The sequence below is a fragment of the Dreissena polymorpha genome, chromosome 6 (assembly GCF_020536995.1).
Source record: "Dreissena polymorpha isolate Duluth1 chromosome 6, UMN_Dpol_1.0, whole genome shotgun sequence".
Lineage (NCBI taxonomy): Eukaryota > Metazoa > Mollusca > Bivalvia > Myida > Dreissenidae > Dreissena > Dreissena polymorpha.
In genome coordinates this window covers 901,104-962,051 of record NC_068360.1, presented here as the reverse complement: position 1 = coordinate 962,051, position 60,948 = coordinate 901,104, and the positions used below count along the sequence as shown (strand labels likewise).

At 34.7% G+C, this 60,948-nt stretch overlaps 2 protein-coding genes across 4 annotated transcripts in view; one reads left to right on the top strand and one right to left on the bottom strand.

The window, feature by feature from the left end:
- The first annotated feature begins 4,029 nt into the window (after positions 1 to 4,029).
- Positions 4,030 to 40,535, top strand: LOC127834548 (reelin-like). Its single transcript, XM_052360529.1, has 28 exons — positions 4,030 to 4,036; positions 5,798 to 5,975; positions 8,031 to 8,230; positions 9,871 to 9,947; positions 10,486 to 10,645; positions 12,887 to 13,007; positions 14,039 to 14,259; positions 15,205 to 15,320; positions 16,214 to 16,378; positions 17,156 to 17,309; positions 19,358 to 19,616; positions 20,145 to 20,286; positions 22,902 to 23,009; positions 23,522 to 23,696; positions 24,094 to 24,234; positions 26,248 to 26,419; positions 26,645 to 26,835; positions 27,142 to 27,687; positions 28,996 to 29,200; positions 29,630 to 29,805; positions 31,304 to 31,590; positions 31,933 to 32,147; positions 35,711 to 35,952; positions 36,421 to 36,575; positions 37,590 to 37,803; positions 37,943 to 38,057; positions 39,576 to 39,754; positions 40,265 to 40,535. The coding sequence occupies exons 2-28, from the start codon at positions 5,850 to 5,852 to the stop codon at positions 40,317 to 40,319; spliced, it is 4,917 nt and encodes a 1,638-aa protein (XP_052216489.1). The 5' UTR covers positions 4,030 to 4,036; positions 5,798 to 5,849; the 3' UTR covers positions 40,320 to 40,535.
- Positions 40,536 to 47,334: 6,799 nt separating this feature from the next.
- Positions 47,335 to 60,948, bottom strand: part of LOC127834550 (uncharacterized) — a 15,110-nt gene continuing 1,496 nt past the window's right edge. Inside the window, exons 2-13 of one of the 3 annotated variants that reach the window (XM_052360537.1) lie at positions 55,452 to 55,708; positions 54,427 to 54,570; positions 53,697 to 53,838; positions 52,597 to 52,749; positions 52,139 to 52,302; positions 50,625 to 50,789; positions 50,442 to 50,482; positions 50,203 to 50,322; positions 49,813 to 49,896; positions 49,267 to 49,410; positions 48,828 to 48,977; positions 47,335 to 48,552 (exon numbers count right to left, since the gene is read on the bottom strand). In XM_052360537.1, the coding sequence (XP_052216497.1) occupies positions 48,844 to 48,977; positions 49,267 to 49,410; positions 49,813 to 49,896; positions 50,203 to 50,322; positions 50,442 to 50,482; positions 50,625 to 50,789; positions 52,139 to 52,302; positions 52,597 to 52,749; positions 53,697 to 53,838; positions 54,427 to 54,570; positions 55,452 to 55,708 (1,548 nt within the window). In that variant the 3' untranslated portion in view covers positions 47,335 to 48,552; positions 48,828 to 48,843. Of the gene's footprint in view, positions 48,553 to 48,827; positions 48,978 to 49,266; positions 49,411 to 49,812; positions 49,897 to 50,202; positions 50,337 to 50,441; positions 50,483 to 50,624; positions 50,790 to 52,138; positions 52,303 to 52,596; positions 52,750 to 53,696; positions 53,839 to 54,426; positions 54,571 to 55,451; positions 55,709 to 60,948 lie in introns of those variants that run through there. The other 2 variants (XM_052360538.1, XM_052360539.1) reach the window with 2 other exon arrangements.

The window sequence follows — 60,948 nt, the reverse complement described above, 5'->3', positions numbered from 1 at the left end:
AAGAATCCCAAAGCTCACAAACAACAAGAATCACATAATGTTTTATCTTTGGATGTTTGTATTTTTCTTTGTCACCCCTCAAGTTGTCCTCTTTTTATAACTTTTTTTCGACAACATGTTGACAAAATAATAAACTTATAATTTCAACACAGGACTGTCAATGTAAAATTTGCATTTTTATAAATATAGGGAATATATAACCAAATTAATGCTAAACACAAATATGTGTCCGTGTCGTGGGCGAATTCAGTGGGTTTTGATGATCAACTGTTTTCCCATGAACATAAGCAGTGAATCAAATAATTAATTGTAAAATAGACTCGTATGATATGATACTTAAAGCCTGCACTAGCTAGTCCTGGCTTTGATCACAAAGCTTGTTATTTTAGACTCATACCGTTAACTCGTCCGACTCAAGGGCGAGTTACCCTACTAGCTTTTGGTGGTACATTTATATATAGTGCACATATTTCTATATTTTTAATGCAGGATTATAGAGTTTGTTCTGCAAATTGGCAGCACTGAATCGAACTATCGTTGCACCCAGCCCTCCTCCCCTAACGAAGCAGTCATAGTGGACTATTCCACAGACAATGAGATCACATGGTACACGTTGAAGGTCATTGAACCGCCCTTGTACACAGGTTCGAAGGAACACATCGTGGTTGAGCTCCCCCCTGGGGCTAAGTCTGACAGGACAATCTTTAGATGGTGGCAGCCTTTAGGATATGGAGGTACCTAGGTGTACATTTGGGCTGTGTTCTGAGAAAAATGGGCATAATGCATGTGCGTAAAGTGTCATCCCATATTAGCCTGTGCAGTCCGCACAGGCTAATCAGGGACGACACTTTCCGCTTTTATGACATTTTTCATTTAAATGAAGTCTCTTTTCTAAAGCAAAAATCCAATTTAGGCGGAAAGTGTCGTCCCTGATTATGCGAACTGCACAGGCTAATCTGGGACGACACTTTACGCATATGCATTATGCCCAGTTTTCTCAGAACAAGGCTCATTTATCTGCAAACATTTGAGCCGCCCTCTGAGAGAATGGGTTTTAATGCATGTGCTTAATGTATTGTCCCAGATTAGCCAGTACAGTCCACACAGGCCACTCAGGAACGACACTTTCCGCATCAACTGGATTTTTCCCTGAGAAGAGACATCTTTTAAATAAAAAATACCATACATGTGGCAAATTTTGTCCCTGATAAGCCCGTGTGGACTGCACAGGCTATTCTGGGACAACACTTTACGCACATGCATTAAACCCCAAATTCCCAGAACGAGACTCATTTGTTTCTTAATTAAGGAAACTTACTGGTAAACTATAATTATTTGGTAAATAATGTAAATTATACAAATGTAGTATATGAATGTCTTAGTGCATAGAGATGAAAAATGATTGTTTCAAGATTATACTGTTTTATTTTAGAATCTCAGTCAATGAATTATGATTTAACAATGCTGCTCTCTACTGGTAAACTGTTCACTGCTTTCGTACCTCACTAAATGATTGGCAGTTTGAGTAATAAATTCTACGGATAAGTTTAAATTTAACTTGTTCTTGTATTTCTACTGCTATGTTCGAGCTTGGAAACTATTTCTAATCTATTATTATGCAAGTTTTATGTGGTCCTATTAACAGATTTATATTGAAAAGCAGTTATTCACTCTACACTCTATTGGACATTACATGTAACTGAAGTAAATAGATGATTAATTGAATCTCGTTCTGGGAAAACTAGACTCAATGCATGTGCATAAATACAGAATATTACGCTAGTCAATTGATCCAAGAGTTGGTATCACTCGAGTGGCTTGTGTGATGACGTATCTCCGCCTCTCGTGTGATGCGAAATAGCACAAGCCACGAGAGTGAAACAAACTCTTGGAACAATTGACTAGCGTAATATTCCTTTTATTATATACAACAACTAACGAAAACAGTTAACAAATGTATTTTTTACTTTAACAAAACTGACAAAACAATGACTAAAACGGTACGGGATTTTTTATTTCAACGATTGATACAACCTGTATTTTGTTAAAAGCATTGAACAGGTATATAATAAAGTGTCATCCCAGATTAGCCTGTGCAGTCCACACAAGCTTATCATGTGAGACAACACATTCCACTTAAACTGGATTTTTGCTGAGAAGAGATTTCCTTTAAACGAAAAATGCCATAAATCAGAAAAGTGTCGTCCCTGATAAGCCAGTGCAATAACCCCAGTTTTATCAGAACAAGCTCAATTGGTCAGATAAAAAATTTCAGGTATGAAGAAGGCAGAATTCGGACTGGACAGTGTGTCAATTGGCGTAAACGAGACAAACTTGGCTGGTTTTCAAGACGATTTTGCTGGCATGATGCCAGACATGTTCACATGGTACCAGACAGAAAGTGCAGTGCCCAGGATCACTTGCAACTCCAAGGGAAATGCCCTGGAATTCAGCAGGAATGGAGGTATCAGGTGTTTTGTGTATAATGTTATGCCTTTTGAGTGTTTTTCATGCCTTTTTGATGTCATCAATGTTTATGCCTCCATGACGTGGGCGGCATCAAGAAGTACGCTTGTCCATCTGTTATCAAAATGAGTTAGATATTTGTATCAGAAGGGAATTCGTCAGCTACCAGTTTTGGAAGATCTATTGTCTTTTTGACCACTGTACAATATGTGGTGGATTTGCCAATGTCCAATCATGTGTTGAAAGGGCATCAGTGTCTGTGACATAATTCTAGTTTTTTCAATTTTATAAGCTTTAGCCTTTTATTTCATTATATTAATTTAAAATAATTGTTTGAACATAAAGCTGATAAAACTATAGTTATACAAATTTTTTCAAAGATTATTCTTTGGCAAAAAGAGTATTTAATTTTTTTTTTCGAATGTTAAAATAATGCACATAACATGTATAGTACTTGTGAATTACCCTTTATAACATATGTGTCAGACATCATGACACGTTTTCCATAGGCCCTTGTAAACTATTCGCTATCAGTTGCATGCATAAGTTATTACTCATGTATGGGAGCTTAGTGAAACAGTTTCTATGGTAGTAGAGCAAATTGGATCATAATATTCTAAGATGTTCCATGCTAATAGTTTCAAGTTAGATCAAGCTATTTTTAAAACAATGTTGTTTATAAAATTCATATTTTCATTCAGTTAAATTATTTATAACCATAGGCAAGCGTTATGCAGAGACCTGGGACTACCATGTGACACCTTCAACGTTCCTGCAGTTTGACATCGCCATGGGCTGTGACTCCCTGTATGACACGCTATATGGCGTTATGCTTGAGTACTCTACCAACATGGGCAGGGACTGGCAGACGGTCACATCAGAATGTGCCCCGCCCAGTTACGAGTGCGATGGTTATCACCTTAAGAGCGACTACATGTCCGACCAGCATCAGAATTGGACCAGAATATCCGTGAATCTTCCACAGGGGGCAGTGTAAGCATAGTTATCTTACTAAAAGGGATTTGTTATTTAAAAAAAAATAGTACTAGTTGATTGGGAAATTGTTATTCAAATGTGGTTCTACATATTTAATGTGATCATTTATTGTAACTTTTGTTTACTATTTGCTGACTTTCAACTGAATGTTTGTTTTTGGAATCATTTGTAACATTTGTCACCTGAAAAATAATATTTATGACTTAATAATTTCTATTGCCGTCTCAGATCCCATGCAACTTGTTTCTGTTGGCAACATGCCAAAAACTGAAGTTTTGTTTTGGAATCACCACATCATAATTAAAAATAAAATTTATAACAACGCAGGATCACTTTCCCTGTGTTTTCAGATCCCCTGCTACCCGTTTCCGCTGGCAACAACACAGCCAGACGCCCAGTGGTAACGTTTGGGCCCTGGATAACGTGTACCTGGGCGATGGTTGCCCGTGGCTGTGTTCTGGGCATGGTTACTGTAACAAAGGGACCTGTGTGTGAGTAGTTGACATGGTAACCTGTAACTAGGGGAACTGTGTGTGAGTAGTTGTCATGGTTGCTGTAAACAAGGGACCTGTGTGTGAGTAGTTGACATGGTTACTGTAACTAAAGGACCTGGGTGTGAGTAGTTGACATATTTAATGTATCCAAGGAGCTGTGTGTGAGTAGTTGTAACGGTTACTGTAACAAAGGGACATGTGTGTGTGAGTAGTTGACATGGTGTCTGTAATCAAGGGATCTGTGTGTGAGTAGTTGACATAGTTACTGTTACCAAAGGACCTGTGTTTGAGTAGTTGATATAGTTACTGTAACCAAGGGATCTGTGTGTGAGTAACTGACATGGTTACTGTAACCAAGGACCTTTATGTGAGAAGTTTACATGGTTACTGTAACCAAGGGACCTTTGTGTGAGTAGTTAACATGTTACAACGTATGCATGTGCCCATTCCATTTTCATAATTATGTACAATCTAAGAAGGAAATTAGTTTGTGGGGGTATACAAGAATCATGCAGTCAGTCTGTCTGATGCTCTGCCATGCTTCACTTGTTTGTATATCATGCTGCACATGTTGGTCTGTCACTGTGCACATGTACAATTTGTGCCACAAACTTGTTTCTAAGTTATCTTTCTACCAACATGAAACTTTATATATGTGTTGTGTATGCTATGTAGAAGTGCAAAACATAATTTGTGTGCATGTTGTGATATTCTGTGCAGAGTTATGTGCAAATGAACTAAGGCAAATTTTAAATACTTAATTCATTGTGCATTTTAACTTTTGTGGTGCACTGGTGTCTCAGTTTTCTGTATTTCATTATGGTACTTGTCGACGGTTTTAGATTATTTCTCTCTAAGTTGTATCTTTATTCAATGTTTTTTTTTTGGAAATAGTTTTCGGAAAGTTTACTAAATGGCATATATATTATTTGACTGACATAAGTAATTGAAATTTAGTTGCATTAAAGTATGTATTGTAAATATGTTACGTATAAATTTTGCAATTGTATTTCCAAAGAAGACTTGTTAGTATCCCAAATGTTTCTAGCATTTATTATCAATTATTAGCGTAACAGGGCTCAGCTGTGAGGGAGTCATGGGAGATAACTTCTCCATGTAATTATTAACTTCTCCCTCTAATTACGTGAACAGGAAGTGACTTCTACTCCTTTTGAGATTTACTTTGAGTCAGAAATTTACCAATAATATATTAATTTAATTAAGTTAAATATAATAAAAACACAACGTTTACACTAATGTGTTTTTGTTTATATTTGTTCAAGTTTTCCCCTAAAATGCCAAATGTGAGTTGTTTCTGATAAATCATAATGATGATGGGCATGGTGTAATGAAGGGGATAAAATAAGTGAAGAGTTGATTTAATGATGAACAGAAACCACTTCTCTGTTGGCTGAGCCCTGCATATATTATATTATCTGGTACGGTTGACTTCAGTCTAGCAAACATAACATTTGCACAGGAGCCATTCTCATGGAAAACTGGTCTTAATTTAAGTATGTATAGTGTTGTCCCAGATTAGCCTGTGCAGCCTGCACAGGATAATCAGCGATGACACTTCACACTTTTACTAAATTTTCCATTTAAAGGAAGTCGCTTCTTAACAAATATCCAGTCAAGGTGGAAAGTGTCATCCCTGATTAGCCTTTGTAGATTGCACAGGTTGATCCGGGTCGACACTAAACACATATGAATATAGCCATATACATTAGAAACTAAGCATGGTTGAGTGTTGAATCCTCTCTAGGCGGGACCATTCCTATGTGGAATCATTCTGAGCGGCCTCAAGACCCCTTCCCATGTTGCTTTTAAATGCTCTCTAGGTGTGATGATGGTTATGCTGGAGAATACTGTGTGGCATCCAGACCCCTACCCATGATGCTGAGGGATGATTTTAATCGTGACAAACCAAAAACTGACAATTGGTTGGAAGTGTATGGTGCTGAGACTTCAAATATTTGTGGGACACTCATCAGTGGCAATGCTCTGACCTTTACTGGGGTTAGTTTAGTTTAACCTATTTATTTAAGCTCGATTGCATCGAAAGCCAAAGGCTATTTGAAACTCTTTCTAGTAGATTTTTGGGGTAGATCCAGTACTATAAGTTTTTGGGGTGATCTTAAGAAAACTTTCACAGTGGGTATGAAACCCATGACCTCTTGGTTTCTAGGCTGACATCAAATCCACCGGAACATGCCAACCTAAGTGGGATTAGTTTGCTGTTTGGTGTGTTAATTGTTGGTCTTTCAAGTAACCAATATGTTTTTGTTATGTTTTTATTAGGAAATATAATTATGAATATGCACTTTATAATGTATTACCTACTCAATTCAACCTTGAGGTATTTCTATACATATGGAGATTTTTCAACTTTTTTTTGCATAAAACATGAGATATTGTTGGAAAGTCAAATAATAAAATACATACTAAATTAACGGCTTTTCATAAGCTGGAAAAAAATCAAAGTTTGAAGAATGTCAAAGCATATTAACACACTATAGACTTCAATTTTGTAATTAACACGAGTCACTTCCAGAATAATAGAAATTGTGTGGTAAGATAAATTTGTGTAAATTCAGCCAACAACAACCTTCCTTATTCCAAAGAATTTAAGAAATTATGTCACGAATATTAGTGTTGCTGTATGCTTGTTAGTTATGTATGGTCATACACATCATAAGTGTTATAGTATTAAAGGGGCCTTTTCACAGATTTTGGCATGTTTTGAAGTTTGTCATTAAATGCTTTATATTGATAAATGTAAACATTAAATTTTAAACGCTCCAGTAAAATATAAAAAAAATAATTTAAAAAGGAAAAAAAAGTAGCCCGCAGCAGGGCTCAAACCAGTGACCCCCGGAATCCTGAAGTCAAAACGCATTAGCCAACTGAGCTATCCGGTCAAGCATCCATATTTGCGTAATTTATACGCTATATAAGGAATATTCGTAGTTTCACATATTTAAACAACAACAACAGAACTCTCTAAATTAGTCAATCGTTTCGCGTTGCAACGCTTTATAATTTTAGGTTTTTAAATCGTAAAATGATGCATATAATGGCTATATTAGACCATGGCAAATGTTCAGTAATACTGTTTCCTCACAAATATCATAACTAAACTAAAAATTTGCGATTCTGAAACAACTTTTTTCAATTTTGTCAATTTACCAAACAGTGAAAAGATCCCTTTAAGGCCAAATCTGGACATTGTAAAAAAACTCATTGGCATTTGTGTTGTAGACCTTAATATTATCATTTCTTATGTCCCCCACTATAGTAGTGGGGGACATATTGTTTTTGCCCTGTCTGTTGGTCTGTTGGTCTGTCTGTCTGTTTGCGCCAACTTTAACATTTTGCAATAACTTTTGCTATATTGAAGATAGCAACTTCATATTTGGCATGCATGTGTATCTTATGAAGCTGCACATTTTGAGTGGTGAAAGGTCAAGGTCAAGGTCATCCTTCAAGGTCAGAGGTCAAATATATATGGCCAAAATCGCTCATTTTATGATTACTTTTGCAATATTGAAGATAGCAACTTGATATTTGGCATGCATGTGTATCTCATGGAGCTGCACATTTTGAGTGGTGAAAGGTGAAGGTCAAGGTCATCCTTCAAGGTCAGAGGTCAAATATATGTGGCCCAAATCGCTTATTTTATGAATACTTTTGCAATATTGAAGATAGCAACTTGATATTTGGCATGCACATGCATCTCATGGAGCTGCACATTTTGAGTGGTGAAATGTCAAGGTCAAGGTCATCCTTCAAGGTCAGAGGTCAAATATATGTGGCCCAAATCGTTTATTTTATGAATACTTTTGCAATATTGAATATAGCAACTTGATATTTGGCATGCATGTGTATCTCATGGAGCTGCACATTTTGAGTGGTCAAGGTCAAGGTCATCCTTCACAAGTTCAAGGTCATCCTTCAAGGTCAAACGTCATATAGGGGGACATTGTGTTTCACAAACGCATCTTGTTCATGTATATATTCCAACATGTACAGACAAGCCAGTTTTGGCTATTTATAATTTACTGGCCTTTCAAGGATCAACTCCGCATGGCAGTCACTCGAGACCTTGACACCACGATGCTGACCTCGGTAGAATTCTACTTCCTGTTTGGATGCAATGGATCCAAGATGGAGTGGCCTAGGAAGGACAGTGTGCTGCTCCAGTTCTCCACAAATGGAGGGATTACGTGGAAACTTCTCAAAGAGCTGCACTACAGGAATGACACCATAGCAAGGTAAACTGAGGTTTTTTTTAAACAAAACTGCAAAGTTTTGCATAGTTCTGTCATTGCATATTGACAATAATTAATGGTGGTTTTGGTATTTAAAGGGACTGTCAACCAGATTGACGAAAACAGAAAAGGTCTGAAATACTGTATTTCTTTACAATTATTAGTTTATATTGATTAAAATATCACGACTGGTATATTACATTACTTGAAAAAAGTTCATATTTTTAGTATATTCGGTAATAAAATTTTGCGATGTGAAATCGAAAGTACATCACGAAAATAGCTGATATAACGATATACTCACTATAAATAACGCACATAAATTGATAATTTTATATATAAAATATATACAATTCACTATGCATGCACAAGTTGCATACATGGGTTTACCACATGACGCTCAATCTACTTGCGTTATTTATAGTTAACTGGTAGTTACCTGATAGACACCTGGTAGACAAACCCAGTAAAATTGTATTACTGAATATACTGAAAATATGAAAACTTAACAACTTTTTCAAGTAATGTCATATACCAGTATTTTTTACAATTATAAGTTTATATTGATTAAAATATCACGACAGTATTTTAAAACTTTTCTTTTTTTGTCAATCTGGTTGACAGTCCCTTTAAGTGAGCTACGTACCATTCTAGAAAAAAATGTTAAAGGTCAAATTTGGCCATAAAACAGCATACTAAGTCATTTTTAGCCAAACATTAATAGATTTTAATTTTAACATAACTTTGCACAAATGCAAACCATCATAAGAAGACACATTTCACGTAACAATAGTCTCCCTACCTTAAATGCCAAGGTCACACTTAGAATTCTGAACTCAAATTTGGTCTATCTTGTGCAGATTTTTATGCCCCCTTCTTTGAAGAAGAGAGGGTATATTGTTTTTGGCCTGTCTGTCTGTCTGTCTGTCATTGTATTTGTGTGTCCCAAAACTTTAACCTTTGTTAAAGTTTTGCAATAACAAGGTTAAAGTTTTGCAATAACTTTTGCATTATTGAAGATAGCAACTTGATATTTTGCATGCATGTGTATCTCATGGAGCTGCACATTTTGAGTGGTGAAAGGTCAAGGTCATCCTTCAAGGTCAAATATATGGCTTCAAAGCGGTGCAGTAGGGGGCATTGTGTTTCTGACAAACACATCTCTTGTTTACTTTGTCATTCATCATGCAATTTTGAAATATCTTACAAAAATGACCACCGTGAGTAGAATGCATGTCAAGTCAAGGTCACACTTCAAGGTCAAATGTTGCAAAGAAACAGCTTGTAGGCACTGTAACTTTGTCACTCCTCATGCAATTTAAATTGACTTACCACAAATGACCACCATGGGGAGACTGAGTGTGGCATTTATCATCTGTCTCATTACCTCGTAGATCACTGTCACACTTAGAGGTTAACAATCACATTTAGCCAATACAGCTCGATTTAACATATATAGAATGTTTGTAGATATGTGGAATGTGAGGGCATCCATACCTCATGGGTTCATGTCTTGTTTTATTTTTTAATTCATATTTGAACATGAAAAGAAGAAAAGGTGCATTTGTTTTATTTTTAAATATAGTGATTGAAAGTTAATTAACTAGCCATACAATATCAGATTGCTTTACTTTACTCTGTAGGTTCTTCAGTATTGAGTTACCCATGGATGCCCGATACAACTCCACTAGACTGCGATTCTGGCAGCCTCACAGCCCAGGTATACAAACTTAAAAAATAAATCTTACCGTGTACATTACATGGAGAATTTTCTTAAAATTGTATATCGTTTTTTGCAGATGGATACCGTTCAGTTTGGCCAGGACATTATATTAAGTTGTTGTGAAACAAACACACAGTTATATTCTTCTAATTATGTTAGAATTAATGCTAATAAGATAATAACTTTACCTTATGAAAATTTAACCAAATGTACACTTTAGCGTGTATTAAATTTTATTATTATTTCCAATAATATAAAATTGAGCTCCATGTTTGGAAATCCGTGATTAAATGCACATGCGTAAAGTATTGTCCCAGATAAGCCTGTGCAGTCCGCTAAAAATTATCAAGGACCACACTTTCCACTTTTATGAAAGTTTGGACTTTTTTTAGTGTGGAGGAAGTGTCTTCTAACAAGACTCTTATCCAGGCAGAATGTGTCGTCTCAGCCTGTGAAGCGCGAATATGTCAGAGCGTTGCCAAGCAACATAAACATTCAAATTATAATAATTAATTATCAATATTATCAACCCCAGGTAAGATGCTGTCAACCTGGGCTGTAGACAACCTGTTCATTGGACGCATGATGATGAATCCCAGCTCTATGTCTGACAACTTTGAGAGTGGTACCAGCGATACATCCTGGCTCTTTGTGAATGATGGCGAGTTGGACTCCTATTGTGAACAGAACACCAGGTAAAATATTCCACCACACTTGACCTTAGTGAAGATTGTATGGGAGGTAAATGGACAGTTTGCCACAACAACTGAGACTCTGACATACACCTTATCATCTATAAATGCACTTTCAAGGCAACTCCATCAAATAATAATGTCCATGATATTTAGTAACAAAGAAACTCAAGAATCATTATGAGGAACGTTATGTTACCATCTACTTGTCTTTTCGTGACAGCAAATTACTGATACCAATTGCATATCTGACTCAGAACTACACATCCAAGTCAGAACTACACATATCCAAGTCAGAACTACACATATCCAGGTCAGAACTGCACATATCCAAGTCAGGACTACACATATCCAAGTGAGAACTACATGTATACAAGTCAGAGCTACACATATCCAAGTCAGAACAACACATATCCAAGTCAGAACTACACATATCAAAGTAAGAACTACACATATCCAAGTCAGAACTACACATATCCAAATCAGAACTACACATATCCAAGTCAGAACTGCACATATCCGAGTCAGAACTTCACATATCCAAGTCAGAACTACACATATCCAAGTCAGAACTACACATACCCAAGTCAGAACTACACATATCCAAGTCAGAACTACACATATCCAAGTCAGAACTGCACATATCCAAGTCAGAACTACACATATCAAAGTCAGAACTACACATATCAAATTCAGAACTACACAAATCTCAGTCAGAACTACACATATCTAAGTCAGAGCTACACATATCCAAGTCAGAACTACACATATCCAAGTCAGAACTACATATATCCAAGTCAGAACTACACATATCCAAGTCAGAGCTACACATATCCAAGTCAGAACTACACATATCCAAGTCAGAACTACATATATCCAAGTCAGAACTGCACATATACAAGACAGAAATACACATATCCAAGTCAGAAATACACATATCCAAGTCAGAACTACATAAATCCAAGTCAGAACTACACATATCCAAAACAGAAATACACATATCCAAGTCAGAAATACACATATCCAAGTGAGAACTACTCATATCCAAGTCAGAACTACACATATGAAAGTCAGAACTACACATATCAAAGTCAGAACTACACATATCAAATTCAGAACTACACAAATCTCAGTCAGAACTACACATATCTAAGTCAGAGCAACACATATCCAAGTCAGAACTAAGCATATCCAAGTCTGAACTACACATATCCAAGTCAGAACTACGCATATCAAAGTCAGAACTAAACATCGAAGTCAGAACTACACATATCCAAGTCAGGACTACACATATCCAAGTAAGAACTACACATATCCAAGTCAGAACTTCATATATCCAAGTCAGAACTACACATATCAAAGTCAGAACTAAACATCGAAGTCAGAACTACACATATGCAAGTCAGGACTACACATGCTCAAGTCAAAACTGCACATATCCAAATCAGGACTACACATATCCAAGTCAGAACTACACATATCCAAGTCAGAACTACACATATCCAAGTCAGAACTACACATATCCAAGTCAGAACTACACATATCAAAGTCAGAACTAAACATCGAAGTCAGAACTACACATATCCAAGTCAGGACTACACATATCCAAGTCAGAACTACACATATCCAAGTCAGAACTACATATATCCAAGTCAGAACTACACATATCCAAGTCAGAGCTACACATATTCAAGTCAGAACTACACATATCCAAGTCAGAACTACATATATCCAAGTCAGAACTTCACATATCCAAGACAGAAATACACATATCCGAGTCAGAAATACACATATCCAAGTCAGAACTACATATATCCAAGTCAGAACTACACATATCCAAGACAGAAATACACATATCCAAGTCAGAAATACACATATCCAAGTCAGAACTACACATACATAAAACAGAAAAATGATTGAGCAGGGTCAGCACTTAGAATGGGCAATGCAAAGAATTAGGGGTTGAAACCACTTTAAAGCTACATAGGCTTGGTTTTCAGAGGGAAATCAGAAATTTATTTTCAACAATATTGTGGATCGTTAAGTACTAAGCATATTTGCGCATATGCTATGTGTGTATGCCTAGCATAATCAGGTGAAATATGTCACCAATACTGTAAATTATATTTCATTATATTTATCATTTAGCATATTATCATCTTGAGTGTAATATTATAGAATATAAGAAGATACTTGTATAATAATTAAGGAATTGCTTTACCAATATGACGTCTGTATGGCTAGATCTGACAGCATGGGGGCTGGACAGACAGCGCTCGTATTCCGTCAAGGGCATGACATGGGGGAGCACTCTGTGATCACACGAGACCTCAATGTGGGGCCAATGTCTGTACTTCAGTTTGATGTACGTACTGGCATGTATTGATTATTTACAAATCGTGTACATAGTATTGGTTATTCACCCATTCCCGCTTATATAGACACTTTGTCGTGCTTGTAGACCCTTGGAAAATTAAATTTAATAAGGCCCTCCTTACTAGGTTAAAGCTATCAAGCTTAATTTCAAAACCTAAGATACCCCGGTACTGATGAGCAGCACATATCATCAAACCTGAACAGACTGCGTGTTACTTGTAGACTGTACTGGTTTTATGATGGTTACATATAGTCATATTCACTTTGCTAGTGAGCTAGAATGGGTTAAGATGCAAGTTAAAATAATAGATAATGCATGGTAGAAAATGTAATGTTTTAAAAATTACCATCTGTTTTGACAACATGTGCAAAAGTATCAAGTCTAAAATCAGTAATAATAAGTAACAATCAGATTGGTATGACAAGTTAATTAAATACATGTACTGACACATCTATAATCAATGCTGCCTTCTAAATTGCTAGTAATTACTTTGGTTGATCAGTATACCCCTTGTATCTATACTGTCAACTTCTAAATGCCCTATTTTCATACACTGTAACTCCAATATAAGGCGGATGACGGGGTCCAAGCCACGCAACAGCGTATAAACAGAAACCGTTATTAGTTTTAATCCCGCTTGCACTTAACTTATTGAAATTAGCGCACCGAACTGCTCTGATAAGGAATACATGTAATAATCACTGACACCCGAGTTTTTCACACTTTTATTTACATTACACAACAGATTAACACCAATTAGCTGTCAGTGTTGTTTAACCTCGAAGCGATTAAAATCGGTTAAACGGATGGTTGAAAAAGCAATCAAGATATGATCGCCGCCATCTTTGAATTTTCTGAAAATACATGAAGTTGCATAACATGGATTTGAATCAGAAATGGAAGGTTGGGAAAAAAAACGGGATCCAAGCATCCCCTGCGTTATATTGGACTCAGCGTTATAATGGAGCGCGTTATATTGGAGTTACAGTGTATTGTCATGCCTGTACATGTGGTTCCAGATCAATGTGGGCTGCTCATCAGAAAGTACTCACAAGTACCCGGTGCATTTGGAGTACTCTTCAGATGGAGGTAAAACATGGAGTCTGGTGGTACCTAACTGTGCCCAAGTGTTGTCTGTTAGTTGTCATGACAGCATTATGCACCCTAGCATATACTACGGGGGAACTACAAAATACTGGCGACGTGTGTCTATACCACTGGATAATCTTTATGTTTGCGGGTAAACATTTAAAATCTTTTTTTTTGTTGGTATGGTTTCATCTTCTGTTAATATTTACCTAGCTTTACTATATGTACCTGCGTGTAAAATGTTTGTATTTCTTTTTTTGTGACGTGTAAGCTTAAAATAAATCCTAATGTATTTTTCTTTGAAAACTATTGTATATATGCTCTACTTAAGGTTTCACAATTTTCCTACTCTGGTATTATTCAACTGTTCCTTTTTATATCCTCTATGAAAGACTTTGGCCATTGAACAGCTAAAAAAGTCCTGTATCACCAATAATTTGCCAAATATTGATGGATTTTAGAATAGCTTGGCGCAAATGTAACCATTATTACACAACATGTCTCATGTAACACCTATGGCCTTAACCCTTCACCACTCAGATATGTATTTTGACACATTTGTAGTCCCTTAGAAAGTTAATTGTAATTAAAGACCTTTCTGACTAGATTAAAGTTTTAAAGGCATCATCTAATAACCCTTAGATACGGATGAGCAGCAAACAGCATAAAACCTGAACAGACTGCTAGTTACTTGCAGGCTATTCTGGTTTTATGCTGGTTGCAAAAGCCATTTCACTTTACTTCTTATGGGGGAAAGGTGTAAATCAAAGGTCAATTTTGCACTTATAGTTAAAGGATTAAAACTTTCCACAAAACAGCCAGTTGGGACTGTAAGATTGTTATTTTACTATGCAATTTTAAAACTATATACCACAAATGACTGACATAAGAAGACAGCGTTAAAGGTCAAATTTAGAGGCCAAAAGTCATATTGCCCATAAAGCTCCTTGTTTTTTTATACATATTTTCAAACTTAAGTGAAATTTAATGCATCAGTGTCCTATAGACGCATGTCTTGTTAATCTCTTTTTCCAGTATTACTGGATGACACAACTAATAATATTTTTCAGCAGTTTAATTTGTTCTTTCCTTTCAGCACCCTGAGATTTCGCTGGTACCAGGGATTCATACCTGATGAAGACTTTGGACCTGAGTGGGCGATAGACAATGTGTTCATAGGGATGGCTTGCATGCAGCAATGTCTTGGACATGGTAGCTTTCAGCCTAATAAAGTTTTGATCTTATATATGAAAAAAGGTCACTTTGTGTTCATTTCTTTAAATCAGTGCCTTTTTAAAGCTCATATAAATATTTTACACAAAATGCAAATAAATTCATTTAAATTCAGGTAATACACACATGGAATAAGATTCAACTCATTGCTTTATTCCAAAGTTAATAGATTGGGGATGATAAGATATTTATCTACTCAGCCATACATGATGACGCAATATAAAGCCATTGAATGTTAAGATACTGCTCAGATTTTTGTCTTCACTTAGAACGTATTACTTTGAATGACATGTAAAAACATTCCCAACAATTAGTGATTATCATGCAACCCAAAATGTTAAAGAGTGCATGATGTCTAACATTTTGGTGAGACTGAAATTGACCTGTTTAACTCTTTAGTGCTTGAACCGAATTTTAAAGGCCTTTGCAAACAGTTTGGATCCAGATGAGACGCCACAGAACGTGGCGTCTCATCAGGATTCAAACCGTTTGCTATTCTGATAGTATTCTTTGAAAAAAATTCAAAGAAAATGCTAATTTTTAAAATTAAGCAGACAACATTTTAGCAGATGACAAATTTCCCAGCATGCAAAGGGTTAAGCCAGCATCTGTCTAGCACACTACAAACATCACAGTCATTACACTTACATCTTTTCTGTACATATTTAAAGAATATATACATGTAAATTGATTTAAAAACAGCAACTTTTTTTTTTTAACTCTTAAGTTTATTGTCAACACAATGTCAATTAATGTTAAGTGACTGCAAATTGGTTGTACCATTATCAATGATAAGTACATTTGATAGTTTAAATTGATGTTATTTCTTTCTTGATATCTATCAGTCCCTTACACGTCATTCCATCCTCCAGGTGACTGCAATGGCAGCATGATATGTTCATGCGATGCTGGTTACCACGGTGATGCTTGCCAGTCCAACCAATCACTGCCAGTGTACATGAAAGAAGGCTTCCGATTGGCTGATGGACTAGATGATCTTCCAGAGATCCTCCATGTTTTAGACTCATTCAGTAGCTGTAAATTAACCCTTTACCACATAGATAATCAAATTAACCTATTTGTAGTCCCTTAGAAAATCAAATTAAATGAAGGACCTTTCTTACTAGATTCATGTTTTAAAGGCTTCATTTCAAACCATAAGATACTGATGAGCAGGAAACCAAGGCTGTTCTGATGTTTATGATGGTTGCATAGAGCAATTTTCACTTGCGTCTCATTGGGAAAGGGTTTAGCTCTCAGTGTGTTCCATGTTTTTGTTTGTGAAGAAATGTGTTTTTACATCTTTTATTGCATTGAATGCAAAAATAGATAGAGAATCTTAAGTTTCAACAAATAACTGATGAGAGCACCTGATGTATTTATTATTGTTAGTCAATATCAGCTTTTATTTTTTAAATAATGTTTTACAAATCTTTGTGATTTGTTGGCTTATAAAGATGGGTTAAATTCATTCTTGGATATCATGCTTATAATTAATTCATCCAACAAATCAATAACCACGACATTATTGTGACCATAAATGTTTAAAGGACGGTATAATCTTATTGACAAAACAGTTTTTGGTGAGTTTGTAACTATCTACATCAATATTATTTATCACTTACATACACAATTATTAAAATTATCTAAAATGTTGCATATCTACTGGAAACAGAATTGTATTATATAAACAGGTACAACTATGTTTACAGTGAAATTGAGAGTCAAGTCATTTTACAACTGAGAACATGGAAACAAAATATCACCAACACATAATAACATGTTGAGTATTGTTTCTTTTCTCTGGTTTTCAGCCAATAAGCTTCTGGATGAGAGGAAGTGGGCCGAATGGAGTGGTGGACTGGTTGCCAAGGTGTGCGGTCTGCTGCTGGACGGCCACAGTCTGGTGTTCCAGAACACGGGGGAGAGGGTCCTGGTAACCAGGGAACTGGATCTCTCCAAGGCAACGTAAGTAACACACTCCATTAAATTGCTGTAAACTATCCTCCCTAGAACTGAGAAAATGCAAACTGCAGTTTGCAACATTGAGGTCTTGCAAACAGCAGGATTCAAAATTGAGGCAATTCAAACTGCATTACTCAACATTAAGGCATTGCAAACTGCAGTACTCAACATTGAGGCATTGCAAACTGCAGTATTTTAACATTGAGGAATTGCAAACTGCAGTATTCAACATTAAGGCATTGTAAACTGCAGTATTCAACATTGAGGTATTGTAAACTGCAGTATTCAACATTGAGGCATTGCAAAGTGCAGTATTCAGTATCCAACATTGAGGCATTGTAAACTGCAGTATTCAAGATTGAGGCATAGCAAACTGCAGTACTCAACATTGAGGCAATTCAAAATGTAGTACGCAATATTGTCGCCATGCAAACTGCAGTTTGCAACAATGAGGTGAGGCAAACTGCAGTACACAATATATAGGCAATGCAAACTGCAGTATTTAACATTGAGGCAATTTAAAATGTAGTACACAATATTGTCACCATTCTAAGTGCAGTTTGCAACATTTTGGCAATGCAAACTGCAGTACACAAGATTTAGGCTATGCAAAATGTAGTACACAGCACTGTGGCAATGCAAACTGTGAATTTGTTAAGTACTGGTGATTATTTTGAATCTTATCTCTTGACTTGTAAGACATTTTCATAAGAACATATATGGGCAAATGGAATCCTTATATACAGTGGAAACCCTCTAAACCGGATCCTCTCTATACCGGAATCCTCTCTAAACTGGACAAATTGTCCGGTCCCATTTTTTTCCCCTATAAAACCATGCGTAAAATATCTCCTCAAGACCGGAATCCCCTCAATTCCGAATACCGGTCATTCTTTGTATCAAACTTGGGTCATTCCATACGTAATTGTTCCTCTCTAAACCGCTCAGGGCCGGTTTATTGCACCTTAGACCTAGTGTCAAAAAGTTGTGAATAGCGGATTAAAGACGCGTGAAATTTATAAATGTGGTCGAAAAAATTGCAAACTGTAAAACTCGCAAAACAATTTAAAGATACTTGTCCTGTGATGTACACATCGATCAATAGAGGTGATAATACTGATTATAATTACTTGGATGTGTTGTTTTTTATGTAGGAAGCCATGCTAAATTTTAATAATCTTAATGCTATTTAATTTTGTGTTATTTATTACAATTTCTAATTTAGTGTCATATAAAATGGTGATTTGCAGAGTTATTGAAGCAGTTACATTAATATATTCATTTAGATTTTCAAATTGGTAATTAAGATAACTAAGACAAAAATGTCCAAACCTCCTTCTAAGCAAATGCGCGTGGAATTGTCTCTTCAAGACAAAATCAAATTGATAAAAAAATAAGAGATGTCCCCTAAACCTACACTAAAGATGCTGTCAAAGAAATATGGAGTAAGAAAATCGAAGATCGGGGATATCGTGCGAATAAAGTAAATTCACATAACAAATGCATACATGTATAAAATAGTTTGTTTTTCAGGGTGCGTTGTTTGGTTACTGATATTGCTGATATATGTAAATACACTATTAAAATTTGCTGAAAGTGTTTTTTCCACATAAGGCTATGTAAACTTTCTGAAAGTAAAATAGTCAATGTCCCCTTTAAACCGGAATCCTCTCTAAACCGGAATTTCTTCTGGGTCCCGGGGTTGTCTGGTTTAGAGGGGTTCCACTGTATTCACAATGTTATTGTTATGCCACATTTAAACCAATAGAAAACAAGGTAGCTCTGCCAGAGCTTATACAAGGTTGTTTGTCTGATGTTCTTATAATCTTGGATTCAATCCCAGCCTGGGTACTGAACTTGTTTTTGAACTGGTCATGAAGTGATAATTCCTGCAACCATTTACCCCTGATCTCTGATTCAAGTATGGCAAATGACACTAACTACTTGCCCAAATGTATGCTGAAAAGTGTGAAAAGCCTCACTGACAACAATGACATGCATGAAATTTGTTTGAAACAGCGAAAAATACATGTAAACAAACGCAATTTCAGTACTGTCCAGTTTTACCTTCGGTTGGGCTGTGACTCCACCCCTCCTGATCCTGCCACTCCCCCAGTCTATGCCCAATACTCGGTGAACGGGGGCATCAACTGGCACACCATTGAGCAGTTTGATTTCAACACGCACAGCAACAGACCATCATACATTGTGCTCAATCTGCCTGAAAGTTCACGCTCCAAGGCAACCCAGTTTAGATGGTGGCAGCCTTCTAAAAATGGAACGTTCATGGAGGACTGGGCTATAGATGAGGTGTGTTAACCATTTTTACCATACTTCCTGATTGCTGGACAGGTCTATTTTTTGGGCTGGTAATCTCACTGTCCTTATTTAAGGCAATTTGTCCTGATATTAATATTGGTTCTGTTAGTTTACTTTAACACTTGCTATTCAAGCTCTGTTTGGCTAAAACTTACCCCTTATTCCTTTATTGCCCCTAATGGTCCTGTCTGAGGGCAGATGCCACAACAATTTTTATGGAATGTCCAACTTTGAACCTGAACAAGTTTGGCATGATGTGTGGTAAGTGACCTAGTCATGAGAAGAAATATACAAATTATAATGACATAGAAACCATTTAATTTTTGAATGTGTGTATTAAGTGTGAGTTAAAATGAACAATGAGAGAGGCGGAGATGTGTAAATGATTTAATAATATTTATAATATTATCAGAATTTATAATGTTTATTAATACTAATGACTTTTCTATTTTTGTAACAGTTGGTTAAGGAATTTGCTACATCAAATTAATATTTTATAGTTTGTTGCTTTCTATTAAGATCTACATAGGTGGGGATCATGAGGGAGAAGACATGCTGGCAGATGACCCTGAGTCCCCTAGGGACCCCATCTGGACCTTGACCCCAGGGGCAGTCATAGAACCTGTGTGTGGATCCACCTTTGATGCCTTACATTTCACTGGTAAATGAATATTTCTGTATAATAATCTTAAGTGTTATTTTATCAAATGTGATTTTATTATGATTTATTTAGTTTTGTCTTCAGTAATAATTATTATGTTTTTTAGCTCAACTATTCACTAAATATTCCAATCTATTCTACTCATTTAAATGTTTGCGTGGGCATCGGCATAATGCTCTGATTAAGGTAATGTGTAACATATACATATCAACATTCTAATCCAGGTATTTAATTGAAACATCACACATGTGTGTGGAGTCAGTGTGTGAGGTCACTGACCAAGTACCATAACTCTGACTTGCACTTTAAGGGAATAATGCCCCTGTTTGTACTTTTTGAAATTGGGTTAGGTACATGTGTCACATTTCTATTTCCCAGTTTCAACTACAGATATTCAATTGAAACTTCAGACAAGTGTTTGATTTTATTGTGTGAGGTCAATGACTAAGTTTCAGAACACTGGCCTGAAATTTAGCAGAATTATGCTCCTTTTTTGTACTTATTAAGGTTCAGCATTCACTAACCAAGACTAACTGTGACAAGCTTTATCAGGAATTTCACCATTTGTGTACTAATAAAAGACCAGTTTATACAGATATTCTGTTGCAACTTCACAACATATCTTTGTAATCATCATTAGAGGTCACTTACCAAGGCCCATTTCTTTCACCTGCAAATTTAGTAGAAATACCCCCCTTTTTGTACTTAAGAATACATAAGGAATATTAAGCTAGTCAATTGTTCCAAGAGTTTGTATCACTTTCGTGGCTTGTGTGATGACGTATCACACTCGAGGCTCCGCCTCGAGTGTGATGCAAAATAGCACAAGCCACTCGAGTGATACAAACTCTTGGAACAATTGACTAGCGTAATATTCCTTTTATTATGTACAAAAACTAACGAAAACAGTTAACAAATGTATTTTTTACTTTAACAAAACTGACAAAACAATGACTAAAACGGTACGCCATAGTTTATTTAAGACGCGTATGAATAAAGTTTATGTAAGTTAACGTGTAAACATTTGAACCAGGTAAACACAGGTTTCCGACACGCTTACCTCAATGCCATCGTTAATCCAATTTTTATAACAATTAAGTTGACAGCTTTAATCCGATGTTTATAACAAAAACATTTAAACGATATGCACTTCCACTTTTATCTTCCATGTCTTTATCAAAACTTAGTTTAAACCACACTATTTCATTGTATTCCTATTGAAATATACATTTATGCATGATAAACACACACTCCAAAATACGTTTTTAACACATAGTTTACTGCTAAAAAACACCACGTCCGACATGTCCTTACAGAGTTTAGATAAAACTATTGTGTTTTGTCACAAAAATGACATCACACGATGTGCTACGTAATATATTTCGTAATATAAAATATTACTATTTTCGGTGCGTGTAATGTGGCGTCATTAAATGGGTCGAAGTAGTCCGACTAGTATGGTAATATGGAATTGGAAACAGCGAGTAGCGTAATACGGGATTTTTTATTTCAACGATTGATGCAACCTGTATTTTGTTGAAAGCATTAATTAGGTATATAATAAAGATTAATATTTTTGTGCAACAACTTAATATCTATCTATCAGCTAGAGGTATTAAAATTTAATATCAATATCTGTCTTAGTGGTTATATGGCCACTGGCTGAAAGCTACAACTCTTACCTATAATTTAAGAAAATGATTCTCCTTTTTTACTAATGAAATTTCTGCTAAGGCTTGTCCTTGCTAATCAATAGCTTAAGCTTGCACTGATCAACCTTGATACACTTTTGACAGCCTTCTTAGCAACCCTTCATTTGGGGCTAGTCAATTTCAATTGTTCTAAAAATATATAAATAGTTTCTTTTAAATAACCCTGCATTTGGGGCCAGTCAATGTCAATTGTTGTTAAATTATATAAATAGTTTCTTTTAAATAACCCTGCATTTGGGGCCAGTCAATGTCAATTGTTCCAAAAATATATAAATTGTTTCTTTTACATAACCATGAATTAAAGTATGTTTCTGTAATTGTGTGTAGAGGTAGTGTACATGCAGACCTAGCTGATCATTGCATTTGGGGGTCAAGGTCACTGAAAAAATGTTTCTAAAAAATGTTATTGTCCCCTACCCCTGTTTGCGCTCTGTCTGTCAGTCTGTCTGTCAGTCTGTCTGTCTGTCTGTCAGTCTCTGTCTGTCAGTCCGTCACACTTTTCTGGATCCTGCGATAACTTTAAAAGTTCTTCATATTTTTTAATTAAACTTGAAACATGGATATAGATGGCAATATGGAGATTATGCACGTCATTTCATTTTGTTCCTACGTCAAGAATTCTGGTTGATATGGCAACAACTGAAAAACCGGTAGGGGACCATATTGCTTGACAATCTCTTGTTTACTAGTTAATCTATTAAAAATCACTTAAAAAGATCAGTAAACTATAATGTGTTAATTTCTCAAGTCGTGAATAATTAACACTATTAAAATTACAATTTAAATTATGACAGTAAAAAATTAGTAGTGGCATCTCAGGTTTTGTCCCAACTGTCTATGTTAGTACAGGTCAGGTAATCTGAAACCAGCTGGTACACTGACTCTACATGTTGTTTGTTGAAGGAGAGGAGAAGCATCGGTTCGCAGTGACGGCAGATGTTGTGGTGACGGAAGGGTCCTTCTTGCAAGTGAACATTGCCCTGGGCTGTACTGCTTCAAAGACTTGCTTCAGTGAGTCTTGTTTAGAAAAATAAATATGTCAATGATTTTATTGATGACTTCTTGTTCTCTTGGCTGCCTAAGCACTCCTACTCTTCTTAACTGACAACATTTGAATTTGGATTAATTGTTCCTTATGGTATGAAATTGTGCATGTGAGTTCCTATCAAATGAATCTACAAAGTAGAATGATGGTGTTGGTATATATTTGTCATCACTTTTACAAGCTGTAATTCTATAATTTCACAAATATTTCCTTTAGTTAGTGCTTTAAATAAAAGACTATTAAAGACTTTTTTCTCATGTATCAATGTGCAGATAAACTGTTCAATCAATTAAAAATATATAATTTTGACACACCTGTGCATATATTTTAAATTGTGTGCTATCATATCTATATTACAAAAATGCAAGTTATTAACTTTATAAAGAAAATGCCATACATGTACCCAATCACTCCTTCCAAGAAATGTATACTACATGAACGAAACACAAACAAGCAAATATTATATTTTTCCATATAGACGTGAGCCTGCTGTACTCACATGACCACGGTGTTACCTGGCAACCTGTTCTTGGCTCATGTCTGCTGTCACACATGGACTGCGAGACTCACATGTTCCCTAGAGACGGTGTCTTCCTGTCTGACGTCAACACTGGCTGGACCAGATACAACATTCCGCTGCCATTTAAAACTAGGTCAGTATAGAACTCCTGAAAGAGCATTAAATGCTCACAACATGGAAACCGAAGAGATTTGTAAGTAGTACTTTTTTTTGCATTCTAGCTATGTTTATGTTATGCAAATATTTATAAGAAATGAGAAATCAATAAAAAGATGTAAATGAAGAAAAACATTACATACTTGCAAAATATAAGTATAAATATAAATGTTTTGTTTGTTTGTTTTTTTTAATAATTTAAGGTTGGATTTAAAGCCGTAATCATTGCCTCTGAATTAAGGTTCCATAGACATTTATATTTTGTGCTGTTAACTTTAATTAATATTAAAGATCCATGTTCCTTCTATGTTTTATGTTGATAAGCCACACTTGTAATAAACACTAGATGGATTTAACATCTGAATTCCTTGTAGGTCACAGTTCACTCGGTTCCTGTTTGTGCAGCCCGATGGGTTCAACCCCAAGGACACCTGGGCCCTGGCCAACCTCTACATTGGCAACCACTGCCCACAGTTCTGTAACGGACATGGCAGGTGTACAGAATTTGGCTGTCTGTGAGTAATATGCCTGATATGGTTACCTTTAGTTTTTGAAAATTGAACTGTTATTGACACGGGAGTGAATCCTTTCTGAAGCACTTGCCAAGGCTCATGGGTTAGATTCTCTAATAATCACTAAATAAACTTATCTGTAATCCACTCAAAGCTAGAATTCTTTATGACGGAGCCAGTTTTTGGGAATACCGGACTTGATGCACGTGCATAATGTTGGCACAGGCTTACTCAGAATGATACTTTGCCCAAGACTGGATTTTCATTTTAAAGGTAAAGGTCCATGATTTGACTATGCAGACTGCACAGGGTGATCTGGTAAAGGTCCATGATTTGACTATGCAGACTGCACAGGGTGATCTGGTAAAGGTCCATGATTTGACTATGCAGACTGCACAGGGTGATCTGGTAAAGGTCCCTGATTTGACTATGCAGACTGCACAGGGTGATCTGGTAAAGGTCCATGATTTGACTATGCAGACTGCACATGGTGATCTGGTAAAGGTCCATGATTTGACTATGCAGACTGCACAGGGTGATCTGGTAAAGGTCCATGATTTGACTATGCAGACTGCACAGGGTGATCTGGTAAAGGTCCATGATTTGACTATGCAGACTGCACAGGGTGATCTGGTAAAGGTCCATGATTTGACTATGCAGACTGCACAGGGTGATCTGGTAAAGGTCCATGATTTGACTATGCAGACTGCACAGGGTGATCTGGTAAAGGTCCATGATTTGACTATGCAGACTGCACAGGGTGATCTGGTAAAGGTCCATGATTTGACTATGCAGACTGCACAGGGTGATCTGGTAAAGGTCCATGATTTGACTATGCAGACTGCACAGGGTGATCTGGTAAAGGTCCCTGATTTGACTATGCAGACTGCACAGGGTGATCTGGTAAAGGTCCATGATTTGACTATGCAGACTGCACATGGTGATCTGGTAAAGGTCCATGATTTGACTATGCAGACTGCACAGGGTGATCTGGTAAAGGTCCATGATTTGACTATGCAGACTGCACAGGGTGATCTGGTAAAGGTCCATGATTTGACTATGCAGACTGCACAGGGTGATCTGGTAAAGGTCCATGATTTGACTATGCAGACTGCACAGGGTGATCTGGTAAAGGTCCATGATTTGACTATGCAGACTGCACAGGGTGATCTGGTAAAGGTCCATGATTTGACTATGCAGACTGCACAGGGTGATCTGGTAAAGGTCCATGATTTGACTATGCAGACTGCACATGGTGATCTGGTAAAGGTCCATGATTTGACTATGCAGACTGCACAGGGTGATCTGGTACGATTCCATGATTTGACTATGCAGACTGCACAGGGTGATCTGGTAAAGGTCCATGATTTGACTATGCAGACTGCACAGGGTGATCTGGTAAAGGTCCATGATTTGACTATGCAGACTGCACAGGGTGATCTGGTAAAGGTCCATGATTTGACTATGCAGACTGCACAGGGTGATCTGGTAAAGGTCCATGATTTGACTATGCAGACTGCACAGGGTGATCTAGTACGATACTTTATGCACATGCATAAAGCACAGTTATCCCAGAGTCTGGCTCATTTAAATGTTTTCTACATGTTAAGTTTGTGAAAATGTTGTGTAATTACGCACTGCAGTATAAAAACAAAACATAATGTTAAATAAGGAAAACATCATAATTTTTTTTTATTTGCTCTGGGAATTTTTTACATTTAACACCTTGATTATAATCTGCCTGTTTGAAGATTATATCTCATATCTTGACATACATTAACATGTTTTATCTGGGGTCGGGGACCGGAATTAAACAATTCTTTTGATATGAGTCTTGCTCTTGAATTGGAGGCTTGATGCATGTGCCTAAAGAGTTGTCTCAGATTAGCATATGCTGTTCTATGCCCCTGATTACCAGTTTATGCGGACTGCAAAGGCTAATCTGGGACGACACTTTATGCCCATGTATTAAGCCCTGTTTTTCCAGAGCAAGGCTCATAATGTTACACATTGTAGATGTGATGAGGACTGGAGTGGCTATGAGTGCTCTGTACCCCTGGTACAGTTGCCAGGATACGTATACGACATGTTTGAGGTGCCATCCAAGGCTTGGGAATATGTGGTCGGGGCTAAACAAACAAAACCTTGTAAAACAATGGCTTCGGGACTCGCCCTGCATTTTGCTGGTGTAAGTATCAAATTCATTTCAGAAATTTTTATTTTTTTTATTTTGTGTATTATAATGTTAAATTTGTATATTTAAACCAGACAGAATTGGAATAAATAGTCTTGATGTTGCCCCATTGCCTGAAAATAATATGTAATGTGTTTATTGAAATAATATCTTACTTGTGTCTGAAAATAACAAATCAATGTAAAATTAAAAAGATTTAAATTAATTTTACATTTCCAGAACTGTACACGTGGGATGAAGTCACGTGTACTGGATTTGTCGACTGCTGAGTTTGTCCAGTTCAACTTCCTGTATGGGTGTGGCGCGAGCCCAGATGATATTGACGAGAGCGTTCTGATTGGTTATTCCACTAATGGAGTTGACTGGAACACGTTTGGCACGTTGCATTACCTAAACTACAGATCCCCTTCGTGAGTGGCTAGATATAATCCTGAAAAAATTGTTATCATTTACATAAGAAAGACTTTTTATTTAAAAAATGTACTACGAAGTAGTGTTTTTTTTTCATTAACATAGTTTTGAAACAAAATTATAAAAAAAGTATGTTTTATAAATAACACCTAGCTAAGATTTAGTTTCAAACCCAACTAAATAATTTTATTTTCAGAACATTATTGTTTATTTAACAGATATGTATTAAAGGAGATATGTAGCAAGACAGTTATAATAACCGGTAAAATAGGCAATTTATTTTAGGCAAATATGTTATTTTTCAGTTATGTTACTATGAAGCTTCCTGACGAAGCCAGGACCAATGGGACGTCTATCGGCTTCTATCAGTTCAAGCACAGCGGAGCCAATGAAGATGATTGGTTGATAGATGACCTTAGAATTGGAGGTCAAATTGTCAACCCAGATGTCATGATGAGTGACTTCTCAGGAGGAATTGACCCTGCAGAATGGAACACTTTAGATAATATGCAGAGTGGCAAATATTGTGAACGCAAAAACGTTTCATTGGGTACGATAGCAGACAGCGAAAGTGCAACCATGACAACACAAGACCTTGACATAAGTGAAGGTCACATGCTGCAGTTCTGGTACAATATAGGTTGCATGCGCAGCTGGAATGCATCAGTGGCCCCAATGCATTTGCAATACTCAACAGACCGTGGTATGTCGTGGGCGTACGTGACCCCTCAGTGCCTCTCCAATGACCCCACATGCCCGGGCGGTGCCTCAATGGCCAGCGTTTACTATGGAGATCCCATGGGCACATGGCAGCGAGTCACCATACCGCTGAAAGGGATGCCAGTCTCAAGGCACTTCTTATTTCATAATATCATTTTTATGTTCCCCACTATAGTAGCGGGGGACATATTGTTTTTGCCCTGTCTGTTGGTTGGTTGGTCTGTTGGTTGGTTGGTTGGTCTGTTTGCGCCAACTTTAACATTTTGCAATAACTTTTGCTATATTGAATATAGCAGCTTCATATTTGGCATGCATGTGTATCTCATGGAGCTGCACATTTTGAGTGGTGAAAGGTCAAGGTCAAGGTTGTCCTTCAAGGTCAGAGTTCAAATATATGTGGCCCAAATCGCTTATTTTATGAATACTTTTGCAATATTGAAGATAGCAACTTGATATTTGGCATGCATGTGTATCTCATGGAGCTGCACATTTTGAGTGGTGAAAGGTCAAGGTCATCCTTCAAGGTGAGAGGTCAAATATATGTGGCCCAAATCGCTTATTTTATGAATACTTTTGCAATATTGAAGATAGCTACTTGATATGTGGCATGCATGTGTATCTCATGAAGCTGCACATTTTGAGTGGTGAAAGGTCAAGGTCATCCTTCAATGTGAAATATATGGGTCAAAATTGCTCATGTAATGTCACTTCTGCAATATTGAAGCTAGCAATTTTATATTTGAAATGCATGTGTATCTCATTATGCTGCACATTTTGAGTGGTGAAGGGTCAAGGTCAAGGTCATCTTTCAAGGTCAAACGTCATATAGGGGGACATTGTGTTTCACAAACACATCTTGTTAATCAAGTTTTTATGTCCCTGGATCGAATGATTGGGGGTATATTGTTTTTGGCCTGTCTGTCTGTCATTCTGTCTCCAAACTTTAACCTTGGTTAAACTTTTGCAATAACTTTTGCAATATTGAAGATAGCAACTTGATATGCATGTGTATCTCCTGGAGCTGCACATTTTGAGTGGTGAAAAGTCAAGGTCATCCTTCAAGGTCAAAGGTCAAATATATGGCTTCAAAGCGTCGCAGTAGGGGGTATTGTGTTTCTGACAAACACATCTCTTGTTTATATTAATACTTATGTATTCATAGATTTGATTTCATAGATTATCTTTCTCCAAAATGGTAGGTAATAAAGATCATAAGAAAAAAAGAAACTTCATATTTTAGTACTTTTGTTGCCCAGTTATATAAGCTAATCTTTATACCAAACATATTAAGTTCATAATCTTGATATTTTTTACACTATTTTTTTTTAACTGTAATATTGTTTACACTATGATATTTTTATAATATTGTTTACACTATGATATTTTTATAATTATGTTTACACTACAATATATTCAACTCTATCTATTATGTATTAAAGGGCCACAAGGTTCCGCTGGCAGCAGCGTCCTGTATACAATACTGAGGCAGTCACAAACTTTGGTCTTACTGATGTGTATATTGGTCCAGCGTGTCATGACCTCTGTGGTGGGCATGGCAACTGTCGTCAGGAAGGTCAGCTGACCTGCACATGTGACCCGGGTCACCATGGCGACAACTGTTACCCATGGAATGCTAAACATCAGGTTGTTCGTTATGAATGAGATTTTGGATCTTGCATATTTATTGTTAATTTATATTTGCATATATTAAATTAATACTTTGCTGAATAAGTTGTTTTATGCATTTGTCAACAATTTGTTAAATCACAATTTGCATTGTTACATAATACACAATTTCTAGGTTCAGGCTTACACATTTGGTAATCAAAATTACAAAAATATGTATCATATAATGCTTTGTAATTGAATAAAAGAAATAATGTAAATATTTCGAGCAAACCATACAAAACATGTTTTGGTTGATATGTAAAAATAAAAATAAACACAAACTCTGAATATACTTATCTTGTTAATAATTATGTGTATAAAAAATTGTAGTTTATAAATAGTTTATTTGATACTGTCTCTGCACAAAATATAAATATAATTGTATTGATGTTGTTTTTTTTCCAGTCTGAGCTAAAGGATATCTTTGACACAGCCAGTATAGACAAATCCAAGTGGGAGTTGATTCAAGGTGGCGCTGCTCAGAATGCTTGCATTCCATTGGTGGAAAAGACTGCATTGGTACAGAATGGGCCGGGACTGAGGCAGGTTGTCACCCATGACCTTGACCTTAGAGATGCAAAGTAGGTCACTGCCCTGGCATTTGTATTCAATTAAAAGTTAAATAGCTGATGTAAGATGCAGTAAATCATCATTATTTTAAATACAGTTAATCTGAATTCCTGGTTATTTCAAAGAATTATTTTGGTTCTTCCTGCCCTTTTTTTAAATTTAATTTGAAATTAGATTTTTAATTTTTAACTACCCTATTTGGGTTGTTTGCTATTTTGATTTATTGTTATTGTTATTTTCAACCCCTGAATAGATCTCATTTCATTTCATGTGTATTTATATCCCCGAAAACAAGGTTTGGCAGGAGGTATATTATATAGAACTCACGCTGTCCGTTAGTTGGTTGGTTAGTCGGTCTGTCCGCAAAAATTGTTATAAGTTTGTGGAGCACTTATATTTCTCAAGCGATTTAATTGCAAATTTCATGCTGATTGCAGGACACCTTTTTTATTCCCAGTGATCCATACAAGTTCCTTAAGCATTTTCCCTTGAACCATATGTTTTACAGAAAATAAAAATGTGGACCAAACTACTTCTACATTTCTCAAGTAATAGAATTAAAATTTTACATGATGTGTAGATGTGCAAGACACTTTCCATGCCCATTGATGCATATATTCTGTAGTTATGTACTCTTGAACTTTGCCATTTTTATGGCAAAAGCATTACATGTTCAAAGTGTGTTCATCATTTCTTGAGATATTGAATTGACATTTAAAATAAATTATAAACATGATGGATAGATTTGCAAGACATCTTTTTCATGCCCATTGCTCCACAATGTCCTGAGTGCCTTTGGACTTAGCTATTGGCTTGACTGCTATTCCTATGAGAAAGCAGTGCTGTGGTATTTTTAGTCGCTTTTGAAAAAAAGCTCTATAGTTATAAATGGCTAAGTTGAAGTGCTTATTTGTTGATCAAAGTCTATATCAACATAAAAATAGGTTGTTAGTGCCCCTTGATTTCACAAGTTTGTTCAGTTCATTTAAGCATAGCATGGTATTGTGCTAGCATTTACGCTTGTATGTTGTTGTGTAATATTTTGATTATATTAAATATCTTTTGGTTTACAAAGACTTAATCAAAATTATTTATAAATAATATAATTACGCACAAATTATTATTATAGACATTACATCAATCAAAATTGTGTTTCAAGGCATATCACAATTATGCATTAAGTATGGATACTGAGGATCCTTTAAACTTGCAATATTTTACCCTTCCTCTGAAACAAAAACCTGTTTAGAACGATTTCTTACATCTAATGTAAATAAAAATATTAATTTAACAACAATATTGATTTACCGGTAATGAAGAAGCAGACTGAAGCAAACAATCTATTATTGTATGACATATGTTCACAGGTTTGTTCAGTACATGGCAAGTTTTGGTGGTGCTTGTAAAGGTACAGGCTGCTAGTATCACACATGTTCACAGGTTTGTTCAGCACATGGCTTGGTTGGTGGTGCTGGTAACGGTACATGCTTGTATGACATATGTTCACAGGTTTGTTCAGTACATGGCAAGTATTGGTGGTGCTGGTAACGGTACAGGCTGCTTCAAGCCCTTCAGTCATGATCAGAGCGTAGTCCTCCAGTTTTCCACTGATGGGGGCATACACTGGCACACCCTCCACATACTGGACTACACAGGCTACTCGGACCCTCGGCACGACTACATCCGGCTCCCACAGACCGCCCGTACGCCGAGTACCAGGGTTCGCTGGTGGCAGCCGTTGTCTCAGGACCCTAGCAGGGAGCAGCCATCTTGGGCCCTTGATAACGTGTACATTGGTAAGTGAATATTGAGATTACATATTGCAATGTTAAATTGATCAATTACAACTTCAAGTGATAATTCATTTGTATGTCAGGAGAATGTATTGCTTACAAAGAAAATTCTCAACATGCATACAGCACAAAAACTAATGTGTACATCTGATTTATGCAAATTATTGACATGCGCTAGTTGTTGTGAATGTAGTTACCATCTTGTGTCAGGATAAGTAACATTTACCTGCTAATAATGTTAACAATCTTCACAACATAACTCTTTTGTCATCAAAATTATTTTGAAAATAATGTCTGTCTTATTGTAAGAGTGACAGTTAAATTATCTTAACAAATGCTTTTCAGGGGGACATGAGATCAACCCAGCCCAGGTTCAGATACATTTTAATGAGTCTGTCATACTGAATGATCAGCCCTGGGAGTTCAACGTTCAAGGTCACATTGCAGAGGAAATGTGCAAAAAGGAGGGAAGTGCTATTGTGTGGGAGGAAGGGACAGGACAGAGGCACTTCACCACTAAGCAGGCTATTGTTCAACATAACTATATCCTGCAGTTTAAGGTCAGTCCGTGTGTATTTTTTCAATTCTTTGTCATTTTGTTTCTCTTGGTATTTACTTTAAACAATATGCTGTGTTTTGTATTGGTTTCCTTCTGAAAATGGTTTTAATTGTATAATCTTTAATTTAAAATGCAGTTTAACATCCCTATTTTGAACTTTTTTTTTTCAAATGTATTGCTAATTTTTTACTATTTTGCAGTATCAAATCTTTTTCTTCTATATTTAAATTAAAATATAGATTGTGCTTTTCAGTTTCCCTTTTTTTCTTCATCTCTGTTTGAAATTAAATTTTCAATCAAACACATCATTTTTAACCAAGTTTTTAACCAGGTTTTCCGAAGGAAAAAACTGGTTATTAGATTGGCGAATGCGGGCGGGCTGGCTGGCTGGCTGGCTGGCAGGCTGGCAGGCTGGCGGGCGGGCGGAACAAGCTTGTCCGGGCCATAACTATGTCGTTCATTGTCAGATTTTAAAATCATTTGGCACATTTGTTCACCATCATTGGACGGTGTGTCGCGCGAAATAATTACGTCGATATCTCCAAGGTCAAGGTCACACTTTGAGTTCAAAGGTCAAAAATGGCCATAAATGAGCTTGTCCTGGCCATAACTATGTCATTCATTGTGACATTTTAAAATCATTTGCCACATTTGTTCACCATCATGGGACGGTGTGTCGCACGAAAGAATCACGTCAATATCTTCAATGTCAAGGTCGCCACGACTAAAAATAGATTTTTTTTAAAAACAAACTTACAAAGGGGGTAAATTTTGTTTGTTCATTTCAAAAGTTCAGTTTGAGTTTTCTCCCTTTATCATATTTTTTTTTCACAATGAAAACCTGGTTTTGTGACAATTTTGTCCCTTGTTTACCCTTTATAATCAATTTTGAAGCCAAAGCTGTCATTTAAAGGTTAAATTTCTTAACAGTAGGGATGCAACATGTTAACCAGTTAATCTACTAAAACAATCAGTTAACCATTTACTTAATTGGTAGTGTTTAACCTGAAACTGTTTTTTTATGCCCCTGAAGGAGGGCATATAGTGATCGAACCGTCCGTCCGTCAGTCCTTCCGTCACACTTTGCATTTAGGTTTCGCATTTAGGTTTCGAAAAATGCTCATAACTTCTATGTCCCTTCACATAGCAACTTGATATTTGGCATGCATGTGTATCTCATGAAGCTGCACATTTTGAGTGGTGAAAGGTCAAGGCATACATGCCATACGTCCCGGATTGTCCGGGACAGTCCCGGAAATGAAGAACTTGTCCCGCTGTCCCGGAAATCTGTCAAATGTCCCGGCATATACAAATCCATATATACATGTACCTTATCTTAATAGGCTTAACTGCACCTCGAATCTGTGTATATCTGCAGCGTCTCCATGACAATGCCTACCCGAATAGGCAGACTACGCTACGTGTCAAAATCGATCAATTAACAGGGGTCCTGTTATCATATCGATTGTCTCACGTTCGCGGTCAAACCGAAAAGGCGGCATTGTTTAATGTGGTTGTTAATTGACTTTAATCTACAACGTCATTATTTCCCGCTGTGTAAGGGCAAAGGATAGTTGTTCACACATCTGAAGTCCAACATCGCTGAGTAAAACATTAAAAGCAGTTTATGTTCGCACGTTTAACCGACAAAGAAGTTGAGTAAAAAAGTAAGCATATAAAAACGTCATCCTCACTTGGTTTATTATTGTCTTGTTCTAAACCCCCAGTAAACATACGTTAAAAATAATAAGTGAATTTGAAATGCGTTCGCCATGTCGTATCAACAACTACGCGTTACACACCGGTCTTAATAACAATAACGCAGTGACGTCACCATCTATGTTTAGAACGCTTACACTGAAAACACGTGGCTTGTATCTAGTAACAGAAGTAGTAATGTTTAATTTGACGTTAATAGATCAAGTGTATTTCGGATAGGCTTTCGAACTTTTGCAATTAACGATGCGAAACACAAAAAAAACGTACCAAAAATGCATATGTCTATAAATATCGCTACATTTTAAACATGTCCCGGAAAATTGGCAAAAGTCCCGGACAATTTAACTCAATGTCCTGGAATTGGTCTTAAAAATTATGGCATGTATGGTCAAGGTCATCCTTCAAGGTCAAAGGTAAAAAAACATGTATCAAAGCGGCGCAGTAGGGGGCATTGTGTTTCTGACAAACACATCTCTTGTTTTAATAATGCTTTTTTCCATTTTTATTTTGCTCATGCAATACTACAAAATTACCCTTGGGCCTACTTAAAACAATATACCACAACAACGACGGGAATCAATAATGTATCAATAATCAAAGTAAAAAAGGCAATAAACCAGTGTCTTTTTCATTGCAAAGTGATGGTTGTTTTGATAATTGTCAATATTTATTAGTTTTATTCTCGAAAATGTAGCTTGTGTACTATTGGGAGTGGTAGCTATTAGTGTTGACGGTATTGACACATTTACTTACATGTCAATACAAATCAAGCAGTAGAGAGTTATATGGCTTATTTTGATATTTTGATAAGCAATTTACAAACTTTACAAAGTTTAAACTGATAAACAAGGAAACACAATATTTTGTAAGCCACACATTGCGAAACATAATGATGCGAAACATAATCGGCACCAACACAAATAGAATAATGAATACTGAACATGAACATAGTTAATTTGTGTAGTTCATAGAACTTCTTACACATTTGCCTTTAACGCGGAATAAATATATCCAAAATTCAACATATTTACAAATCTATGTGAATACATTTTATAATACATTAAAAAAAACACTAACTGATATGGCCGCTTTTGTATTCAACAAAGCAATCTTAAATTATTAAAAGAAATTTAAGTAAATACTTGTACTAGCTATATGACATTCTTCATAGTATGCTTAAACATGTTTAGTTTTTTTTCAGTTAACCAGTTACATGGAAAGGTTAACTTAATAAGTCAGTTCTGATTGAAACATGGGTTTTAAATGAGCATTAGACACAATAAAACAATGTAAATCTTTTTGTCTGTATAGCCCATTTGTATTTCTTAATAAAATTATGTTTTGTAAAAATACAAAACAAGATTATAAAAGTGGTTATTTGTTGTTTTTTTTAGTATCTACCCGGTACACAATTTTCACTGAAAAACAGTTAATACATGTGGGATTTATTCTAAATCTATGGCACAAACTTATGTTCAACTGATTTAAGACATAAAGAAGGCTTTACATTACAAACAATCTGTTACAAAATGTATTGACTTTAGCAGCATTTGTAGCATGTGTATATTCACACTAAGAATTTGTGTTTGTTTCTTTTATGTCCCCCAGTCTGTACTGGGGACATATTGTTTTCGCCCTGTCTGTTAGTTGGTCAAACTTTAACATTTGCAATAACTGTTGCAATATTGAAGATAGCAGCTTTATATTTGGCATGCATGTGTATCTCATAGTTTCTCTTGTTTTTGGTTATGCTTTAGTCTAAGATTGGCTGAATGCACGTCCTTGTTTGTTATCATTAAACCATTTCAGATTTTATATAATGTATCCTTACATCCTTATTTTCAGATTGTAGTTGGGTGCAACAAGGCCTTCAATGTGTGTGATAGCCACCCTCCAGTCAGACTCATGTTTAACAAGAACCCCCTGGTGGACACATGGCACGAGGTGGTACCCACGTGTCTGCCGGACGTGAATCTGAGAATGGACTGTAGCCCCAACATGTACCATGTTGCCAGTGAATACACGGTGGACAGAAACCCTGTGTGGTCTCGTGTCACTGTCGGCTTACCAGAGAAAACTTTCTCCAGGTGTGTTGCCATAGTTACATGACATGTTTTGTCAGATACTTTTGAATGAATAATGCCTGAAAATTTTGAACTGATGCCTCCTTACTGGTAATTCAGTTTTATCATACAATTGTCTGTAAATTTTACGCAGTGAACACTTAAAAATCATGTCAACTTCACCATAAAACTCATTCATGACCTTTTAGCACAAACTTTACAATTTCTATGTTAATTTGGTGTTGACCTCAGCTTAATAATTCATAGTTTCACCTTTTCATATTAATATGTAACACTACTTAAACATTTTGTTTGTTAATTTTAGTTAAACACAGCTCCATAAATTGTCTTTATTATCTTTTTTTTTTCCTTTTGACAGAGAAGAGCCAAACATTGTTATTCCCTCATATCAAATCAAAGACAATGTTGCTAATATCAGTACAAGTTTCCGTCGCTAATTTCAGTACAGCAAGGTTCCATTGCTATTTTCAGTACAACGAGGTTCCGTTGGCTCCAGGATACAGGGAACCAGTCTGCTCCGGGCTGGGCCCTGGACGATATCTACATCGGGGAGAGCTGCCCTGTCATGTGTCATGGGCGAGGGGACTGCAAGGGGGGAACCTGCCACTGTGATGAGGGATACACTGGTAACATCCTTTGTTATCTTGAAGAATAGTGTTTTAACCCTTTGCATGCTGGGAAATTTGTCGTCTGCTAAAATGTCGTCTGCTGAATTTCTTAAATTAGCTTTTTCTTCAATTTGTTTCCAAATAATACTATCAGAATAGCAAACAGTTTGGATCCTGATGCACGTTTTGTGGCGTATCATCTGGATCCAAACTGTTTGCAAAGGCCTTTAAAATTCGGTTCCCGCACTGAAAGGGTTAAACAAAATTCTTTCTTTTTTTTCCACATGTGCTCTTATCTCTTGAATAACTTTTTCATAATGAAGCTTGTTAATGTCTATGAAATTATGTACATATTGTAGTTAAATCAATATTTTTTTCCTAAAACAGTAATTCACCAGCTATGTTTTAAAGTAAGTTCAGTTTTGTATGGAACATGAACATGGACCTTTTAATATTTTTGCTCCTTAAAATGGACAAAATGCCCATCCTCCATCAAGGTCACAATTGTGATGTCCTAAAAGTAGCATTTAACTTTTCTCTAAAACAATTTCATCAATTATGGTTAAAAATCAAGTAGAAATTGTTCCATGGACAATTTCAAGTTATTAATGGTCATAACCCAAGTATTCCTTGAACTTATTGATCTCGTCTAATATATTAATAAAGCAAATATTTTTATGAAGTTTTGTAAAGATTGATGAAAATGTTGGACTTCAAAATCACAAACGGCACAAATAGTCATTTTTCAGATCATTCAAGGGCGGTAACTCAACAATTTCAGAGTCGATTTTGCCTAGCCTAATGTTCAAAATTTAAACATTTTTAGAGATGGTGGTAAAAAGCAACCTCATCGGTTGGAAAAAAGAAAAGAAAATTGGTCTACCAATTGATCAACTGATGGACATAGATACATCAATATAACCTGGTTTGATTGACGGGTCATATAAACTTGTATAAATATTAGATTTAAAAAAAAATTCTTTTCTAAATAATCACAAACACTATTTTGTAATAAATTCACTGTTCATGCAGGTGTGTCATGTATGCCATTGAAGAAGCAGCCAAGCCGCATCTTTGATTCATTTGAAGATGGCATCTATGCAACACGCTGTGAGTGGGTGTCAGGTGGAGGTATTGGGTTTGGATGTGGCGCCCTGTTACCATATGCCCATGGCAAGACCCTGTACTTTAATGGGTGTGGTCAGAGGGAGGCACGCACTGTGGAAATGGACCTTACTAGACCAAGGTATATACTGGTCACCTTCAATTGTAAACTGAACAAATAAACTGATTTGTGACATTCATGCATTACATGTAGTGAAAATAAAAGTATACATTTTATTGTCATTTACTATTTGAGTCAATGTGTGAATTTGTTTTTTCAGCAAAATAATGTTTGTGCTACAAATAGGATGTCGTGCACAAACACCTGAGTGCAATGTTAAAATGGAAGATGCCTCACAGTACAGGGGTGTTTTGCTGCAGTATTCAACAAATAAGGTAAGCTTTGATGCACTATTTAAGTTTTTAATTAGCATTTGCTTCAGTTTTCAATAAATAAGGATATGCTTCACTTTAGTTATCCCAAAAATAAAGCATGTTTTGCTAAAGTTTTCAATAAATAAGTTATGCCTTGGTGCCCTGTTCAGCAAATAATGTATGTTTTGCTGCAAAATAAGTAAGTTATGTTTCTGTTATGCACTAGTATTCAATAATAAGGTGTGATGGGCAGAGTTACATGTATCCAACAATATATTCTTGATTGTAGCAACTTGCTTAATAACTTAACTGAATAAATGATGCATGGGTGAGGGTATTGGTCAATACAGAGACAATATCTAGTTTTGTCTGTCCACAATTTTAATTTCAAGTTAGGCAACCTTGATATTTATTCACCAACCTATTCTTTCATTTGAGACATAAAACTTAATAACAGGGCCATAGTGGTCCTGAATCGCTCACCTGAGTTAGAGGTAAACTAATTGTTAAAACTTTACCTTAAGACCTAGTTTTTAAACACATTTGACTTTGCCTTGGTATTGTCAAAAATAATATTCTCATAAAGTGTTATCAATATTGAGTCATAAATATGGCATCCTTACTTGTAACAAGGTTTTATCTTAAATTTCATATCAAGACCTTGTTTAAGAACGTACATGACCCAGATTGGCTTTCGGCCTAGATATTCTGACAAGTCTTGCCAAGATTGAAACATTAATGTGGCTGCCAGAGGGTTAACAATGCTATTCAAATGTTTGACCAAGTGACTGTGGTTTTGTACGCATGTGACAAAGAATACTACTTAACTTAGATGTTGTCAAAATAAAGATTGTGACCAAGTTTCATGGAGATTAAGCCATAAATGTTGTCTCCAAAGTGGTTGCATTTTTTTTGGTCCAGATTTAACCTGTTGATTAAGTTTTCTGTATGCACGTTACCAAGATTAAAGCTTTGCCTAGATATTTTCAAGGTGAATATTCTGACCAAGATTGATTAAGATATTATGTCCTCTACAGTGATAACAAGGTTTTCTAAGATTTGATCTCGTAACCTAGTTCTAGGTTGCATAGGACCATCATTCAAACTTAGCCTAGATATAGTCGAGATTAATATCTAGACTAAGTTGCATCAGAATTTAGTCATAAATGTGGTCTCTAGAGTGGGAAAAAGGTATCTCTAAGATTTTGCCTGGATGCACTTACTCAGAATCGAACTCAACCTTGATAAGATTCACATCTTGAGGGAGATTACAAAAAAAATTGTCTTAATTTTTTATGAAACTTGGTAGGAATGTTTTTGTTGAAAACATGAAGGCGCTGTTTGAATGTGAGTAAAGTGGAGTAAAAATATAGATCACCCGTTCAATTTTTCAACAATTTGTGTTTGTTAACTCATGTGAGTGTACAAGGGTCACCATTGCTCTCTTGTTAAGTTGCAAGTCTAAGAACACATTTGTTCATTTTACTCTGGACTCGTAATTCTGTTTACTTTTAATTGATAAGGTATACTTTTTTCCAGGGCTCAGAGTGGAGACTGCTGGCTAGGCATGATCCTGCGGATCATTTGACCCCAAAGCGTATGGCATATGACCTTCCGTATCAGGCTCAGCTGGAGGGTGTTCAGTTCCGCTGGTGGCAGCCAGTCCATGGTGGGGAGGGGAAGGATCAATGGGCTCTGGATCATGTGGAAGTTGTGCCGTGAGTTGTGCATTTCTTATTTAAAGCTCTCTCTTTGTGTTATTTATTGGTGTCTGTTTGACTATGTTTAGTATAATGTTGGAGAAATTCTTCAATTTGTACATTGCGTAGTACAAAAATTGCAGATATTTGTCTGTCAGCTTTGTAGTCAAAGGTCTTTTTAGAATGTTGAGAGAAAGTTGAAAAGTCATTTTAGCCGCATCATGCGAAAATGGGTCTAAATACTTATGAGGCCAGCGTAGCTCTAGACCAGCCTGCGCAACCTCGTCAGGAGCTACAATTTCCGTTATAAAGTCATGCAAGGTTTCGTGGTATAATAAGAGGACAGTGACCTGACCAGATCCTGAACAGATTGTGTTGATGCGCAGGCTGGTCTGCAATTTCACTGTCGACATATGGTGTAAACTGCATTTTCACATGATGTGGGTCATTTAAATAAATATTTTTACAGGAAATTTTCTTCTTAACATCATATATTTGTTCTTACTGTGTAGCTCTTTATTCTTACAGGAGCCGAGTGAATATGAAATTTTACAGAAGAAGGAGAGGACTTGGTTATATGTAATATGGATATAGACATAACAAACATTTTGTTGTTCATATCTTTGATGTGACAATATGAGCAATGATTCAATTCATGACACTGTTTTTAATAAGTTTATATAAAGAGGAAAAGTGTTTCAAGCAAACTAGTATTTCTAGGAGACTAGTTATTGGTTATATTGTTGAATGAGTATGCATATTTATTTTTAATAAATTGTCGAATAATAATAAAACCATGCCTATGTCTTCTACATTTATTTATATGCAAGCATACATTAATTATATATATTTGAAACATAAATCAGAATGATTATAATAATGATGCCTTTGTAAGCAAAGGAAATCATGCCCAATCAAAACACAATCGACTTATTAGCTCTTGCAATCTTATATGCAACTGAAATGTCTTAAATAAGTATGACAAATGGAAAAAAGCTCTGTTATAAGTCATCTGAGTGTAAAGATCTAACAAATATACACATGTATCTTATTTACAAGAATACTACAGATCATGAGTTCCATCAATTTAGCGAGGAAACAAAATTCCATACAAAACTTGTAATTAAAGAGTTGAAAATGTCTGGAACAGAACCCATTCGGATACTGCATATTGAGTTTTAATGAAATGTGAATAATTTGCTCGAATCATTCCTTTCCTCGCAGAGTTCCAGATGGACAGACATTTAGTTTCATACGATTATCAACATTTTATGTTGCACATCCACGTAAACACAATCCCATTAGCCATCAAACTTGGAGAGATTGAATTCTGGGGGTAATTAAAAGGACCAGAATACCATGACCGCTGTCCACATGCTGATAAGTGTGTTTATAATGTATTCATCACATAGAAGAAATACTTTTCTAACAATTAAGGAAAGAGGGTAATAACTCCATTTATCTCAAAATCTGAATTACATAACTTGGGTGAGCAACAAGTTTACATTACTCCCACTGTTTTACTTTTTGAGTTCCGCACACAAAAAAATCCCTAATCCATACGGATAATGACGAATCTTAAATTCGTTCTTGTTATACAATCCAATGATGACAGAACAAGTGTGTCTGTTGTAGTGAACAGAGCGAGGGTTTGTAACCCCATCTTTCTGTGAGGCCAATTTAGCAATCTTCTTCTTTCCCTCAATATCAACCTGAAGGACAGGGTTGGATGAATACCCACAGACCAGCACTTGATCGGTTTCTTTCACATTAGACGATCTTTATTATGAGCTAGGATGGGAAATTAGTCAACGAAGACGTAAACATAAATTAATATTATTGTATAAAATGAACTCTAGTGATGTACCTACTTATTTACAATCTCTTTAGCCCACAATAGTTGGGTCAGGCAGCAATTACTCTCTCAGAAATTCTTCACATCTTCAAACAATTCAGGCCCAACATCACTGGAATCAAAATCGTTCCTACCATCTACTGTATCTAAATGGATTAAATTTTCCGATTATATCAAAAACGCCGAATCGATCATTTCCTTGAAAAGGAACATTAACATAGATCGACCGACTCCAAATCCTTTTTTCATCTGGCGCAAGACGCTCTCAAATGTTTAAACGCGCTTAAGTGTAGGGCCCTTATTTAACATCTTTTCAACATCATAACATCACCTCTGTGTCTCTTTGAACTCCACGAAACGACATCACATTACTTTCTCGAATGCACTCAGTATGCACGTATCCGAGTTGAACTTATGAGCACTATACCTGTATATTCCGTCCCATCCATTTAAACTGTTCTATAGGGTGACGAAACTTGTGACTACTTAACCAATACTAAAATAATTGATGCAGTTCATATATTCATTATCGATAGTAAGTGATTTGATACGTAAATATGCTTCAGATTCTTTCAAAACCACTTCCTTTTTTCCCCAGACTTCACCCACATTGTCTCCTACACCTTCCAACTGTCGTCCTATAACCTATAACAATTGACACGCTGTCATCGGCGTTGCTCTTTTTTTCTAGTGTGTTTATTGACTTATTATTTTATAATGTAATCATGTTCGTACTAAACCATACACCTGTATATATTCCAAGGCGATTGAGTAGAACCATACAAAACATTGTCTTTCATTCTCATCCCATTCAAACATATCATTATTTTTATAAAGGTTGGATGACATTGCATGTATGAAATTCTTGTTTTAAATAAATGTGTTTAAACTTAAAAAAATTCACTGTCTAGGGTCAAAAATGAGAACCGATGTTTCTTTTAGAACAATCTAATAGGTATTAATGTACTAGTATATCAAGCGTCATCCAATCGATAAAATTACCATTATGATTTTTCGTTTAATTGGGAATGAATCACGTTTTTTTATATATGTCAATATTCGAAATGAATGCCCGTCGATGTAAAACTAAGTAAAAACATTAATATCGTAATTGCATAAAACACATAGCAACACAAGTTCTAAAACAGATGCATCCATATGTGTAACATGAAGAAGAACTCTCGAAAAAGTCAATGTCCATCCTTCAATAACACTAATGTGTGTTAATTTAAATATGAACTAATATAAATAAATTCAGTTGCTAAACAAGAAACCAAAACGACCCGTAAAAGATGAATACTGTTTTCTTACAATGATCGCGGTAAATGCTTGTTTGTTTTAAATATTTATTCAGACGTTTTTGCGATTAACACATAATTAAACTAATACTTATACACAATTAATCATCTTCATTGTGATGCTATCTAAGATTGCAACATTACTTTACACCCAATTATGCTACTTGAATAGTAAGAGGCTCGTAAGAATAACATATTTCAACAATTCGTTTGCTTCATATGTTTGATAACATGCGTTTAACACGCTACAAGGATTTGGATAAAACTTTTCCCACTTTCTCTGATTGTTTGCACTTGAATTTACCGCCCATCCGTCGCTTGATCTGTGAATACTTAAATTTCATTGAATTATGTCTTTCAATTGGAAGTGAACCAATAAACACGCATGAAAACAGTTTCAGTTCATTTGCTAAAGCATGCACACAAAAGACACGATAATGTCTTCAAAACGGTGACATTCAATAGACTGATAACCAGTAAGTAAGTAACAAACAGCGATTATATTGTTCCTTATCGACTTCAATATACAAAGAAATCAAATTATTTATCTGATGATACTAAACTACATTGAAATTGAACGGTTTAATCACGCATGTAATTGTTGATTCAATCTGATGAATATGATTAGTAAACATTATGTGCAATGTTGAAATGACCATCTAAATACAAGATTAAATCGCATCAAAGTTGTATGCGATTCCCTGTTATATTTTTATGAAATATTCAAGTGTATTTACAACATTAGTAATTCAAGATTTAATACAATATGAAAATAATGAGATTATGTTAAAGTTGTATAAAAGGCTACTATTGTGGATGATGCATCATCGGTTTACACATATTGTCATATCTTAGAGGTAAATTTTCATGGCAAGCGACAAATAAATGTCAATCACACACAGTACAAATGCACAAGACAAACACAAATGATTAAAGTGGAGTACGTGCTTTGAAACGGGGAATGCAAATCATATAATTATAAGTCTTAACCTCTTGTGGATGCCTAATCATCACAGTTGACCCGGCATTATATTCACAATTGAGCATCAAAGACATATCCTTGTATTCAACATGAAATAATACATAAGTACAGAAAAGTAGATGCATACTTTCTAATAACTCACTATTTATTTCATTAAATAAGATCTCTCGGTCATGCTTGAATATGATATTGAAGCATCATATCCGTATCAAGTGATTTGTCATACGATATAAAAACTTTCTTAATTTTAAGCGAAATGCCGAGGAAGTCTTGTATTAAACTCTCTTTGATTTTATTATGCACCATAATGTCACTTAACAGTGGCTTATCGGAATCGGAAAGCAAACAAATCACTTCTCGTGGAGAAAACATTGCTGCCCGTAGTTCGATGACAGAATGCACAACATATCACCCCACTTAATATATCTCTACAAATCGTCATTATTTTGTAGATGGCATGGCTGGGCGTCAAATACCGAGTTTTTATTGTCAACCGAACGTTGGACGATAGAGTGTTGTTACGAAATTCATGTCAAGGTGAAGATACCGTCATTTAGCTAATAGTTCCTCACTGTATTTATAAATTTAAACGTGTTTTTTTTATTAATCGAGATAGCAACAAACAAACCTTTGTTCGTAGCACAACGTGTACCGGTATATTCGTACGCAATACAAGATTATTATTATCTTGAGACAGATGATAAAATAAGCAACCCAAGTACACTTATACGTCTAAGGAAATGTCGGTGTTTGTACAAAAGGTGAGAAGTGAAAACACTCTGGACCAATCACTTAAAATTCCCAATTTAATCACCTACACATTTTCAACTTATTACAAAATAACAAAGATATCATATGTACTGAATGTGTACTGGATTCGTTTGTAATATAGATGCTCTTTTTTCAAGGAATCCAGGTATCTCGTGTGAAAAACCCAATTCATTTGTTTATGCTAAACCAGTCATATTCAACTCGAAGTTTCTTTATATGACATTTTATTGAGTATTGATGCAAATAAACGTGTGTTTGCTTGAGGTCAAACATAAAAATAAACACATATATCACTGCATTTATGATGATTGATAGCTTATATAATTGCAATTAGCAAATAAATCATGTTTTTATTACTTCCACCAACAGAAATATAATTTTTCATTTTATGAGACAATATGTAACTTTACTGAGGCAAGATACATGTACATACATACCAAGGATTAAGTTTGTAACATATTAGTTTTCATAACTTTAGCAGCAGCAACAACTCCAACATTTCAAACTTTTAGTGCCGGGGAACAAACTCAACTAAGCATTAAGTGTTCTATATCGGTCATTAAGCCTTCAATAGATTCAAATTCGTGAATATCGTTTTGTTACATTTCGAAAACACGCAAACATCGCCCCGACGAATTTTTGTCCGTATACATTCAAATATTTCTGCATTGTCAAAGTAATACGATGCAAAAGGATAAGTGCGCTACGTATGAAGGTCATCATCAAACGGGATCAATGAATGAACACCATTACATCTGAACTATAGTCATGCAACGCGATATTTCATGTTGGACCTCAATTTACAAAAGACGCCGTTGTATGACATTTTATTTCAGTAACTTTGTTTTCAGCGTGATGAAAACATAATGGTTGTGTGGCTTAAATAAATGATTTGATTTTAGTAAATAGGTTACATAATAAAAAGTATTGTTAATAAAATAGGTTTATGGCGTTGTCTCGTGAATTATGCAGTTACGCGGGAAAGAGCAACATGTTGTTGAAGTTATTATTAACAGCGATTCAAAGGAAGGTAGAAAAACAAAGAATAATACACTTTTAGAAATAAAACGTATTTTTAACTTTCTTAAGGTTCCATGGTTCTACCACTTTGTATCCCTTTAATTCTTACTATATTGGGCATATTATAAATTAATGCTGATGAATGCAAACTTTTGCCGTTTTTCGATATCTTCATTATTCTGATACACTGTTTGTATTATATCCTATATAATTTTCACTTTCTAATTCAATATATTACAATCTACTAATAATCTACACTATTCATTGTTTTGACATTTCTGTAAATTTTTATTTACATGTTTAATAAATTACACCATTTCAGCCGCACATCCAACTTACAAAATAGCCCCGAGCTTTTTTCTCAATCATGTCATAATGTACGTAAAAATCCTAATGTTAATCATATTTATTTAAAAGTAGTATGTTAGTTTGTATTTTATCGCTTGAATATCTCTTCGAATAGCTAAATAAATATTATTGAAACAGATTATGAAACTGTTCGATTAAAATCTGTATTTCCTTATTGTTTAATGAAACAAGCAGTTTTTGTATGAGCAATATATTCCAGTCAAACGGCAGTACCTGATTCATATGTTGATAATATATATTTCAAATACTATCTCGTATAACAATATAGTGTTTATGTATTTTGTTATACATATATATTACCTTTCTCCACACTTTATATTGTGTGTTCTTATTTTTCAAGTGAAAAACTCAATTTACGCTCCTTACTTATAGCTACAAGAAAATGCACACATGCTTATGTTTTTCACCATGAAGACATGACACTTCAGACAGGCTTCAGTTGTCAATATAACATAAAAAATATAAATGCTCCAGTTGAGAACCTACTCAGTGAGATTGGGTCGACCAGTTCATGGTTGATAACATTAGATAGATCAGAAACTTATTTTATATGAATCCCTTACCGAATACAAAAAAATCACATTTTGAAATAGCAGATAAGAACGATTTTGTGAAGATTTAATCGTAAACTTTCTTAACATGAGCCTTTTAGACAGTGGTGTAAGTGAATTTCGTGCTAAGGATACAGACAATTATATATTGCTTTCGCACCAAATACTTTCCAGCGTTATCATAATAACATGAGATTTATGACAATTTAATTTAATTTAAACAAATTCCATCTAAGCATGCATTGAACTGTTCTATTCAGGTTATAAGTCGTTTACTGTACAGTGTTCGTGCATTCTGTGGAATGAATGCGCTTTCATGTCTGCATATTCGTCTATATATCGCGAAGTAATAAAACTGATGCGACATAATTTGAATACACTACGTTTAATTATACCACGACCCAAAACTCGTTTTCTTGATATAAAACAGAAAAATACGTGTGGTTTACTTTGCAACAAACCATGAGGTGATGTTCTGAACTTAGTTCCAGAAATTCAAAGAAAACGTTCAGTAAAATGCATATGGTTAAAAGTGGTTCAATTTGTAATGTATTTCTCATTTATTAGCATAATAGCTTTGCTAGATTTTTCTTTATACGATTCGCATATGTATATGTTCTGTGTATTGACCAAAGAACCTGCATGACAATGTTGATGTCAATGGTCGATTGGGAAAGTTCTTCTCGAAATACTATTTCAATGTTTTAAATGTTAAATGAACAACACGGTTCAATATATTAAGTTAAATAACAAAGTAGTTTAACACTTTATTCACCCTATTAAAATAAATACAAGCATGAGGCTTTGGTTGCCAAATATAATTACTTGGATATTTATTATGACAAAATGACTATGGTATGTCTTATCATTCGATCTCGGAAGAAAAGCAGTAATGAATTGAAATTCATATAGACATTTAATCTCCAAGGCGTGTTATACCAACAGGAATTTTAATAATACAACCGAAAGGTCAGTTTTAGAAATCAATTCACAACACTCAACTATAAAACTGTTTTTTTAATAACAAAAACGATTTTCACCTAGAATGATTCTATCTATGAACGTTCATTGAACACTTAATTAACTAAAATTACTTAACTCAGTAAAATGTTATTCATTGTTTCTTAAGGCGATATCTTGAATAATTCATACTGTCTGATTCCTTACATAAAATAGATGGGAGTAAGATAACGACGTAGTTTTTATTGGATATTTAATATTTTATATTTGATGATTTTATACCTCGTTAAAGAGTATTAAAAAGAATGTCAGTGTTTCATAATAAAAGCATAAATTTCGTGTTTGTGAAAATTAAATCATAACATTACAACCAACGTGTGTACATCAATTATAAATGTATCAAATACGTATTTTTTTATTACTGGCATTCAATCTCGCAATATTGATAAAACATATTTATGAAATTTCCGGTTTTACTGTTGATTGCCAACAGCTTCACTGAGATAATGCGTAAGTTGTTCGAGAAAATCGAAAGAATTTGTCAACAGATTTACCTCATATAACCCATGATGATATCAACGAAAAAAAATTATCAGATGATATTGAATAACAGCTAGATGTTTTTCCGCCATAAAATCTTAACACAGACACAAATTATATACAGTCTTATACGATATTTCATATAAACTCATAAAGTTTAACATAAGAATATTTATTGACGATTTACTACCAAGTAGCCATTAATCACTCTTTATTAGAGTATTTTATGCCGCATTACACCGACAGTATAATGCAAAATGACATTCATAAACAACTATTTTATAATAAGCTTTTTGTTTAAAAGTTGAGTCCAACATTTAAAATATATGCGTAACTGGAGTGGATGCGGATGCAGAGGTGTCTTGATGCCTCACTTGCACGTTCTTCTTCACAATGACGATGGCAACAATCAGAGCCACCACAGCCAGCGCACACAGCACGGCTATTATTCCCCAGAAAAGCGGAGTATGCTAGAATCATATATATGAAAATATATACATATTCAGAAGATATACTGATATAGATATTTATTAAGCACAAGGTGAAAGAAAAAGTAGCACACAATCTAGGAACATGCTATTATATATTGAGTGGCTCTAAAATTATGACGGCCAATTTTATCGACTTCTACAAACATGTATAAACTGACCTATGAGCGCTTTAAAATAACATATTTGAAACACGAGTCAAACATTGAGTCCTTCTTAAAATTAAGCTTAACTCAAACTTTGAAAAATGGTCATACCTGATCAAAAGAATCTTCATGTAAGGTGGTTGATGGTGTTAGATACACTTGTTGAAGACACTATTGTAGACTTTGTCGTTGTCGTAACTGGTTTGTGGGTAAACAATGTTGTTTGTTTTGTTTGCACGTAAACATACATACCAGTATAAGCTATACAAATATACAGTTAAAATAATTATAATACATTTATAATAAAGTTTTATGTATAAGAGCCGACGAGTTACCCGTATAATTTGAAGTGTTATTGTAATATATGGCTGTGCTTTATGCGTTTATGTATGTTTTTATGTAAACTCATGTTTTAACGCGAAAATAAATGACAGGTTTATTATAACGAATTTTGTAAATACATTTAGAATGCCTGTTATAGAAATAATCAAAACGTCTGATCCGTAACGGATTTAAGTACGTACAGATGTAAATGCATATTTCTACTTACAGCTTATTTCACAAAGATGACCGGTAAAATTTACTGGACAGATACACTGAAATGATCCTGGTTGATACAGGCACGTGCCCTCATTCTGACACAGTGCGGAGGTGCAGGCAGTGATACGATTCTCACAGTGAACGCCTGTGTACTCTAAGATAAGAATACAATAGCAAACAGTTATAATTTAGATATACTGGAGAATACAATTCATGTGTATTTTTTCAGCATTACGTTTTTGTTACCGAATATTCAATATGTTTTGTATGGTAAAATGCAAAATTAAATATCATTATTTTATGCTAAGTAGTGAAGTAGTGATATATTATTGACCTATATCCTTTAATCGATAATTTTGTTGGTTTACAAAATGCAAAGCGCTAGTGAAAATATGTATTGTCTCCATTTACATCAATTACAAAACACCATATCACACCAAAAGAAAAAAATATACTTATGTGTAGGTTGGAAAATTAATTAGGTAAAGCATTCTAATTTTACTATTTAACAAGAGTTTGAAATAATAGCGTTCTTATGTCATCGAAATGACTTTACCTCTGTCACATGTGCAAATGAAGGGTCCATTCGCGGGAAAGCAAGCTCCATTGTTCAAACAGGGAGCATCATGGCACTGTAATGCTAGAATTATTTGGTTAAATAATTATTATTTTGAAATGAAGACAGTGTGTGTGCATTTGGTCATGTTTTGGCAATATGATATTGTATAATATGTTCAATTATCACAAGCCAACAATTATGATAGACCTGATTCTCGTTATCACTGTTTACGATTAAAGTTTAAATACTCATCATAAAAACATTTTATTTGTTTCGGATATGCACAAATGCTTGACAATAACGTGTCTGTATTTACGGACACAATGTCAAAGTGAACATATGTTCATTTTCAAACATGTTCAATCATAAAAAACACCATGCACGTACCTTGAGAGCAGTTTGTGCCTACATATCCAGTGTCACACACACAACTTTCTAGTGGATTGTCAAATATATTCCGACAGGTTCCATTATTTTCACATTGCGTTTGATTACAATAATCGTATTCTAAAACAGAGCAGCTGTAATATAGATTAATATACACGGGTCATGATAAATAAGTAAAGTATTGTGTGTTTTTGCTTATATAAATAAATAAATAAATATAAATAAATACTTGTACTTACCAAATATTATGTCTATAACACACTTTGCTTTCGACGTTATTCTGGAGGAAATCAAATTTGCAATCAAATTATTTAAATAACAGTTAATTGTAATATAACAATTATATAAAACAACGGCTATAAAGGGATCAAATATGAAACAACATTTTGTTTAATAAATAAACTGACATCATAAACAATTACCCCATAGTATCAACGCCCCAAACACAAAACTGAAAGTCTGCTATCTGATCAGGAGGTTTTGGTGTCCAGTATACACTCAACTTCATAACATCTGTTCTATTCAAGTCGTCGCTTTCATAGACATATTTCATAAAACTCGGGCCACTGATCATAAAATCCAAGCTTCTGAAAGCAATGTTAATACATACTGTATATTGTAATTATCTTTATTATAATGTGATTACCATATAACACGCAAAGATAACTTATTAATAAGACATGTCTGTGCATCAAAATCATATAACTTTAGTTTACTTACTGTTAAAAAATATCTGTGCTTGCAACATATGATTGCATGGAAGTTTTATTGCATGAGGTTTACATGTATATATAACAAAATTGCATGGTTGTTAACAGTGATATGTCAACGTAAATATATCAAGTTAAAGAATGTTGTATTTCGAAACCTACATTATATAAATATTACATGGCTGACAGGGTGACAGTAAATTTGTCAACTTGAGGAAATACTGTCAACCGAGGCGAAGCCAAGGTTGACAGTATTTTTCCGAAAGTTGACAAATTTACTGTCACCCTGTCAGACATGTAATATTTATTTTATTATACCTAATAAAGTATTAAAAAATGAACAATTTATATGAACCATGAACAATTTTAATATTCAATAATTGAATTTAATTTCAGCAATGAACAACCATTAATATGTTGAGTGGTTCAGATTTACGGGCAGAGCAAAATGAACTTCGCTTTATTCGGCACCGACCTAGTAATCAATTTATCCCATCAATTTTCTTAGTCGTCAATTATTTCTTTAAAAATATACTGTAGATCTATTACATAACCAGCTTTCCGTATTTTATTTTCATCACTTGATTACGCAATTTATGACGTACTTGTGTGACGTCATTTCGGTGACGAAACATTTTGGGACAACAATATGGACGTGGTTTTTTTTTTATTACAGTAAAATATTTGTTTAAAGCATCGAACGAATCCAAAACGTATTTCGGATTGTGTGTTTGTCATGCATAACACCTTAAGAACAGACACTGGAAGTGTATATCGTTGTAACTTTATTGTTATTAGCATTGGATTAAAGTTGCCTTTGAGGTAAGCGTGTCGTTTACAGTAAATTAAATTGATTTTCTTTTTGACTCCTGTCAAAGCTAAAATATTGGCATTAATCTATTCTACAGCACAGTTTCAGCTGCAATCGATATTTTAATTATCCAAATACAACGGACACGCAAAACTGCGTACTGCGCATGCGCGAATGGGACGGTATAATTTTCGAACATTCCGCACGTGATTGCTAAGGCAGCGGGATACAGTATTTTTTGTCAGTAAATGTTTTCCCGCTGGTGGCACGTGATTGCTATGGCGGCGGGATACAGTATATTTTGGACAGTAAATTTATTCCCGCTGGGTCTGACAGTATTTCTATGTCACGATGGCCTATGGGAGTTTAGCATTGTAAATAAAAGTGAGGTATAATAAAAATAATTGTCACTCACCCATTGATCTTAAGTGTTGTCAGATAGTACGAAATATGCACAGGTGTTCTGGCTCTATACATGTCTTTTGAATAAAAGACTCGAGCATTATCTTTCAACGTTGGGAACACAAAGTATGGCCTTAGTGTATTGTCACACGCCACTCGTATTATTCGTAGGGTCATCTTGCAAATTTTTCAAATAAAATGCTTTCAGTCATTATGAATCAATATTAATTCACGAGAGCACAAGTCATCGTTAAATAACTGATCGCAAAAATTCCTTATAATATGAACTTTAAATACATTTTATGCAAATATATTTCTGTAAAAACAAATATCCCTACTTTTGGGACAGAAAATTGCATTCTTCATCTGCAAATTTGCATAATAAATGTACTGTTGTGTACAATTACGTTTTTTCTTAGATCGCCTCAACAACATAAATATGAAATAAATATAACAACTCGGAGACTCTACCTGCCAAGGCGTTTTGCTGAGCGCAGTTCCCGTCCTATGCTGTTTAGACCCCACATTCACCTTGTATGGTACGTAATCTTCAAGCATTACTGCGAGTCGGTAGGTGCTGTTAACATCATATCCTGCTGTATTAACGGTCACTTTGCATGTGCCCTGTTAATGCATTTTACAAATTTATTCATGTTAATCCGATATGGGGTATACGTTCAATATAGGCATTGCGTTCGTAAGAAAATATACTGATAAAAATACGCACTTTTGATTAAACAAATGGTATATTAAAATATAAATTTCAGAGATGCAAAGATTGCATATTCACCCAAAGAAAAACATTCTGTTTGATCAGGCTAATTAATTCAGTGTGAGACTTCAATAGAAACCAAATGGCTCAACCCTAATATATTACCGCATTTTAACTATTGAAATAATTAAGCTTAGGTATTTTATGAACTGACGTTCTTCTTGTCAGCGGTCTGGCCGCATACATCAGTAAGTTTGTTAATATCAGGGCATGTGTTTAAATATTCACAATGAACTGATGGCGCTCATTAAACCGACAAAATAAACTGACGACGTCGGACGCGTGTGTGTGTATTTGTTTTGTTTTTTTAATCAGACATCACTACTCATGTGAAATGAACAATACAGTGTTTTATGGACAAAATGTGTAACCAAAGTTTTATTTGTGGGACTAAAAAACATGAACGCATGTTTTGTTATTCAGAATCCAACTCTTAAAAACGAAAAAATATCGTGGAACTTATTTAAAAATCGATTGTGTTTTTGATGTGCGACTAAGGCAATAGTATAAATATAAAACATTGTAATATAGGTTTACACACTTATTATTATATTTTACTTCTGTTTTTTATCTAGTTATAACTTCACTTTAGATATAAACATAACAACAAAACGTCTGGTTTTAGTCGTTAAAGGTGAACGTAATCAGGGCGATAAAAACACAAGCACTTGATTATTAATAGGATCTTTGCAATGTTGTCTCTATGTGTTTTCTTGAAACGTTTTGTTCTATACAATATGTTGATGTCACCTCGACAAAAGAACTAAAATTGCACAATGTCCCTAATACGGCCACGAACCGGATCAAGCCAGACGGAGTTGATTGGAAGATTTGTGCGTCCGCTCCCGCACTCGCTCGGCTCCGCCCAACGACACCTCACCTTGTCTCCATCCGGGTCCTCGGCAGGGATTTCGATCACGCTCGTACAGTTGTGCGCGATTCTAGGATGATGCAATCCATTTATAAAGTTATGATTGAGCGTAATAACTAGATAGTGTAGTCAGGAGCCACAACAATGTCAGTAAGGCATTCATGAATGTACACATGAAGCAAATGGTTCATTGTACAATATTCTTTAATACATGTTGTTCTGCTATGTTTATTTCCATTTCTCACTGAGTAACAACGAATTTTCGTGTAGAATTGAATTAAGCTTTATGATTTGCTAATAGATAAATGAAACTCTTTAGAAAAGATGACATGCTTGAATCTTCCTATGTTACTCGGTTTTGTTCTGGCACGTTTAATTAGTTTTCTGTTCTTACATGATAACAGAAGTTAAGTTAATGTGCTATTTTGTATCAATTTTTCTCGGTATAATTGTGGAAACTGAAATATTTAACGGCAGTTAAATATGTTCTTGCATAAAGGAATATGTCATGTAAATGTATGTGAGAAAAATATTCATTTAGATAATATCTCTTAATCAGATAAACAATACATGATTGAAGTAAAAAAAGGATTATAATTAATAATGATGACATCATCTCTCATAATTACAAAATGATTTGTTAGCCAAAAGTTTATACCCAAGAAAGGACGGCAGTGAAGAATACGGACTCTGGTTACTTGTGCCCTTGTCACTTATCAAGTCAGTTCTTATCACCGTCTCCAGCATACCATTATCATTGGCTAATGTGTTCGACGACATAATCCACGGAATGTGTGTCAACCTAGAAAAACACATTGGAAAACGTTAACATAAAAAGCATAAAAACATATGTATGAGACAAATACAAAAATATTACTTCAATAAAGGAAAATGTCCTGGTAATATAAAAAATATTAAACTATTTAACTCTGCGTGCTCGCAAAGTTTTTTTAGAATGTTCGTTTATTCCCTGTCAAATGCATTGTGTTTTTATGTTCTCTACAATTATCCCGGTAGATATAATCAAATCCTAAAACAACGTCTTGCCATTTTGGAATGTCATGCAGAGATCTAAAGTGTGGACCCTTGTTGTTCTTTTGACTTAAAAGGTAATGATATCATCATTTTGCTCTGTATATACTATAATATGTAGTTCCAATAGCACACATATGTAGATTATTATTTTGAAACAAATAGTGATTCCTTGTGCATGACTTGCGTAAAAAGATGATCGTTTAATGACATAAAATAATATCACACATTTAACACGCGAATGTGGTTCATAAAGTCAGTGAATAATTGTAAAACCAAGTGGTTTAACGACTTCAAATCCCCCACTGTTATGTGTGAAAGAGGCTCTTGATATTTAAATTGCGCTTAATAAGAAATATGGGTAACCATTTATGGTTTAAGACACATCCTGACATCCATATTAAATATATAGTCATTTGCATTTGTACGAACTTTGATAACCTTTTGTTAATTTATCTACAAGTGACATGACGTGACGTGTGATAATAGGTTTGATTTGTTTTGATTTTAAATGCATGTCATGAATATTTTGTTGACATAAATTTAGATGCATAAATCACTTAATTTATCAAATTTATCAAATGCCAGTGCGTCTTTATTTGTACCTATTATGTTCAGTGTTGCATAAATTTAACTTCGGGCGCATCTTACCTAACAAACATAGGAGTGGATGGAAGTCCAGCCATAAATATTGCCTCCCCTTGTTCCCAACCATTCATATCTGATCGACTGACTGACGTCAAAACGTAGCTTACGTCATGTAGAATGGTTCCATTTCCGTCCACCCATTTAAGTGACGCAATTTCCGTACTGAAATATGATACTTCCTTTCCTACGTCAAAGATGTTACATCCGGGGCCACAAGGTCCTGTCCCTTTTTCCCATGCCAGGCGGTATGTCAGACGAAGCTTAATATGATTGATCAATTCATACACAATTCAATAATAAACATCATATCATCCTGGAATCCTGCATGTTACAAGGCCTTTGAAAAAACATAATATAGTACTTCTTTTGCAATACTTGTAAATCAAGTGTTTGAAAAATAAAAGAAACGAGAGGCATGTGTTTTATTAAAAATGTACTTTCAAACTTCAAAAATGTAAATTTGTCCATATATTTTAGTTTCAAATGTGCATTGGTTTAAAGATGAAATAAGCTACGCATATATAAAACCTATTACCATTTCATGCATTATAACAAAATACCACTATAGACCTTACATTTGTATTGAGTCAGACTTCAAAGTGTCAGAAAAATCGTAAAGAATGTGCCATGCATGTTGACAAATCATTTAAGCTCCATCAAATAAACAGGTTCTCAAACAAAAGCTTACATGGTCAAACAGATAAGTTGTCTTATTATCACTGACTACTATCTTAAACCTTTTATTGAAAATGTACTTAACAAAACTAGATATCGTATCAAAATTGAGTTTTGTAACAAAGGTCTTGATTTAATTGACCTTCCTAAAATATTCAATGATAAAAATGTACGTCGGTTGATTCCCCCTTATTTCCGCAATACTGAATCACCACTTATTTGCTACAAATATAGTAAACCTGTAAGAAGTATCGTTTTTAATTATAATTCTATTTCCACAGATTTAAATGTAATAAGAAATTGTCCTACATTATGTGACTGTACTAGTTCTAAATATATATATGGTCCAGTTGGACATGTTATTACTGGGGACCTTAATTTCATTCAAAATAAAAACCTTAGAAATTTGCTACGCAGAGGCCCTAAGTACAGACTGCCTATTCCTGTTGATTTTGATGACTGCATTAAGAATATCGTAACTTCCTTACATGATTATTGCACTAAATTGTGCAGGAAGGAAAATGCTGAAATTACTGCACTCAATGATTGGAAAACAAAAATATTTAGTATGGCCATGAATAAAATATGTTTTTATGATACACATCCTTTGGCCCTACCACATTCACCTAAATTTAATAAACAAAATCTCTGTAAATTGCTTGAAAACTTAAAATCTAAATTCGTCTTAGTTCCTGCTGATAAGGCTGCTAATAATGTTATCATAATATGACGAGTGTTTTATGTTCAAACTATTTCACAAGAACTTTCACAAACTACATCATATTGTGAGTACAATAAGCTACCTAATGAAATTATTACCGACCATATTGCCCAATGCATAAAGTTTATTGTAATAGTCAATATTACTGACAAGAAATTGCCATCACTTTACTGGATACCTAAATTACATAAGACGCCATATAAAAGTCGTTTTATCGCTAATTCAGTGTCTTGTACCACCAAACAATTATCAGTGTATCTTACATCTGCATTGAGTGCTATTAGATATCATATAGCTAAATTTTGTAATAAAGTTTATGAAAATAGTAATATTAACCTATTTTGGTCAATAAAAAACACCTTAGAAGTTATTGATAAAATTGAAAATAAAAAATATAAGGTGTCGCAGGTAAGTACTTATGATTTTTCGACACTATATACAACGCTTCCTCACGCTTTAATAAAATCCAAACTTGTTTCTTTGATTGAAAAAACTTTTGCTAGAGAGAAATGTTTGTATCTAGCTTTAAACACTAAAACAGCTTTTTTAACTAATCAGATATTAGATAATTACATCATTTGGACTGGTCTTGACTTTTGTGCAGCACTTACTTTTCTTTTGGATAACTTGTTTGTTGAATTTAATGGTAAAATATTTAAACAAATTATTGGCGTTCCTATGGGTACTAATTGTGCGCCACTTATAGCTGACCTTTTTTTATATTGTTATGAAAGCGAATTTATGTTAGAATTATCTAAAACTAAGCAAGTAGATTTGATTAATTGTTTTAACCTTACTAGTAGGTACATTGATGACATACTTAATTTAGATAATCCATTATTTGAACAATATATTCACAAAATCTACCCAAAAGAACTAGTCTTAAATAGATCGTGTATATCCAATACAGACGCTGCGTATTTAGACTTACATTTAACTATTAATAATAATTTGATCAAAACTAGTTTATACGACAAACGGGACGATTTTAACTTTGAAATTGTGAATTTTCCGTTTCTAGATGGCAACATCCCTAAAGGACCTTCCTATGGTATTTACATTTCGCAGTTGGTACGTTATGCCAGAGCATGTTCGTGTATTAAAGATTTTAATGATCGTAATCTAATATTAACTAAAAAATTGCTAAAACAAGGCTTTTTGTATCATAACTTAAGAAATAAATTTGCTAGATTTTACTCTAAGTATGGTGATTTAATTTCAAAATATAATGTTTCTTTAAAATGGCATTTAAATAATGGAATCTCCCATCCATCATTTTACGGAGATGTTTTGAAGCGTGTCCGCAAATTAAAATATGTTAAACCAAATGTTCATATTAAACTTTTCAATTTAATTAACTTGTTTTTATCAAAAGGATACGATGCTTATGTACTTAAAAACACGTGTTTGATGGTTTTCGATTCACTATATCTTTCTTCCCTTAAAATTTGGAATCATTAGTGATATTATAGGCATTTTTCACTGTTGAATAAAATTGTGTCATTGTGTCGTATGAACAAATCTGCATGAATACTACATTATAGGCATTTGTCACTGTTGAATAAAATTGTGTCATTGTGTCGTATGAACAAATCTGCATGTAAACTACATTTGGACTCAAATCGTACATCAAATCATTTCTGTCTTCAGTTGTCAAAACACCTATATACTGTTTGATTCCAATAATGTCGCTTTAATGGAATTACCATTTGTATTAATTTGCTTCTTAATATTAAATCACGTAAACTTGTTTTATTAGTAATATAGCCCGATTAATATTTTTATTCAGTACTGCCCTTGGAATTTGTTCACGTCATTACGCCATTATGGATTTTTGTGACGTCATACGACCGACTTTCCCAGTTGTAATCTACATGCATAGGTCATTGGGTTTATAACGTTCCATTTTATTTATATTTTCTCTCTGATAGGCGTTTCTTGTTTGATTTAATTATTTTTAATTTGTTTAGCAGTCACATAAACAACCAAGCTATGTAATATGGAATTTTTACACCCATTATTGCTGCTTCTTCCTGTATTTGCGCGATGATTATCTGAGATATTAACTCTATGATTCTACATTCTCAAATCTTTTCTATAAAGAAGGAATGTAGTTGACAATTGTTAATAGTTTTATTTGATCGTTCGTCAAAAAGTTGTAATTCTGTTACTCTTGTATCTTCAATGCAATTGAGTAATTAAATAGTAATTAAATTGAATGCGTTTTAATTCCCTTTTATTATTGTTTAATTTGAGTTACAATGCTATGACGTAAAATTTTATTTACACTTGAATGTATTATGAATATTGCTGGGCCAAGTGTGAGGTTGAGCGCTCTATAACCAGGTTTAAACCCCCAATGCTTTGCATTGACCGTTCCAAGGCGGTGACCCCAGCTTTATTCATATTTTGTGTTTATGTTGGTTTGTATTGTGCTGTATTGTGCTGTTTTGTACTGTTTGGGCAATCGGTCACTTGCCTTAAATAAAGGACCAACTAATTGTTTTTAATGAAAATTCAATACTGCTCCGGCAGCTGGAGTTTCACTTCTTTATATTATTATAGATACCCGTTCTTCAATGCAGCTTCATCAATCACGAACATAAGCGCCTCTAAAGTGTATTAAGTGACATGCTAACATGTACATTTTATAGAAGAATACATATAATTCATAACAAGGATTAATTATTTTATTTGAAAAAATGAAAACGGTGTTTGTGAGTGACAGTATGTTATAGGTGGTCTCCAGAAGTTTTTAACAAACATTATTTGTTAATTAAACATATGAAATGATTATCTGCTGAACGTTTGTACTTACCAAACGGAAAGTCGATAGTGTTTTTTTGTTCAAAGTGGATAATTTGTAAACGAGTGCAAACATTATAACTTATAAAATAATACAACAATAATATTATAATTAATATAAATAAATAAATAAATAAAACAATAAAAAATATAATAAATAAATATAAATAATATATATATATATGGATTTACATACATGGTCATACAGCTAAAATACAAATGAATCTAGTGCTGCATATGTAATGGGGAATAACGTTTGAATTACAAACCTAAACTGTTACAACAAGTACATGCGCTAGCTGTAATTATAAACTAACTGTATTCACATACAAACAAAAATTACAGATAGAGCAATCTTCTTAATTGAAAACCGGCACACATTAAACATTTAAAAAATCGAGCCATGCATACACGTATAAGGCTAGAAAACACGGATAGTAGCATGTTTAACATGGATAACAGATGTTTAAACCTTCTGTTATGTTATGTTACGAGAACACAATATTTCTCTGTCGGTCCAGATATTAACGTTTCATCCATTATATTATGAAGCCCTTAAATCAAACAAGCTTAAGTGCACAAAGGGATGGATTAACCAGATTTGTATTTGGATCCTTATTGTTGTTTACATTTTTTATTAAAAACATTTCAGCATGAGGATACATTAGGTATATTCCGATAACTTGATGTCGATGTTATAGATATCACTTGCATATGTGAATATTGAAAATATTTACATGAACACAATTCAGTTATTCTTTAAAATAAAAAGTAATGATTTAACTATGCATTTACTTTGGTCATTTGCATTTTAATATACGAGTATAACCAAAGAGAAAAATAAAAAACATGCGTTGCCTGTTATATTATTTATCATACCGCTGCATTGATATGTGCCTAATATGACACTGCCTGATATATTCGTTTTATATCAGTTCAACAGCAAGTTCTTATAATTATCAGTCGATGATAGGATCGACGCAGATTTAAGAAAACAAACAATTTGATACCAAGGTGTAATATATTTTAAACACAAAATGCAACACAAACAGCAAACAGCATGTTCTACAAATATTAAGAATCCGTGCTCATAACGTCATTATTAACACGTCAAACGACACAAATCATATTCTTTCCCGCTAAAAATGAAGGTTTTTTCGATTTTTTCATTATTTCTTTTTAAATCGGGGACGTAGAGGTATTATTAACAGAAAAACAAGTTACTGCCTGATATTTTTGTAATATAGCAGGCTCGGCACGAATAAAATTACGGCTCGGCAAGCCTCGCCGTTATATTAA

Coding starts and splice junctions, on each gene's coding strand:
- LOC127834548 (XM_052360529.1), top strand. CDS start 5,850: ATGATGCTGAGGGATGATTTTAATCGTGACAAACCAAAAACTGACAAT. Junction 5,976..8,030: donor ATGCTCTGACCTTTACTGGG/GTTAGTTTAGTT, acceptor TGGCCTTTCAAG/GATCAACTCCGCATGGCAGT. Junction 23,010..23,521: donor TGCTTCAAAGACTTGCTTCA/GTGAGTCTTGTT, acceptor TTTTCCATATAG/ACGTGAGCCTGCTGTACTCA.